Here is a 72089-nt window from a genome sequence, read left to right on the forward strand (position 1 = left end):
CCTGCCCCCCATGTAATTTGCTATGAATTTAAAAGATAAAACATGCATGTGCCATATATAAATAGTAAATGATTTTATGACTCAAAATAAAATGGTCATTTCACAAACACTCTAAATCTTAATGGTCCTTGAGAATAGATCTTGCTTTCCAGTTTCTAATGACTGCTGAACTTCTTAATGTGTGGCCACAACATTCCAATCTTTGCTCCCATTGTCAAATTTGATTCTCTTTTTATATCCCTCTTCCTCTTCTTATAGGGAAAGTTGCTTCTTGTAAGAAAAATTTTGATTACCATTAGAATCTACCTAGAATAAGATAGTCTCCCTATCTTAAAACCCCAAATCAACTTTATCTGCAATATCCCCTTTGGCATATATGGTAACATTACAGGTTTTAGAGATTAAGATGTGAATATCTTTGGGGGCCTGAATCCAATTTATCATATCTTTTCATCATGTTTAGCAATATAAGTTCCAGGAACTGTTTTATAGTTTCCACAATTTACCTTCTTTTAGGTATTGCTTTGTAATGTTACTTCTATAGAAAATACTCTATGTATTTCATAAAACTGTGTGTGCAAAATGTTCACCATTACAAGATAATCCCTATATTATATGAATTTAAATACAATTAAAAGTACATAATAGAGAACACAAACCTATGTATATACATATAAGAACATAAGTGAAGAAAGAGAAATAATCCATGCCAAAGTATGTTGTTTATATGTAAACCAGTGTACTCTTTTTTTCTAAAAGGTAGCGAGTTTATAACTTTAGTCAAGTTTGCAAAAGGTTTTGCAAACCAACAAGATTAATAGCTCTTGGACTAGAGAAACATGACAATCACTACATAAACACTAGAGATTGTTTTTCTTTTTCCTGCAAATATAACCTGTTTGAACATATAGCAGTAGCATTACTAACTTTATATATTTAACTTTATCTGCCATTGAATCTGTTTAACTCACAAACCTCCTTTCAAAGACTTATAGAGCTAACGTAAGTTCTCAGAGCCAACTACAGATTTAACCACTGTGTCCTTTGATCTGGTTTCCAGGAATAAGGAGAGCCAGCAGGAAACTTGGCTGCCTGGCAAAACCTACTGTGACCATCAGCACAGAAGGAGATGTGATCACTATGAAAACCAAGAGCATCTTTAAAAATAATGAGATCTCCTTTAAACTGGGTGAAGAGTTTGAGGAAACCACACCAGGGGGCCATAAAACCAAGGTAAGGCCTTCAACATCCTTTCAGGTACATTTTATTAAAATGTTCATTTGGAATCATCCTAAGTAAGAAATTACAGGAAACATATCTAAAATGTGTATTAGATAAACTTTGGGCTACAACCTAGTTCTGAGGATCTACAATTTTTAAATTACACCTATCTTCTGAGGTGCTTGTGGAAAATGCCTATTTCTAGGTGCCTTCCCCAGAGACTCTGATGTCTAGGGCGGACTCTGGAAAATTGTATATGTAACACTTCTGATTCAGATGCTTAGCAGGCCATATTTTGAGAATTATTCCCCTAGATTGTTCTCTCAGAAACAAAACTTCTACCTTTCCGTTTTGCAGCAGTATTCCACACATAATATTACAAAGAATAAAATATGCTTTAGGGCCTCCCTGGTGGCACAGGTGGTTGAGCGCAGTGCTGTGAAGCTGTTCGCAGCCTCTGCAGTGCTGGTTAGATCCCCGCCAGCCGTGGAGATACCCACATGGCGAGCAGACTTCTCCTGTCTCACCCGCTGCTCCCCTGAGCAGTGCATTTCGTCAGTCTGCCTGTTTTGTTCCCCGCTCTGTCTTTGGTGAATCCTCTCACCCTTCCACACATCTGGCCTATACCCCGGTTCTTGTATAAATAAATAAATCTTTTTTAAAAAAATGCATTAACTGGCATTGGTAAGGTTATGCCACAGTAACACATTAACTACAAACTCTCAAAGATTTAACACAAAGGGGACTTATTTCTAACTCATAGTACATGTTCTGTGTTTGGGTGGAGAAGGGAACGTCTCTGTGGGGGAGATGCTGGTGCCAGGTAACCAGAGACGTAGGGAACCTACTCCTCTTAATTTATCAGGGGCTCAGGAAGGAGATGGTTCAACTACCTTGTAGCTGGAACATCTGAAATTTGTGGTCACCTCAGTAAATAATATAGGGACAGAACTCTGGAAATTTTAATTGCTCACCTTGGAAGTGAAATACAATTTTCGTTTATCTATGGGCTCCAACTGGAACACATAAATTATATCATTTACATTTATTATTTATTATTTGTCCCCTCAAACCAGAATATAAATGCCTCAAAGACAGGATTTATTCTGTTTTCTTCCACAGAGCTCACTAGTTGTTACATCATATTAGCTCAATAAATATTTGTTGTTTGAATGAATGAACTCAATCAAAGATGATTAAACTATAAGAGTGATGTCCTGGTAAAAAGAACTGTTATACCACATTAACACATACTTGCAAAATAATATGACTTCAATTTCCTGTAACATATAAAGTGGAAGAAGAGTTTTAACCTGAAATATTTATTAAAGATGCATGGGCTAAATTTAATAAAATCTACTAGAATAAATAAAAGGTAAATCTAGGGGAGCAGTAGGAAAATTTGATGGCAATTGTAATCTCTGCCATAAGACAGAAGAATAAAGAATTTTGGTAGAAGGCTGACCTCAGTGTAAATGTAAGCTATGAAGAGTATGTGTTCTAATTATTATATAACATGATATTGCAGTAAAGTGGAATAATAAGATATCTCTAAATTTTGTGGTGTATAATATAATGGAGCAAGATGCAGACTGGTTTTGGACTGCCTGACTGTGAATCCCACCTCTGCCATCAATCCCATGTGACCTTGGGCAAGCCTCTGAACCTTGCCAGATGGGTGGGTCTTTTCATTTGCAAAAGGAGAAAATATTAGTACTTATGTTATAAGGCTGTTGTTGCCTGGTGTAAATATGAAAGTGTCTTTGAAGAGTGCCTCAAACAATAATGCTGTTCTTGTTGTGATTATTTTTATGTTGTTGGGGTAAGAAAAGAAAATGGAACTTTCTTTAAAGAAAAGAACATTGTTACAATGGAAGTTTGAATTAAAATTGTGCCAGGTGCTTTGGACATACGATTAACCCAAGTTTAATAGAAATATGATATAAAGAATGTTAAAGAACTCAACAACAATAAAACCAAAACTTAACTAAGATGTAAAAATCTGTAGTTAAAGTAAAATTAAATTACAGAAGTGGCTTTAATATATCTGACCTCACTATAACTAAGATCCAAACTGGGATTTTTAGAATTGAATTTACTTTTGATTCTTTATGCAAAAAGTGAATACTTCACCTATAAAATAAAATCTAAAAAAGAAAGTTTTACTTACTCTTCAAGATAACGTTATGTTTTCACTCGTATAAAACATTTTTTTCCAGAAGAATCAGCCAACAAATTTACTGTTGACAAAGTCTTAAAGTGAATAGAATGCTAAACACTGTGAGAGTATTACAACAGTTGAAAAGAATTTGGCACCTGATAAAATTGTAGTGTTTGATCATTTAGGCTGAATTTGTTTTTATGTCTTGCTGGTTTTTCAGAGTGTGGTAACATGGGATAATGACTCCTTGATTCAGGATCAGAACTGGGATGGGAGAGAGACCACCATAAGGAGAAAGCTAGTGGATGGGAAAATGGTGGTGGTAAGTGAGGTGCTGCTTCTCACTGTTTTTTTTTTTTTTTCCACCCACTGTAAAAAAATCTCTCTACGTAATCACTCAAACAGCTTGTCCTAAAACATGAATTGAATGCAATTTTTCTTTTTCTCTTACTTTATAAGAAGGGTGGAAAACATTGCAAGATAAAAGTATGATCATAAATATTATAACATGTGTATGGACCAAGGAACTAGAAATCTTTAGAGAATTTAAAAATTATGTTCCCTAGTTCTTTGGCTTGTGCATAAGCCATGCAAGCATTTATTTGTGCAATAAAGGTTTCATCAGGGACTGGGAATTGATGTTAATCTCCTGGTATATGCCAGGATCAATTTCTCACTGTTTTTCAGTTCATCACCAAACAAAAGTTTGAAAAGGAAATTTAAACTAGAAATGTGATGCTTAAGTAATGTCTACTTGGGGTATGAATGAGTTGACAAAAGTAAAACACTTTTATGTGGCTACCATGAACATATGCATTTTACCCCATCCTCACAATAATCTTCTGAAGTAAAATCTATCGGTTCATTTAACAGGTGAGTAAACTGAGATTCAACTTAAAAAAATAAGGTGTTGGGTTTAAAATCCAAATTGACTTGATTCCAAAGTCTATACATTTTTGAGTCATCATGTACTTTCTTGGGATGGCTTCCCAGTAGAGACGATTCAATTTTTCTCCTCCTCCCAAATATACAAATATACACATATACAAAACTGTAGGTATTAGGAGTACAGGTTCATCAAGATGAAGGAAAAAGCAAATTGGAACATAATAGAAAATAATTCAAAGGGAATATGCAAAAAGCATGTGTAGATAAAAATAAAACTGTCCTCATTTCTTTTTTTCTCTTTTTTTAAAAAAGATTTATTTTATTTATGCATGTAAGAGCTGTGGTACAGGCCAGAGGTGTGGGGGTTGAAAGGATTCACCAGAGACAGTGGGGAACAGAACAGGCAGATTGAAATACACTGCTGAGGGGAGCAGCTGGTGAGTCAGGAGAGGTCTGCTGCGCCATGTGAATTTTTTCTTTTTCTAGCCATTGCTACAACAGATAGTTAGGTGTTTTTAAAACATAAATCCCATGCTGTGGTCCACACATTCTAAACATTCAAATGTCTTTCAGTCACACGTAAACATCTCATCTCCTTTGAGCCTCAAAGAATATATCATCTAGTTCCTAGAAATCTCTTCAGTCTCATAAATTACCACCACCCACTAGTTCACTGCTGTCCACACATTTGGATCCCTTATTAGCCTTTTTTAATTGATGTGATCTTTGTTTGCAAAAACTGTGTATGTGATAGAATATGGGTTCTTCAAATGCATGTTACCACACCACATCCACCACCAAAGTACTAGTAATCTTCTACCACAGTACATTGGACCCTTCCTTCCTAGGTCTTTCCCTTTCTCTCCCTCCCATATCACCAATTCTATTGTCAGAATCCAAGGGTTTGTTTTATTTTGTTTGTTCATTTGCTTTATTTCTTTATGTCCACATAGTAATGAAATCATCAGTTATCTGTGATTTATTTCCCTTAACAAAATCCAGTCGAGGTTCTTACATGTGGCAAATAGCACATTTTCATCTTTTCTTATAGTTGAGTAGTATATGCCATTAAACAGATTTTATCATTCACTAGGAAGATTAGGAAGATTATTAGATTCAGAATCCAAGGAGGTGGATTTCCATTTCTGTGGTTCAGGACTTATATGACTTTGAATAAGTTGTTTGCCCTTGTCTTCACAATGTAGAGAATTAAAAGTAAAGGGCCTCCCCTGGTGGCGCAGCGGTTGAGCGCTGGGTTGTAAAGCTGCCCGCAGCCTCTGCAGCGCCAGTTCAATCCCCAGCCAGCGGCGAGGGTCCCACATGGCACGACAGACCTCTCCTGCTGTACCCACTGCTCCCCTCAGCAGTGTATTTCGTCAGTCTTCCTGTTCTGTTCCCCGCTCTGGCTCTGGTGGATTCTCTCACCCTCCTGCTCTTCTGACTATACCCAGTGCTTGTATGAATAAATAAATAAATCTTGAAAAGAAAAAAAGTACTTAAGAGATTAAAAAAAAAAAAGTATGTGTGTATGTGTTTGTGTGTGTGTATATATATATTCAATATAATGCTATCACATTATATTCACAAAACACTACATTGGTATAAGTTATTATTTCAGAAACAGAATATGTAAAATAGAAAAAATGATTAATGGTAGGCATTTAAAACATTTTAACAAAGGTGTCATATTTCAGTAAATAAACTTTTATATATATGCACACAAATATATTTCCACATATAAATATACAATATATATGATTTGCTATTAACAAATAGAGTTGTTATCTATCGTTGTCTGTATAGGTTTCTTTTTAAGAAATGTATAAATATGGATAGTACTCAGTTTTCATTTTTCTAAATGTCAGTTTCACCAAAAATCCTGAAATATCTTATCCTTCTAGGAGAGCACTGTGAACAGCATAATGAGCACTCGGACATATGAGAGAGTGAAAACTAATCCAGTCTCAAACTCTTAAGTATTCCCAAACTGTGATTCAAACTGCTGAGCTCATTTAAATAAAACTCGAGAATTTTATAAATATCATTCCAGTGTCTATAATAAAGTGTTGGGACCTTCTGTTTATTTTTTGGTGGTGGTGTAGTGACCCTTGCATTAAAGCACAAGTTTATGAAATGTAGAAATAGCAGCTCCTACATGCAAGATGGAACAGCCTGATTTGTCAGTCTTTATTTTGTCTGTTACCTCGTGCAGAATGTAAAATCCTGGTCAACTCCCAACTTGCAAATATGTGACTGGCTTTGATCAGCTTGGGTCAACATAATTTTGAATCTAGATTCTAACTCCTTTTGGTGAGGAAAGCACATTACTTACCACTCATAAGCCAATCACAAGACACAAGGTCTGGGATTAGGAAAGTGAGGTTTATTCAGAAAGCTGGTAAACTGAGGCTACAGGACTCATGTCTTAAACTGTCTCAATTTTCTGGCCACAGCTAGCTTTTTATAGCAGCGTGCATGGTAGGAGGAAGTGAGTTTTCTGTGGACCAGCACAACCCACTTATTCCTGTTATCTGGGAAAGTTGTTTTTCCTGACTCCTTTGAAACCGGCTGTCATTATGTGGGTGCTGTTCTTGTGGAACAGTTTTATGAGGCATCATATCACTTCAATTCATTTGTCAATAGGAAACAACTCAAAACGAGTGCTGGGAGGTTTGTTCAAGGCCGTTTTAGGGAAGGTAATAGGTTAACCATTGGCAAGAATTAACTGTATTCTAGAGGTTGTAACAATGGCTTGCTCAGTTATTTTTTTTCATTTATCTTGTTGCTTTTGTGCTTTCACTTTCTTCCCTTGTGATAGTGCCCTTCATTTATTTTCTTTTCCAGAGTTATCATTTCCTATACAAATAAAGAAGTATAGCAAGCTGGTATGTTGTGAAACTGATAGGTATCGCCATCGTTTCTCCATTCTTTATTTCCCTTTTCCAATCCCATTACTTAATGACCATCAAAGGGAGAAAACTATGCCCTCTCCATGTTAGGAACTCAGATATTATTGAAGTGAGCTTGTATTCACACTGAACTGAATGTACAGATGAGAGATATAAAGGAATTTTGGAACATTACTTTTAGAAATGATGTAATAACAAGGGCTGGACTTATTACACTATACCTTGTTACACCTTACACCATAACTGGCTAGAATACTAGACAAAATATATGAAGCAGCTATCTTCACTTAGTGAAGAACAGGGAATATACATAGGACTGTGATGTCTCATAGAAGGGAAACATTTGAGGTGAAACCTCATCATTGTTCTAGTTTTCTGCCTTGGGTTCTCCAATGGGCGGGAGGAGGGGATCACAGGAAGAGAACAGTAACCTCACTGAATTAAGGAGTAGGGAGCTTGAGGTAGTTGAAACATATGGGACAGAATTCTGGAGAAGATCCACAGAAAAAGAGCTCTTTTATTCTTGGAAAAAGTCTTTGCTGCACATACATAGAAAGAAGGCAGAGGCTGGAAAAGAGTGATCAGAGGACTGTAAACTAACCAATTCACTGGGCTTATACAGGCAAGGAATTGTTTAAGCCCTGGACAGCAGGAAAGGTGAGCTTTCCTATTCAACCGGGGCATTCAAAGAGAGCCCAGAGGATTAATTTTTGCCTTGATACTAGGACTAAATTATTTATAGTGGAAAAGTGAGGCTATACTCATGTTAAGAAACTCTAAAAACAAAACTTGGAAAGTTTAAACTGATCTACCAGTAACTTAAACACCTATAAGAACAATGACCAATACTCTTTAAAGAAAGACAATATTCAGGCATTCAAAACTTTTATACTCATAAAGTCCATTCATTCAATCAAAATTATTAAATGTGATAAGAAAAAGATAGAAAACAGTGATGGTACTGAGCCTTAACCCTAGGCCACCAGGGAGGCCCTAGAAATGGAAAATGAGATCCATAATCAGAAAAGAAAATCTGTTAATAGAAAGAGACACAAAATGTCACAGATGGTGGAATTAGCAGGCACAGGTATTAAGATCACCATAAGACATATAAATATGATGAAATGCACAAGTGAAAGTATAATATTCAAATGGACACTTACTGGATAGAATCAGAAACAGATTAGAAATTGTTGGAGAAAAGATTAGTGAATTGGAAGACATAGCAATAGTCTATCGAGGCTGAAGCAGAGAAGACAAGAACATGTTTTTGGTATAGGAAACTCCCTCACCCAAGTTTAGACACCATCCAGGAGGGAGAGTCACCCATAGCCCAATGGCTGATATAGGGGTATACTAATTCCAGTATGGGGCTGCAGCTGTGAGCCTCCAGAAGCCTAAACTACTAGAGCCGGAATTGGGGGTGGAGCACTGGGGAGGATTAATTCCTCATTCCTGAAAAACTGATAAGGCAGAACACTTCAGGTTTTATTTTTCTCATTTTTTTTCCTAACAATATGTGAGTGTCCATGGAGAATTACAGGAAAACCTTGATTTATGCAAATACCTACTATGAAAACCCACTTAAAATGAAAAACGTTCGTTCGTCTTTATATTTACTTTCTATTCAAAGACTTCCTTTAAATTATTTACAGTATTTTTTCAAAGTCTATAAAATGCATTTACTTATAACTAGATATTATTTAAAAACAAAATTCCTTTTCTTGATAAACAATCTTTAAGCGGGCAGGGATTTTGCTATTGTTAGTTTTGGTATGAACAATGATGTTGTATCCCAAGATCTGGAACAGGGCTGGGTATACCTGGAAGTGTTACGGAAATGATAAACAATAAAATGAGGGAGTGAAATGGACTCTTATCATACATGAAGTAGTATTTCCTATTGCTTTCCTCAAGATGGTGCTGTGATCAATATAAAAGTTCACTTAAGCAGTGTCTTTTTTTAATATGCCCTTGATATCTGATCAATTGCCTTTTATTTTGCTTTTTAAAGCTTCCCATATTTCTCTATTTTTTAAAGTTTTATTTATTTATGCATACAAGATCTGGGTTACAGGCTAGAGGTGTGGGTGGTGAGAGGATTCACCAGAAACAGAATGGGGAGAAGCATAGGCGGATTGACTGAAATACACTGCTGAGGGGAGCAGCGGGTGAGACAGGAGGGTAGCTTCCTCCTGCGCCATATGGGTAGCTCCCTGGCCAGCAGGGCATCAAACTCGTGCTACAGTGGCTGTGGATAGCTTCATAGTGCTGCATCTTAACCTCTTGTGCCATCAGGGAGGCCCAAGCTTCCTATATTTCTGACCTCCCCATCTTTTGGAATTTATGTTCTTTATGAGAAGGGGCTACAAGATTGTTGGGGTGTTGGTTTTCTTGCCTTTTCTCTCCACTATTTATCTTTGGTATGGTATATTCAGTATTTGAAATTTTAACTATTTTAACTGAAGAAAGTTATGTCTTTCAAGAAATGGGAACAACAAATTACTATACAAAAATGAACAATGTAAGAAAAAAATTAAATTTTTTTTAAAAAGAAATGGGAACATTGTTAATTTTTCTTTTTTTTTATTGCAATAATGGTTGTTTATACCATTTATAGCTAAGTATAGACATATGTATGTGTGTATATATGTAAAACTGAAAGTTTAGCTATTATTAAGTAGATTAACTCTGAGCCCAGTTAGATACACATATTATCAGTTCTGAATATAGGGGGATGGGGCTAGAAAAGGTCTAGAACTTGAGAGACATGGTGAAGCCTTTCCTTGTTCCACTTCTTCCTCGGACACCTCCCATTAGGGGTCCTCAAATGATGCCATTTCCTCCCTTTTGGCTCTTCAAAGTTTTTCTGTCTTCAAGAGCTCCCCTTTAAGCCAGGATTGGAAGTAAGAGCACTATTTTAAGCCCAGTACCTTCTAACACTGGATGAGTTCAAGCCTTGTGAGGTCCTGTGGGGATGGAAAGCTGATGGGTCAGATGACAAGGGGAGTCATCAGTGACTGCGGGTTACTGAGGTGACTCCTACTTCAGCAGTGTCTCTCTTCTTATTGTTCTCAGACAAAACTGTAAAGATTTCATTTCTGGAATAACTGACTGAGCTCTGGGGAGCATGAAAGTGCTCTGAGTCCATGCTACCTCGATATGCGTTAACTTATCCCAGGCGTTGTGCCATCTTTCACAGTGGACACAAAATGTATATTCCAAGCACGGACTAGTGCAAATATAAAACATCTCAATTAGTCATAACAAATATATCTGTAAATTACACGAACAGAGAGAATACAACCTAATTTATCTTTTTAATCCACCGTCCTCTCATTCGCCCTTCTCAATGTCTGGTTTGTGGTATTATGTAGGTGATTTACATAAAAAGAGAATCAATTAAAATTAACTGCATAGTGTTGTAAAGTCATAAGATGCGAATCAATACTTTGATGTAATTTAGCAGAGTACCATGTACATGGGTCCCCTTGATCAAGGTGCTAAATATTTCTATGCCTCCAACTTAAAAATGAATGGGATGATGATTGCAACCAAACTGCAGAGTTGTTGTGAAGCTAATTACTTATTATACATAAAGCTGTCAGTCCAGTCTCTGCTCAGGGCAGGTCCCCAAGACTTGAAAGAAATAAATTTGCTGGCCAATTCTATTTTGGAGGTGAAATTGCCTATATGCAATATTGCAAAACCAATGCAAGGAATAGTTGGTCATTCTAGAGTCAAACCATTAGATGAAATTAAAATCTTTCCCAAAATTAATCTCAAACATTACTGGCTAATTTTGAGACTGGAAATATTTAATAATTTAAAAGAAATATTCCTATTTTGACTCCATAGGTCTGCAATTGCATTAAAATTTAAACTCTATTACCTAAGGGCAGTCTTCTGCCCATGTACTATAACTTAATTTTTTCAGTTTATTTATGGCCTTCGGTCCTATGTAATGTTACTGTAGTTAGATAGCTTGCTTTCTTCCTGACTTGTTAGTGAATTAATGCCTTCAATCTAAAACTTTGTTAATTAGGAAGCAGATAACCTAGAACTTTTGCTAAAGGACAACTTATCTATTAGTCACAGTAGCACAGTGCATATAACCCGAATATTTTTAGAGACCCATGTAAATGTTAATTTCTTGTAAAGTCATAAGAAAAAAATGAAATCAGAAAGGTCATAAAAATGTTTTAAATTTTTTCTCATATCAGGAAAAAATTTAAGGCACATAAAAATTTATTAAATTTTGTTTAAACAGAAAAACAAAAATATTTAAAATTATAAAAAAGTAATTTTTAATATTGATATTGTGGTGGGAGGGACTTATGAGGCAAAGGTGTGACGGCAACTGTAGCCCTACATTGATCCTTTGACTTTCAATATTTTTTTTATTAATTTTTTAAATTTTTTACACCACTGTTCAGTTTTAAACAATATTTGCTTTCCCCCACCCCCTCAGTTGTAGTCCCCATAGAATTTCCTTCACCAAATGACTTTCAATATATTTTCTATTGATTGATGGGTTTGTTATCCACACCAAACCTTTGGTTCCAATAAATTTTTTAGAACTGTGGAATATTTTTAAGATGAACAATACTAGCCTCCCTGGTGGTGCAAGGGGAGAGTTTATCTCTGCACTATGAAGCTATGCACAGTCACTGCAAAACAAGTTCCATCCCCAGCCAGGGAGTTACCCACATGGCACAGCAGACCTCTCCTGTCTCACTCACTGCTCCCCTCAGCAGTGTACTTCAGTCAATCCACCTGTTCTGCTCCCCACTCTGTCTCTGGTGAATCCTCTCACACACCTCCACCCTTGCCGCACCTCTGGCCTACAACCCAGCTCCTGTATGCATAAATAAATAAAATCTTAAAAAAAAAATAAACAATGATGCCAGATATAACCTTTTGATTGTTTTCTAGTAATTTGTTATCTCATGGCCAGTGGAATATTTCTAATGTTGCTTGCTTTCTTAAATCTCTATTTGTTCCCTAGTCCCCACCCTTTCCTGCCTTCCTCTCCTACAGAACACACTCTAGGACACACAAACAATGTCAGGCAAATGGGTCAAGAAAACCTATTATGGGATCAAACAATTTTTGCAATTAATGCAAATTTCATTAATGTTCAGTTATTCCAGCAATTATAGAAAAGGATAAAATTAAGTCCATGGTGAACCACTAGAAAACAATGATCCTTTAGGATGATGTATGAGATATCTTTCTCCCTACTACACATGTTTACCATGAATATGGAGAGAGGAACACTTCGAAAAATGCCTGAGAGACACCAGGGCTCACTTGCTGGTCTTCAAATCTGGACTCTCTTTGCCATATTTCCAGAGACTTTCTCCATTCAATTGCCTATTTAGAAGATTAATTTTTTCTTTTCAATTTCAAAACCAAATGCCACAAAACTTCCAAGTTTGAATTTAAAATAAGAGAAAAATAATTTAAAAAAAACAGTGATTTTAAAACTGACCACTAGATAATATTTAAGCATTATCTTGTGCAAACATTAAGACTAGGGTTTTTTTTTTTTATTACAATAATGCATTAAAGAGAAATCTGACCAGGAACTTTGGATATAATTTATCAGGTAGCCCTGATTAAATAGTGGTATTGTTTTCTGAGGAAGTTAAAGACAGCCTCCTTTGATGTCAAAAATACAACGGGGGTCTCCCTGAGGTTAAGCGTCAGCACTATGAAGCTATCTGCAGCCACTGCAGCATGAATTCAATCCCAGGCCAGGGAGGTGACCCACATGGCACAGCAGACCTCTCCTGACTAGTCTGCTGCTCCCCTCAGCAGTGTATTTCAGTCAGCCCGCCTGTTCCGTTCCCCACTCTGTTTCTGGTGAATCCTCTCATCCCCTGACACCTCTGGCCTGTACCGCAGTGATTACATGCACAAGTAAATAAATCTTAAAAAAAAACTACAACCTATCTTTCCTGCCCATAGTGGGGCACATTAGGAAAAGCTGATCTGTTGAATACAACCTTCTTTCTACACTCCACATTATATTTCAAGCATGTTTATTTCCTTTGAAAGCCATAAGCTGGTTATTTCAACTTAGCAATTTTTTTTTTGTAGTTTAGGTAAAATCTCTTTTTTCTTCAGAAATAATTAAATGCTTTCTAAATCTAATAATCCAGCAATTTAGACACTGAAGAGTTAACTACATTTAGCAAAGTCAAATTCCTTTAAGTTCAGCTCTATTCGAGACTGATTTAAGTCTGTGCATAGTAGACTTTTCAAAAGATCTATTCTATGAAAGATGATTGAGCATGTATATTAGAGGGTTTATAAAACTGTTCTGAAGTGATAGTGTAGATGGCATTGTTCAAAATCAATTCCTGCTCTCTTGGTAGGCATAATAACACAGACTTTGGAAAGCTTATTATTGGAAAACAATGAGCCTCTGGTGAACTTAGTTCTGGGACCTCAAATGCTTCAAGAGTTCAGAGAAAAGAGGGCGTAAATTCAGTGCAGGAGCAATTCAGGAGAGTTTCACAGAGGAGATGGCTGGTAAAGGAAAAAATGGAACAGAGAAGGGAATTTTGGGGAAGACAGTAGTATAAATACCAGGAAACAGAAATGAATCATCAGTGATGATGAGAAAACTAAGTAATTGAATGACAGGTTTTATAAATGTGAGGGACAGGAAGAAATCAGATGCAGTTCCTACCTTTTGAGAGATAAGGTCTTATTACCCTATTTTGTAGATAAAACAACCATGTAGTCATTTGATGTTTGTTGTTGTCATTTCTACAGTGGAAACTCCTCGTTTTGAAGCGAAAGTGAGAAAATATCTGGTGAGGTTAAGATGACTAAATTCTTAGTCCAATGATTTTTTATTTCAAACTTTTGAAGGCAATTTTAAACATGTAGATTTGTGGGCTTAATCCTAGGAATTTTGACTCAGTAGGTTCAGGTAGGGCCAGTGACTGCCATGTTTTTCTAAAACCCTTACATAGTCTCCAATATCATTTGGCATATAGTATTTTGACACAATAAGTACTCAGGAAACAACCTTATATTAGTCTTCGTAAGATTAATTCTGATAAATTTTTAATCAACTCTGGGTAGATGGACAAATACTTGTTAATCCCATAACTACTGCTCTTTATCTGTTTTTCTAGTTTTCAAAACTTCCTTCATAGCCAGGAAATGGAAGCCTACTATCATTGCTCAGGAATTTATTCCTGTCTGGGTTCCTCAGGTACAACTCTCTGTAGATTACCATGGAAATTCTGAGAATTTAGGAGAGAACAGAATACTGAGTGAAAAACCCTGAATTTGAGCCATGACTTGCCACTTCCTGCACCTTGTATTTGGTTAAGTATTTAACCCACATTTTAAAGTATCAGCTACATAATGGGGCCAGTAAATCTTCCATCAATTATGTTATAAGATTATGGAAAAAACAGAAGGAGATAGTGCAGAAATTCTTTAAGACTATGAAGAACTGAAATTAGAAAAATATTATAATAATGATTCCATTTAACACACTTTATTTACTTACTTACTTACTATAAGAAAACCACAGTAGCAGTTCCAGGGAAGTAAGACCCTCAGGTCTGGTCTTGAGAAGGCAAAATCCCATAAGTGAGTTATATTTTTCTACTGTCTCATTTCTATTATCTCTTGGTCCCTGAAATTGATCAGAGTGGGGCCACCAAAAAACAATACTCTGATTGTCCCGTCCCCGAGGTGTGGGACAGATAATGGGCTTGCCGAAAGAATAATGGATATTGGGCCTCCCTGGTGGCTCAAGGGGTTAAGACGCAGACTATGAAGCTGTCCACAGCCTCTGCAGCACAAGTTCGATCCCCACTGTCCAGGGAGCAACACACATGGCGCAGCAGACCTCTCCTGTCTTGCCCGCTGCTCCGCTCAGCAGTGTGCTTTGGTCAATCTGCCTGTTCTGTTTCCCACTCTGTCTCTGATGAATCCTCTCACCCCCTCCCCGCCAACCCACATCTCTGGCCTGTACCCCAGCTCTTGTATGCATAAATAAATAAATCTATTAAAAAAGGGGGGCCTCCCTGGTGGCGCAAGGGGTTAAGCACCTCACTGTGAAGCTGTCCGCAGCCTCTGCAGCAAGAGTTCAATCCCCGGCAGGCCAGGGAGAAACCCACATGGCGAAGCAGACCTCTCCTGTCTCGCCCGCTGCTCCCCTCAGCAGTGTACTTTGGGCAATCTACCTGTTCTGTTCCCCACTCTATCTTTGGTGAATCCTCTCACCCCCCCACACCTCTGGCCTGTACCCCAGCTCTTGTATGCATAAATAAATAAATCTTTAAATAAATAAATTAAATAAATAAAATTAAAAGAATAATGTATATTGGGTTTTTTTTTTTCTTCCCCATTTGCTCTTTTTTCCTCTTCTTCTGTAGGCTGAAGAGGTTTGTTGATGTGTGTATTTTTGGGAAGTACTTTAGAGAGTTTTTAAAAGGTCAAATGGGGACCTCGAGAAGTAAAATTAATTTGCTGACTTGTCTTATTTGGGACCAGGTCCTTTTGGAGAAGAAGCAGAAGATCTTTTTGAAATTCCTACATTCATAGCGTATAGAACTGAAGCCATAGCAGTGCTGGTGGATAGGGAGAATGTAAGTTTCACTCTACTTAAGGCACTTTTTGGATCTTAGAGTGATAGGCAGTTACATTCAAAGTCAAATTCAAAGCAGGGAAAGAATCATATCTAAATAAGTTTACAAAAGATGCAAGTCAGAATGTGATTGGTGAACGATGTTTCAAAGAAGGGGGAATGCTATCAGCCACTGGGGAACAAGAAATTTTTGAGAAAAGCAAATGACAACAAATGATGACACATTAGTAAAGAGAACGAAGGATGAAAAACCCCAGGATGGCAAGTCAAGAAAATCCCTCTAGATGATCCTGATCATGTTGCTCTAACTTCTTGAGCCACTTATCCATGCCCTAATTCACCCTTTCTTCATTTTTTTTAGATAATTATATTAGCCTTCTAATTTGTTGCCTAGTCACAAATTGCCAGTGACTCCTTGAACTAAGCCACTCTACAACTAGAATTACCTCCTCAAATCTTGAATGTGATTTCACAATGAACTTCCCTACTGGAAAGACTTGATGACTTTCCTGGTGCTGACAAATGCCTTTGCCTGACCTGTAGCTCCAGATCCTCCCTCTCCGATGGCCTGTCCCCAAACACCTTATGCCCTTATCTGCACCCTCCCACATGCTTATAGTACTAAAATATGTGTTTAAATATATATATGTCACTTCAGGTATATACCTACTTACACCCGCTCGATTGCTCCTCCCCTCCTCAAATGATACTTTCTCAGCGAAACCTTTCTTGCCTCTTTGGATGAATTGGTCCTTCTCTAATTATTATGGACTAGATACTTCTAGATTGCAATGGGATTTTTGCTTTTAAGACTTTTCTGGAATTTCCAGGCTAAACTGGTGAGCAATCTGATTAAGGCAGAATTATACTTCAAAATAAATTCTTCTCCAGGCCTCCCTGGTGGTAAGAATAGTTCATGTGCAGTCTTGGACTATTTCCTTTACATGAATGTTTAAATGATAGGAATTATAAGAAGGCTCAGATTTTACCTTAGGCAAAAACTCATCCTCTTTTGTACTTGCAAAGTTCTTAAAAGGTCTCTTGATGGAAGTCTGCCTACTTGTTCAACCATGGTAAACTAAAACAAACAGTTTGAGCTGTTACAATGACTTCCTTGAAAAAAAATTTCAAGAGCATTTTTTCATCTTTCAAAATTAGTAAAATAAGATGCAATGTATTCCACAAAGTTTTTTATGGAGCAAAGGGCTTTAATAGGCAATCCCACTGAACATTCGTTAAATCAGGAAAAAATAATAGTTGGATCCACTTTAATTGATAGCTTCTGGCATGATGTTTTGTGTCTTGAAAGACATTCTCTGAAATTTAGCTGCTCAATCTCATTTAAATCCTAAAAACGATCTCAACTTTGGTCACTAGACATAGATTTTGATGTGGTAGACGAGACCCAGGAATCTGTCCTTTCATGTTTTTTAAAGTTTATAGTTATTATTGTTAAGTTCATACAATGTTCTTACCCATCCCCAAAGATTTATTTTTGAATTAGATCCTTCTCAGGCCCAATAAACCTCCCACACTCTGCCAGATGAGCAAATGGAAAAATGATGACCCTTGTTTTCTAAACTGCAAGCACAGGCATTACACAGTTAAAGGGAGTTCCCCTAGATTCAGAGGCAAATGAAAGAGGAGCTGAAAAAGGGCTCTGATGCAAGTGATTAGATCAAAGGCAATTCTTTGTCCCATGTCAGGAGATTTTCTGCGTAATGCACACCTTGTAATGTCTAAGTTAAGAAGTACTGTGGTCATCGGTAGCTATTCAATCTCAAGGTCATCCCTTAGTAGCAATGAGTTGTGTGGAGGACCTTCCTCTTTCATTTTAACCTCTTTGTTTCTGCAGTAATTCATTAAAGTGGCAACTCAGCCATCCCTTTGTAATTATACCAGGAAAGCTTTGTGAACTAATTATTTCACTTATTCAAGCAGCAGAAGGGTAATTTACCAGGAAGGTGATATTAGGCAATCTTCTCAAGTCTGACTTTGCATCCAACCTCCAGAGGGCTGTTGCTGTATCAGGATTCTTGCTGGACCCAAGGACTTAGGATTCTTGGAGGGAAGGTTTACAAAGGTTGCTTTTGAAGAGTTCCCCAAGTCAGATGATTAGTTAAGTTTAAGAACCACTTGTCTAGTAGTTTCTTGCAGGTATTCTCAAGATCAGTCTCCCCCAGAGAGATTGTAAAAAGTGTAGATTTCATGTCTAATGTCAAATAGGACTTTCTTACAAAACAGTGCTTCAGAAATTGGTGACCAGTGTTACTCACTTTAAAAAACCACTGCTGCTCTCAAAGTGTAGCAAAAAGAGAGTGGAAGGGCAAAGAAGAGGACACATTTGAGAGGTTCAGCTGTTGTTGTCTAGGGGCAGTACCCAAGGTCTTCCAAATGTCATATCAGCACCAATGCCAGAGAGGGAGGTTGGAGAGGCTAACTAACAGGAGCAGGACTGGGATTCTTGGTGTATTTGGCCCCAGATTAGGCTAGAAAACACAGTTCCTGATTGACACTCATGCCCTAACCCCTGAACTGTTTAAACGGCTCTTCACTGGCCATGTCTTTAGTGTCCCTGGACTTGCCTGCTTCCGCTCCCTAATTTTATTCTAGTTCCAACTCCAACAATGTTGCTTGAATGATTTTTTGGGTAAAGGATAAATGTGTTTCTCTGTGACTTAAACATCGTTAAATTCCCACAATTAAACATTTTCTCAATAAGTTACTTTTACTGAATCCAGCATTTTCTGCAAAGGGTCTAATGCTATCTGTCATGGAGCTCTTTGTACATTTCTAGCTTTGCCTTCATCCTGAATCATGCAGTATAAAGAAACTCCTTAGCTTGCAACAGTCTGTCCACAACTGCTTTGTGGACTCTTTTACTTCTAACCTTAAACTAAACTATGATTCATTCTGTCAAAGCTTCTATGACCAAGCAGAATGATTTTTCTCTCTGAATCTTAGACATAACCATGCCATAGAACCTCTTACTAGATTGCACTTACTTATTTTAAAGTCTAGTCTCCCCAATACACTGTAACAATGTTTGGTTTTTGTTTTGTTTTGTTTTTTTAAGATTCATTTATTTATTATTTATACAAGCACTGGGTACAGTCAGAAGCGCGGGAGGGTGAGAGAATTCACCAGAGCCAGAGCTGGGAGCAGAGCAGGCAGAAGGACCGAAGTACACTGCTGAGGGGAGCAGTGGGCAGCAGGAGAGGTCTGCGCGCCATGTGGGACCCTCCTCCGGTGGCCGGGGAGCAGCAGGGGATCGAACCGGCGCTGCAGAGGCTGCTGGCAGCTTCGCAACCCAGCGCTCAACCACTGTGCCGCAGGGGAGGCCCTGTAACCATGTTTTAACATTAATATTAATAAGAGTAAAAGTAAGGGCCTCCCGGGTGGCGCAGGCAGTTGAGCGCCACACTGTGAAGCGACCCACAGCCTCTGCAGCGCTGGTTCAACCCCAACCGGCTGGCGAGAATCCCACATGGTGAGGCAGACCTCTTGTCTCGCCTGCTGCTCCCCTCAGCAGTGTATTTCGTCAGTCTGCCTGTTCTGTTCCCTGCTCTGTCTCTGGTGAATCTTCTCACGCTCCTGCGCATCTGGCCTGTACCCCAGTTCTTGTATAAATAAATAAATCTTTAAAAAAAAGAGTAAAAGTAACAATAGTGGTTATTATATATTAGCTAATTATTACTGCAAGGTTCTGTGCTTTATACTATCTGTGAATGATCTCACTTAAGAAATAGGTAAGTTACCTACAGTAAAGAGTGAGCTATTGTTAGAATACAGGTCTGTCAGGCTTGAGAGTTGGCACCATTCACATAATAGGCTCTTAGAAAATAGTTGTTAATGAGTAAATAATTATAATACTATGTAAATGAACAAATAAATGAATCCAGGTATCAGCTTTTCAGAATGGTTGCTAATTACAGAGTCCTGGTTGTTTCTTATTACAAAGTGATCTGCAAGAATTTCCTGGACAGAATATCTGTGGATAGAGAAAAAAAGGAGTCGAGAAACAGCAAGGAAGTTTTTTCCTTCAAAAACTGCTTCTTGGGTCTCCTGGTGGCGCAGCGGTTGAGCACTGGGCTGTGAAGCTGTCCGCAGCCTCTGCAGCGCCTGTTCGATCCCCAGCCGCCAGTAAGGGTCCCATATGGCGTGCAGACTTGCCTTCCATGCCCACTGTTCCTCTCAGCAGTGTACTTTGTCAGCCTGCCTGTTCTGTTCCCCACTCTGGCTCTGGTGGATTCTCTCACCCTTCCATGCTTCTGACTATACCCAGTGCTTGTATACATAAATAAATAAATCTTTAAAAAAAAGAAAACACCTGCTTCTTCAGGGCCTCCCAGGTGGTACAGTGGGTTGAGTGTAGCGCTGTGAAGCTGTCTGAAGCCTCTGCAGCGTGGGTTTGATTCCCATCTGGCCAGGGAGATACCCACATGGCCCGGATGACCGCTTCTGTCTCACCTGCTGTTCCCCTCAGCAGTGCTTTCAGTCTGTCTGCCTGTTCTGTACCCCGCTCTGTCTCTGGTGAATCCTCTCACCCTTCCACAACTCTGGCCTGTATCCCAGCTCTTGTATAAATAAATAAATCTTTGGGAAAAAATAAATTAAAAAAAAAAACTGCTTCTTCAACAGTGATCCTCAAAAGGAAAGCTAGAAGAGAGACATTAAAATAAAATGCTTATGTGAATAAATACGCAGGAAAACAACCTTACAAGCCCGGTTGGGGGGAGGGAGGGTGGGAACCGTGAAAGATTATTGTGAACTGTTGGGTCCTGGCTGCTCACTATACCCCTCTCGGTGGTTTGAGGCCACTTCATCCTTCCCTGGAGTCTCAGCTATTCATCTGCCTCTGGAGCAGTTCCTGTTCCAATGAAGCACAAACTCAATCTGTGTCCTCACATGGAGAGAGAATCACAATGCTAGCTGTCTTATCTCAAGTGCAGGTCTGAGCCTGAGTCTCTCTTTGGGTAATTGAGATTCTTAGTTGATTTTGCGACCCAGGGCCTATTCTCCATACTAGTTCCAGGGACAAAATAGCTCTTATCCAGAAGCTGGGACTCTTTGGTGTTAATCAGCCTCCTAGTTGAGTCCCAAATAGTGACAGGTCATTAGGATCCTTGCTAACTGGGAACCCCACCTGATCAGTCTTGCTCCCCCAGATCTCTGAATGTAATTGTCTGCTCCAGCAAAGTACCACAGCTCTCCTATCTATCAATTTTGTTGAAGAGTCATCTGATGAGGATGGTGGGCCATTATCCTCCGCCATGAGCGCTGGTTTGCGAAGCTGCGCGCGGCCTCTGCGGCGCCGGTTCGATCCCCGGCTGCTCCCCGGCCACCGGAGGAGGGTCCCACATGGCGCGCAGACCTCTCCTGCCGCCCGCTGCTCCCCTCAGCAGTGTACTTCGGTCCTTCTGCCTGCTCTGCTCCCCGCTCTGGTGAATTCCCTCGCCCTCCCGCGCTTCTGACTGTACCCAGTGCATGTATAAACAAAACAAACAAAGAAACCAGCAAAACAAATAAATAAAGCATGCCTCTATAAAAAAAAAAAAAAAAAAAAAAAAAGAGTCATCTGATGAAGTTGATGGTGGGCCATTATCCTCCGCCATGATCCATCTAGTTTTTGCAGGGGCTAAATAGGTAAACTGAATAAAGAAATGATAGGGACCCCCAATCCCTGCATCCATAAACTCTCTGATGGTGACACTAATATCTATCTCATTCTAGGCGGGCTGTGTTATTTATGATTTACTGTCTTGTTCCCTTGGAGACTGGGGAAGAAGATACAAGAGACAACACAACTGAGAAAATCTAAGGAGATTTATAATGCATCTAGTACTGATGGTGACTATTACAACTACTAACAAGGTATAGATTGAGCTATGGTTTAGGAAAATAAACTTCAATTTAGAAGAAAGCATACATAAAAAATTAAGTGAAGTCTGCTATGATGTTGGTTGAATTGGTATCTATGTGACTTTGGACAAGCCATATAAAATAATAGGGCCCTATTTTCTCCTTTGTAAATAAAAGAGAATTCATTAGAGGTCAAGTGACAGCAACATAATTCTATTATTCTTCTATTTAATTTCTTGGTGTTATTATAAAATTGCAGTAATTGAAGGAAAGTAGGAGGACAATTAAGAATATTAAATTGTCTAAGAACAACATCCCTATATGCCATGATGCATCGGGGAACTTTTTGTTTTGGAAAAATCAGTTTAAAATATCAAAAAGTAGAATCTATATGCTACATGTAAAATTATCATGTCTTCTTCTATATACTTATGTTTTTCTCACTTGCATTCCCAAATTATGTTATTGGGCAAGGATCCAATGAACAAAAGATTAATACACTTTTAGAAGACCTGTTCATTAAGGTTTTAGTTCCAGATATTTCTCAGCTGTGAAAGAGATGAGTTGCACCCTGGGCTACTATTCTGTGCTTTTTGAATAGAGTGCTATTTTTGAATAAAGACAATACATCTATCTGAATAAAATACATGGATGTGGGAGCTGAGAATATGTCATTGACTTGATTTAAAATAGTCCACCTTCTGTAGCCCTAGGGAATTTAGAAGTATGTCAAAGGACATGGGGGTGGGGAGAAGCCATCTAGAATCTAGGGGACAATGTCCCTGGGTGTGATTTGAGAGGAAGCAAGAATGACATTTGCAGAGTTTGGCAAGATAACTAGGGGAAAGACCATAAGCTGGAATGGCTGCTCCCAAATTTCAGGGCAATCAGGAATCAAAATCCTTAAGACACTCAAAAGAAGGAAAATTCCACTTTGACATCACTGGAAATGCTTAAGCTCCCTGTCTTGCCTGCTGATATTATTGAAAGATTTCTGATTCCTTCCTTTGCTTACATCAGGATAAGGAAAAAATGTGCAGTTTTTAAAACCTAGGTTTTATATTTTTATGGAAAGAACAAAAGAAAGTATTTCATATTAGATGTTTTCCTTATGCCAGAATTTTCTTTGAGGATCTAAGAACTATATACAAACATTTTAAGGACTATAAGTATATTTTAGAGAATATCTCTGATTAACAAAACACACTAAAAATAAAGAGTTAAACTTCAATGATGATTTGAAAAAGCACAGATTTTAGCATAAGGATGAATTTATAATCTCCACAAAAATTTTACTGAATCATATAATTATTTCTCCAGGGCAATAAAGGACATAAAGAAAATCCTTGAAAAAAAATCAACTTATGTCAAAGTAATTCATGACTTTTCAATACACATGCACAGTGGTTAGTTCATTCAAATAATAAAGGAGATAACTTTATTCATATTAGATTAAACTCTTGTTATCTGGAGTTTTTCAGTGACCAATAACTAACACTAGAAGCATTTTTTATTAGAGATCTTCAAAAGCATTTTTCAGCATTTGCATTCAGATGTCTTTGAAGAATGACTGATGTCTTGATGTAGGCAAAGCAATAATTTTTGGTGGAATTCTTGCTCTGTGCAGTATTAATGATCAGCTTCATGGTATATGCAACCAAGGGAGGGTTATGCAAAGGGCAAACAGTCCTAGTGGTGCCTTCTTAGGCATGGAAAACTTAATGTTAAGAAACAATCCACAGTTTCCTGAATTTAAAATCAGATGTTACACTCAATTTTTCTCTATGTCTATGAATTTAACATGGATTAAAAGAACTCCTGTACTATTGAAATGCAACTTTAATTTTCATCATGTATTAATTGCAGGTTTGTACTTAATTTGATTAGGCTACCTATTTCTGTGATGATGAGCCCATTCATGTAACAATCTTTAAAATGTGGCAGATTTATAGTGTTTATAAACTTAGTAAGCATTCTAGGAGAGTTAGAATCACAGCTAGTCTTTTTTATTTCAGAAAAATACAGTATTTCAAACTTGTTTCCTATACTTACTAGTCAAGAAAATCACCACCATTCTAAGTGCAAATTCTCAACCACCCAGAAAACACAAAAAGGAAAACCTTTGAAGTTCTTGATTAGGCTTGAGAAGGCAGTTATAAGCAAAGTATCATCACTATCGTCTTCCTATCTCTTTATTTGGAAAATAAGTAAAAAATACATGATTGAAGGATGTACACACCACTTCCCTCTGACTAGACTTTGAAAAGTTCCAACCATCTCCTCTAAGCCTTCTAAGAAAAGTTGCTTTAAGCTCTTCACTCTTACAGATTTTTTTTTAATCAGAAGACCATGAATGTTAATGCTTTTATATAGTGCTATTTATTCTCTCATTCGATTCATTTGCCTTTCCTAAGTCAGATCGTTTATGATCTTGGTAGGACAGATACTCAGTCTGTGTATATGTGGAGTGATTATTAGCTACTATGAACCAGGTCCTTTGTAGGTTTCTGGCTCTTGATTGTAGTACACAAGTTCATGTTCTATTATCTACTCACCATGTAGCCAGGGTGGTGATTCCACATGATAAGTCCCATTGAAAGCAACCCCTCTTTAAGCCAGTTCCACTAAAAGGAAATGGGTAATTTCATTCACTATTGGTGGGAGTTTGAAGAGTATAACCTCATTGGAGGACAATGTAGTAACATATATCAGCATTAAAATTGTTTATACTCACTTTCAAAGTTACCTTTAGACATTTATTCTATAAAAATACTAATACAAATAGAAAGAGATGCATACTAAAAATGTGTACTAAAAATCTTCTTACTAACAAAAGCGGAGGTATTCATTAAAATATGACACATATATAAATGGAATACATGGTGGTAATTATACAAAGATGTAATTATATTCATTTACATGAAAAGATGACCATAGTATGTTACTAAGTGAAGATGAAAGTTCTTGAAGAATATATATGTACAAAGTCTTGATGTATTTTCCAGTATTTTTAAGAAAAATGCACATTCATATTCCATGTTTATTTGCATATATATAGAAAAAGGATTGAAAAGATATTCACAGAATCATTAAAAGTGATGATATGGAGAATGGAGACATTGAATATATATTATTTGAATTTTTGTGGCAGTATATATTATTTTTTTAAGCATTAAAAATATTCCCATTTAAGAAGGAAAGTTTTCCACAGTGAGAAGAAAATATTACTATGGTTTATTTTTTGAGAAAAAAAGTCTCTCAGTCATGAATACCAAGAAAATTCATTTTTAATTTCACAAATATCTATGATCGCAAGACTAAACTTTCATCCAGAATCATTGCTGGAGAAAGTTCAAACTTTTGAGAGTTCTAAGACTAAAAAATTACTGTGAGTATGGTTAGCATACATTACAGAAACTTTTCTAATTCTTTCCAATCTCGGACTTACTTTCCCAAATGTGTGGGATTTATTTTCTGCACTTTATCTTCATCATCATCATCATCATCACTATCATCACTACTATAACTAACTGCCACATATTGAGTAAAGTATATGCTAGACAACTAATTACTAGGCAACAAGCAAAATACTTGACATTCAAGATTATTAATTCAAACAAAAACCATAAAACACATCTTTCTGTTTTTACAGATGAAAAAACTGAGTGTCATAGAAATTAATGAGCTAGCCGAAGGACACAAACTAGTGAATGGTGGAAACAGAATTTCAGAACTAACTCCAGAGCTTATGGACCTTCCTATTATATAAAACTGTTCATAAGACTACCAGGAAAATGTCACAAATATGTTGGTGTTCATTGAATTAAAAAAAAATCAAAATGACAAAATTATAAGGAATAGAGTATCTACACAGCATAAAATCATTGTCAAGAATCTGTAGCAGGGGTAATAATATTTAGATTTGGAGACTCTTGGCCAGCCACAGCACAAGGAGAGGAATGCACATTTCACCCAGTGAGAGAGGATTTTCGTCAAGAGGGAAGTTAACACCCAGATGGCGAATGCAATTCACAGATGCCTGACATGTGTGTTTTCTTACTCGATCAGAGTTCACTAGGGGGAAGTCCCACAGCAAAAGTGCCTCCCAGAAAGAATACTCAGTGTTTCCTTTTAATCAAAATCATTCCTGGATGAGCTGTTCCTGTTCTGTCTCTTTATCAGCATCAATTCACAGCTAGGGCCAACTGGGGCATCTGCTGCTCTCTGGTGTTTTCATTCTAGCACATGGTTCTCATTTTGTCTACAACCTCAAGGTACCAGTATATTCATCCTAAACATGCTCACTCGCTCTTCCCCCTGCTTCCCTCTTTCCTTTTTTTCAGCTTTTTCAGCTTCTTTTTCTATTCATCTTTTCCCATGATTCCTCCCTTTTCCCTTCTCCCTCTTAAACAATATTTAAGTGCCCACTTAAATGAATGAATCAGAAACCATGTCCATTGTTGCCAGAAACCCTCTTGATGCACAATCCCTTCTCTTCACATCTACAGGGCCATCATGCATGAAGCCCTGCTGTTTTACATGTGCTTGTGCCAGAGCATCAAGCCCAGTGACTGGCAGGCTGACATTTACTAAATGTTGAATGAATATATGACTGAGTATCTTCTTTGCATTCAACTCTGCCTATGTAACTTAAATCACATATGTGTACAATTTTAAAAAGGATATAAAATCTAAGTAAACTGAGATTGGGAAAGCTATGAACAAAAGTTTGAAAGTGACAGGCTGTGCTCTTTCTTTTGGTTTGAAGAGTTCTTATAAGCATAAGGGGGTCAGGCTGGTTCTTTGGTTTTAGGGTATAGACCCCACACTTGAAATTTTTCCTTGACCCTTTCACAATTTCAAGGGGTTAATCAGGATCTTTTAAAAAATGCAAATACATTAGTAATACTATGCTATCTGTCATTTATACTTTATGATTTAAGTCAACCTGATTGATTTCTTCCTAATTCAACAAAAATTATGCTTTTGGTATCTCAGAGTGAATAAGATATAACTTCTACCCCAAAAAGGCTTGCAGCCAAAAAGGAACAAACTTGATGTGAGTTTGTGTGTGTGCATGTGCTTCGTCTGTCTGTCCTCTGGACGTTTTCTCAATGAAGTCTTCTGATTTCATCTGTTATCATCTGGTTCATTTGCAACCTGTACACTTTTTCCCCCTTGTTTTCTTAGTTAACTTTTTCACTTATGCCCAGGTCAGTTCTTCATGATGCTTGCTTTATTAAACAAAGTAGGGTACAATTTACATTCAGAAGGTGTTTTGCCAGCTTTTCAGTTGATTGTTACTGGCACCTACTACACTATAGACAAAGAATTTGTTATGAGTAAGAGGGCAAGTGAAGAAGCTACACAACATGCTTGAAGCCACAGTACTAGTCTGTAATCAACCCCTCTATTGTGAGCTGATGCATAGCCCATAGACTCACTCCTTCCAAAACCATTACCATTTTGAAGTCAAAGAGTCAATCTTCAGTCCCTGTGAATATATGTTCAATGAATAGTATATAAACTAATATAAGGTTTCCTCTTCTCTGTCTCTTAAACCTAGGATGGGAAATGCAAAACAGTTCTCATATGAAATATTCCCAATATACTGTGGGGGGAGAAAAACAAACAGCTGCCCCCCTCACATAGTCCTAAGGATCTCCCCAGAATTTCATCTTCAAAACTTCACCCTAAAACATTGATAATAAAGTTAATACAGGAACATTGCATCAATAAAAGAAAAGCTTAGGCATGAACCCTTAACCTACCACAGAGGCTGTGAAAACACTGCAGCTCATCATGGTTTGTCTGTACTCTTTATTATGCAGCGACTGGGTATGTTTCCTCTTTGACTTAAAAATTGTCAGAAAAAAAATACCTCATTTCCTCCAGAAGAAATAAACACAGGCAAAGGTCAGAGAGAAGCATTCCATGGAAGCTGTCCACAGTAGAGCAAAGTGCACAGACTGGGCCAGAGTGCCTGCCTTCAGCAATGAGGGTCCGTGGCCATATTCCCAAGTCTCCACATTTCCAAAGCAAAGTGAGACTCTAGCCACTGAAGACCCTTCCCCACAGCTCTGCAGAGGTCTTGCCTGGTATATGTATTAAATGCTATCTTCGAATATTTTTGAACAAAAATATAGTGGCCACTGTGGGAAGTCCTTTCAGAATCAAATGCAAATTTTCTCCAGTGTATCTTGTTTTGGGAACTTGTTTCCACCAGAAGGAGGGGTCTTCTTATACCCTTCCCTATATTATTTCTCTCTGTCTTCCACTAGAGTCCCATTATCTCATTGCCATTACACTACACAGGTCCTCATCATCTCTACCTTTTTCCCCCCGCAAATTTGCATCTCTTTACCCTTGATAATCCACCCTTCAGTGTCACTATATTTATCTTTGTCATATACAGAGTTGATCCTGTGGATTTGTTGGTTTAAAGGCCATACATAGCACTAAGCATGATTACGTAGCCTAAACATACACTTCATTTTTGTTGTTGCTGTTAATTAATGAATTATCCCAGATAATATTTGGTGAATGAATAAGGAGCTAGAAACTTTAAGCCATGGATAGGATAGAGTTCAAAATGGAGAAGGAGAGATTGGAGATCAGATAAAAGTATCGGTTATACACATTATATGCTACCAAAGGTACCAAAAGTGTATAAAAATTTTCAGAGGAGCAGCAAGTGCTGCTTATGGGGGAGAAAGTCACACTAAGATTTTTAAACTAAAACATGTGAAAAGGTTATGTGTTTGACTTCAGTCTCCTCAAACTAGAATCAAGGCTGGTAACTAGAATGAAAACTTGAATCATTAGGGACAGACGGAAATCACATTTTATTTATTATATTTCCTCACTACATATAGCACAGTGCCTTGCACATAGTAGGCCTGCAAAAGAGATTTTGAGAATTTATTTTTGACAATATATAATGAAATTAAGTTTGAAAATGTGAACAGTATTAATTTCAACTGGTTTTCAAGAAAAGATGATGAATGGACTTTTGGTTAAATCTGCCTTCTCTTAATTCATAGGAAGGACATTTTCCAAAGAACATTGAACTCATGTTTGCAGAATATTGTATTATTTTTTTGTGTGATTGTCCTTTCTACCTTATTCACATAGAAGTCAGCAATACTGTGGTAAAAGAAGATGGCTATTTGCTGAGGGAAATTTCTCTTACCCATGCAGCAAGATGAAGTCTTAGGAATTCAGATGAAGATAGTTTATAGAAGAAATTGGCAGTTACTTATATTCTTCTGCAGAGCAGATACATAAAATATGAGCTATGGGTTAATGTATTAAATTTTTGAACAGCTTATTGTCTAGAAAGGATTCTCTGCCTTAGATGAGACATAGCTTAGTGGACATGTGCATAGAAAGAATATTAACATTACACATGATTTCCTAGATATTTGGAACATAAATTTAACAGCTTTTATTTTTTTTAAAGATTTATTTATTTATGCATACAAGAACTGGGGTGCAGGCCAGAGGTGTGTGGGGGGGTGAGAGAATTCACTAGAGAGAGAGGGGAGCAGAAGAGATGGACTGACTGAAATGTACTGCTGAGGGGAGCAGCGGGAGAGGCAGGAGAGGTCTGCTGTGCCATGTGGGTTGCTCCCTGGCTGGCTGGGGATGGAACTTGTGCTGCAGTGGCTGCGGATAGCTTCATAAGTTGCGCCTTAACCCCTTGTGCCACTGGGGAGGTCCAAATTTAGCAGCTTTTAAAGACAATATTCCCATAGGTAAGTAGCTGTGGAAAACCTATATTGTTTCTCTACATAACTAAGAACATAAAATTTCTTCATGTAGACCCAAATGCCCCCTCACATATTAATTCTTTCATTGCTGTTTAAGTTACCAAGGCCTTTTAGTGTAGGTTAGTATTAGTTTATACAAAATCAGTAAAAGGACCAGTGATCAATTTCTGGAAAATCTTAACTTGCCATTTCCCCAAGAAATACCAGACACTAAATATATTAACATGGGAATAAGAGGCTACTGACCCACAGAAATATTCTTGATGCATTTTTACAAGACTGTTGCTGGACTCTCACTACCATGACTATGATTTCCTTCCTACATTTCATTGAATACTTAATTCCTTGATCTTCATCAGTGAACAATCTAGGAGAAAGTTCTGTCCTAATGGAGCTTGGGCTTCGCTCACCAGGAACGTATATGTACTTCTGACATGGTTTGTAGGGACACATATTTGTATGTTTGTCATGGTTTGCTGTTGATGAACATATTTGGATGAAGTGATCATGAATGACAATTGAACCAGCAACTCCTGCTGTTTACTGTGTCTGGAATACCCTTTTCTCTGATCAGAGATACTCTGCATGATATTACAACAATGAATGCATGTCATTGCACTTTTATCCAAATCCACTATGTATACACAGCACTAAAAGTGATCCCTAAGGTTAACTGTGAACTTTTGTTGTGATTGTGCTATGTCAATGCAGGTTACCAATTCTTTGTAAAAGATCACCATCTTGGTGAGTGCTGTTGATAATGGGGGGCTCTGTGAGTGTGGAGATAGGGTTACTGAACTTTCCTTTCATTTTTGTTGGAAACCTAAAACTACTCTTAAAATGTTTCTAAGAACAAAACAAAAAGCAAACCCTTGTCAAAATTATTACTGTATTAAGTAATTTAATATCACACACATTTTAATTCTTCAATAGTAAGCAGATGCATTTATAACAGCTAACTACCAGAATGGTGCACACCCACAGTTTAGTTCACATATCTATGAAAAAGCCAGAATGGATGGACATTATCTGTGCCATTAACAAATGCAACTATACTAGTAACAAATGCAACTGTTACATCATCTGTAACATGAAACATATAAAAGCCATTTTATCAGACTTTTATAGCAATTTGCCTGCAGAAAATCTGCTGTGCACAGAATCCTCTGTCCTGCATCTTTCTGGAAAACCCTTTGGATACTGATTGGGGTTGCAAATCAATTGTGTGCTCATCAGATATTGTTCACTGAGTGAATAAACCCCAACATTGTAATTCATTGTTCCATAATATTTCTTTTTTTTTTCTTTCCTAAAATCTGGACACCTTCAAGGAATTTGTGGCACATGTGATCTTATCATTCTGGTAAGAGGTGGGATGGGGTTGAAAACTCTAATGACTTTAGAAAAGTAACCTCATGGATTATTCAATACCTAAAAGAAATAAGTTTTGATAGTTTGTGATTATGCCATTTTTGATTGTTTTTAATTAAAATAACACCATTTTGATTTGGATAAATTTAAACTCACAATATAGTTCAGAATATAAGCAAATTTGTCAGGATGGGGGTGTATTTTGGGTTGAAGTCTATTTTTTAAAGGGTCTGTGAAAATTGCTATATTTTTATATAAGGGACAGAAGAGCGGGGTTTAAATTATTATTCATTTATTAAATCCCCAGTCCAGAATTGTGGAGGATTAATGGAATTTGCTTTATCTTTTACATTTATGCAAAACAGTTGAAAAGAGAAACAATCTAAATGTAAAATGTTAAAATGTCACTTCTTATTTTAATTTTATTGAATTGTCCTGAGACAGTCTTATTTCAACAAACCCTTGTTATTACTTAAGAATGTCCAAGGTAATCACATGATCTTCAATTCAAGAGTCATATAATTGAAAGTTTAATAGAAATTCCAGAGAAGGGGGTCAAAGTTCATCCCAAGATAATTGCCCTACTCTACTCTAGGATAAAATATGCATGAAAATAATAGGGGGAAATTCAATGCATTTAGCATTAAACGATCAAAACAGGAATATTTATAATATTCTGGAATGGTTAAAAATAATTTGTACTCTAATCCCAGTGACCATTTGCCAGGGAGAACCAAAGTTGAGAAATTTCTATTAAGAACATGACTCAGAGGAAAAAATGCAGGGGCTGGCAATAGAAGGAAATGATCTGATAATCATTCCCAATTGGTTATTCCTAAGATCACATGTTCTGAGCATCTTTAAAAGGAAACTCTCTGCACTCAAGAGGGTCCATAGCACCTTCCTGAAAGCTGTCGCTTCTTTTTCACCTTGAAGAATAATCCTCGAAAGTTCACAAAATGTGTGATGCATTTGTAGGTACCTGGAAACTTCTCTCCAGTGAAAATTTTGATGATTACATGAAAGAAGTGGGTAAGGAAATGTGTTGTATGATGACTGGATTTATAACTTTTTCTTTGGGGACATGGGGATTATGGCTTTTTCACTTTGAAAAGATTGTCCGTATATAAAATGCTGCTTTCTAGATAGAGGATATAAATGTAATAAATGAAAATAATTTCAAGGGGTCTGTGAGCCCCATAAAAAGTTCTTTTGATGCTAGAAACATTTTAGGTCAATATTACATCTAATGCTTTTTAAAAGTGAACTAATATGAAAGTCTAAATGGAATTTTCATGGTCTGCAGAAATGATGAAATTTTATTTGCCTGCTAAAGTTGGGGATCTTTGGTTTATTTGGCTCATTGCCTGTTTTCCTTTTGCATAAAAAATAAGTGATAAGTTGGAAATAAAACTATTGTATTTCCTAGCATGCAAAAATTTATCCTATATTTTTATCTTAATGTAATTTTTAAAGTATGTTAACCAATTATTTTATTGTCTTCCTATCAATCCAATAAAATGTGTAGCTGTTCTATAGCACACAAAAAAATCTTAATTTCAGAAAATATGGTCTTTTAGGAGCTTAAGTTTTTCTTTGACCAGAAATTACAAGGCATACCATAGAATTATTTAGGATTCAAAAGATTAATGTTGGCTTTCAGGTTTTTAGAGTCTGCTAACATTTCAATACGCTGTGTGGAAGATCTCTAGAAAATTATGAAGGTAAAACAAAGGGGGAAGGAGGTAAATTCTCATTCAGGCGGTTCTACTTTGAAAACCTTACTCACCACACTCATATACACATTAAAATCCTATCAGGGGTTCCAAATTGAGGAGGGGTTTTTACACAATATCTGTATTAGGGGTTATGATTTAATGCCTCAATCTTGAGACTCAACTTTATCCTAAATGATATATGTTTTTTGCTTGTCTGTAAGTCCTATTTTCTTTTTTTTCAAAGCCAGGAGAGAAATCAGGGACTTCTGCATGAGACCTAACTTTCTAGTATATGAAGTAGTTGTGATTTAGTGAACTAATTTATATGTATTAATAGAAAAGTCAGGATTTGAGGCTATTTAGCTATTGATTTTTATAAACATTTTGTACTTTTAATATTTATATTTAAATTGTTATACCAATGTGTTTTAAATTCTAAAGTGTTAATGGTAATGAAAAACAATGTTAAATTGATGAAATTAGCTGCTGTAATTGATGGTCCTTAGTAAATATTCCTTTCATCAGTCAAATAAGGACAGAATCAAGCAAATATGTTTTTGTCCAAGACTGGTGATTCTAGAATCACCCTCACTGTTGCATCTACACACTATGCTCACTCACTCCGTGGACTTGGTGTTTTGTTTTGTAATGGAGTCAGGACTTAAAGCAACATAGTGCCATCCTGCCTGTGGCTACTTTGCAGACAGAAATCTAAATCAGAGCTTCAGGATTATTTGTTTTAACAAGTATTTCTTTCCCTATCCCCTCTAGTTCTAAATTTAGTCAAAGAAGTACCTTAAATTTGTATACCTGTGTTAAAAAATCCACATATCTATGACTGTCATAAATTCCTTGTGACATGTACAATGATAACAGTTACTGCTGTATTAGTTTAAATTGTCCATCTCATAGCTTACATTCGAAAATTAGATTCCTCTTTTGAAAATGGAGAGTTGGCAACTTAAGTAATTGGGAATTAGACAATTCTAAACTTACTAATATAGTGATTTCTTACATTTTGAAGTTTTTCACAACTGATGCTTAGACTCGCTTCAAGATTTTTAAGTTATTGAAAACATCATCACCATTCTAAAATGGTAGGAATGTGGGAAACATTTTTAGAGAAATTAATCAAAATCTTCATTTCACTATAATTTGGAAAGCAGCCAAGAAAACTTGGCAGCAAAATACCATGAAGTGTAATTTTTATACAACCAAAATAGATTTTTTTTTTAAATTGGGTAAATATATCACACAAAATTCCTACTGAAAATTCTCTCTTTGACAGTGAATTAGATCATGTTCATTATTTAGGAAGGAAAGGTCAGTGTGGTGCCCACCTTTCATGAATTGAGTAAACGAAAATAGTTGCCCTAATGGCTAATATGGTTTATTAATTTGAAAGTTTATTCCAAAAGATTAAACTTGGAACAAATTCTTATTGAAAATTAAAAATGGGACTTCTGCAGAGCTGCATCAAGTGACCCAGAAGGGGAAAATTAAAGAATAAACCTACACCCAATTGTGCTTCATGCGTTTCTTTAAGACACCTCACCTGCTCTACTTCACTGCAGGGGTTGCTTAAATGAGGCCTTTTAGAAACCCATGAGTGTCTTTTTTTCCTTTTATGCTCATATGTATCCACCTACACACACACACACACACACACACACACACACACACACACACACACACACACACTACGACTCTGACTTAAAGAAGTGCTTGACAATTTTTTTTCTTTTCCCTATGTAGGTGTGGGCTTTGCCACCAGGAAGGTGGCTGGCATGGCCAAACCCAACATGATCATCAGCGTGAATGGAGATGTGATCACCATTAAATCCGAAAGTACCTTTAAAAATACTGAGATTTCCTTCAAACTGGGCCAAGAATTTGATGAAATCACTGCAGATGACAGGAAAGTCAAGGTAAGCAATAAGGATTTGGAGCAAAGGAAAAACCTGCCTTTTCTGCCTTTTACTTTATCTTTAAAATTTATTTTTTTTTCTTACATCGTGGTTAATTTTTGAACATTATTTGATTTCTCCCGGAAGGTGTCGTCCCATATTCCTCCCACCGCCGGCACCTGTGATCCATTTCTTCCATCCCTTAAGCTCTACCCTCTCCTATTTTTACTCCTCCTTCCTCCCCCTCCCTTGCTGTTTGCCCCAGACCTACGGTCAGCTAAAAAGTTTTGTCTGTTTCCTAACCTTTTGTTTGGTTTTCTATATTCCACATATAAGTGAAACCATCTGATATTTATCTTTTTCCTTCTGACTTATTTCAGGCAGCATAATCCCTTCGAGCTCCATCTATGTTGCCACAAATGGCATGAGTAATTCCCCCACTAGGAATCTACCCAAGGACACAAAAACACTAATTCAAAAGGAAACCTGCACTCCCATGTTTATAGCAGCACTATTTAAACAGCTAAGATATGGAAACAACCTAAATGCCCCAAAACAGATGAATGGACCAAGAAGAAGTAGTATATATACACGATGGAATACTAATCAGAGATCAAAAAATAGCCTGGCTTTTATTTATTTATTTTTTTATTTTTAAAGATTCATTTATACAAGCACTGGGTACAGTCAGAGGCACGGGAGGGTGAGAGAATTCACCAGAGCCAAAGAGTAGAACAGGCACAGTGACGAAGTACACTGCTGAGGGGAGCAGCGGGCAGCAGGAGACGTCTGCGCGCCATGTGGGACCCTCGCCCAGCGGCCAGGGATCGAATCGGCGCTGCAAAGGCTGTGGGCAGCTTCGCAACCCAGCGCTCAACCGCTGCGCCACCGGGGAGGCCCTAGCCTGGCTTTTAAATGTCCACAACTCATAAGAAAGTCATTTTCTAAAAAGGGAAAATTCGTCTCGTAATCCAAATATCCCTGACCGCCAATATCTAAACCATGTTGCCTTCAATATTTTGGTGAATTTCCCCTTCTTATAAAATTGTACTTATGCTTTTAAAAAAATATCAACAAAATTTATTTTTCAAACCATGCATAGAATATTTGAAATAAATTAGAGAAATATGTTAAAGAATTTTTATTTCAAAATGGGGGACAGGGCCTCCCTGGTGGCGCAAGGGCCTAATCCTCAGCACTATGAAGCTCTCAGCACCCACTGAAGCATGAGTTCGATCCCCAGCGAGGGAGGTAACCCACATGGCACAGCAGACCTGTCCTGTCTTTCCCGCTGCTCCTTTCAGCAGTGTATTTTAGTAGATCAGCCTGTTCTGCTCCCTAGCCTGTCTCTGGTGAATCCTCTTACCCATCCCTGCTCTGCACCTCTAGCCTAAACTCCAGCTCTTGTATGCATAAATAAATAAAATAAATCTTTAAAAAAATGGGGGGCAAAGAAAGGTAATCACCTGTTATATTTCCATTTTTACATAAATTTATTATTTCTGTTCCTTCAGTTTTTTTTCCAAATGCTTGTCTGTATAATATTGCTCATTTTATATATATATGTGTATGTATGTGTATATGTATATAATTTTATATGCTTTTTTGACACTTTTTTTCTCATCACAATATATTCTTGTAATTTAGAAATACTAATGACCTCAAAATGTTCTTTCAAATAATAGTACTGAGTACTGTACTTTTATTTTCTGCCATAATATATAAATGTTAATCATTTTTATTACCTGCAGAGCATCATTACCTTAGATGGAGGGGCCCTGGTACAGGTGCAGAAGTGGGACGGAAAATCAACCACCATAAAGAGAAAACGAGTAGATGATAAACTGGTGGTGGTGAGTATATTCCAGCTACTTAATTCTAGATCACACTGCAAAATCATCTCATGATCATTATTTTACCAAAAGAAACACATAATCACCCTTTTAATGTAGAACAAAAAGGTGATTCTGTTAGATTTATGGCTTTAATCTGGCAGTTGCCCTCATGTTTCTAAGCTCTCTTCAGGCTTATTGTCCTCTGGGAAGTAGTCCCTGGCCCATCAGCCTGCACCATATGTATAGTGCATTTCTGTTTAATAATTATCACTCACTTACAGATTGCACATTTCCTTGAGGGGATTTGTATCTTCTTGGTATTTATATTTCCTTAATATTATAGTATCAGATATACATAGCAGCCCCAAATACCTATCAAGTGAGTATTTTTTCCTTCCCAATATTGAAGACGATAAATAAATCCATGGTTTAATCTCAGTGATTGACTACGATTTTTTTTGTGTCTAGGAATGTGTCATGAAAGGCGTCACTTCTACCCGAGTTTATGAGCGAGCCTAAGCCAAGGGATCAAGGGACATTGATGGATTGAAGTTTGCATGGAACTCTGCAACATTCCATTGGATACATTGTCCAAACACGTATTATATTTCCCACTAATTAGCAAGCAACTAATTTTCCCCAAAACTGATTTTATTCAATGTAGCTGTGTTAGTTAAATAAATTTTTTTTGGTTTTAGAAGGTGATGTAATGAGTTATTTATTGTGCTAGAGAATTTCTTACTAATAATTCAGAGAAGGAAACAAAATTGTATTGTTTTGTTTCTTGTGTAATTTTTCATAATCATCTAAAACAAAAAATTTATGTTTGTGAATTTTCCATTGTCTTATGTAGATGATAAATAGGTGCTGTTATGTTCTGCTTCGGCACATTTACAGTCAAATAACCATTTCTCAGAGACCTAAGATAGTTTTAAATGTAGTGAAATTGTCCACAGCCAGTTGACTCAGGGCTGGCATTTCACCCTACCTGTCCTAGAGTGTTCAAAGAGACAGGTAGATGCATGCTATAGAAAAATGATTTGTAAACTATCATTTTTAATCTGAAAAATATTTGGTAAATAAGCTATTTCTGGAATCTCTCAAAAATTAAGGGCAAGTAATCCCATAATATTTATTCCAGAAAAGAGAAGTGACAGCCTTCAAATGAGTAATGACTCAAATGTTCCAAATTTTTCTTTTTCTTACCAGTGGAGCTTTCTATTCAAGTAAAATATTGAATGCATTCTGGAACTCTTTATTTAAATAAATCTCCATGGACTCCCAGTATATCAAACAAACAAATGAACCGATCATGAGATTTCCCAGGGGTTGTGTGTGTGTGTGTGTGTGTGTGTTATTCTCTCCCTTTTGTGGAATCTTTGGCTACAGATCACTGGAGTGTCAAGTACATAGAATGAAACTTCCAAACCACATACTTCTCCTTTATAGTGAGCCAAAATGTGTTAAAATGTGTGCTTTAGTTGATATAATTTGTTTTGTTTGTGATGCTTCCCTTAAAAATAATGCCAGAGATGTTTATTTCCTGAATTCCCATCCTATGTGTAACGCCAAGATATGGAGAGACCAAAAAAGGTGGGCTGAGTTTCTGATTGTAAGAATTTACTTCTTTGAAAACAGAGATTCACATTCTGATCTTGTGCTCACTAGAGGATTAGAGAATCAAAAGAGATTGGAAAGGATTGACTAGGAAAATTCTTTCTAAGTCAAAATGTATTAGGCACTTACTATGGAGCCAGGTAGTTTGCATCTTTACTTCATTTTTTCTTCAAAATAATATTATAAGAGGAATTAGTATTCCTACTTAAAGATGAGGAAATGGAGGCTCACCTTTGAGTACAATTTCAGCTGCTCAGACCCTTATTTTGAGCACAGGTTTCAGTTTCCTGAAACTGACTCCAGGGATTTTGTTTCCTCTGTTTTGTCTGCCAAATATTTTAATAACCATTCCTAGCTATAAAGATATTGGCTATAAATGTTTTTACATGTTTTATCAAAAGAAATTCTTTCCAAGTTGATTTACAGCTTCATGGTGCCAAAGCACAGGGTTTCTTCCTTTCCCCAAAAGATGGTTTGAATACATATTTCTTTGAATTGAGGGAGTATTTGACATAGTCAGATATTGGCATGAAGATTCTTTTTGCTATCATTTGGCACTTTAACTTTCCAGCCTTCTTCAAAACCACTGGAGTTCACAGCTGTGATACACATCTACAACCTGTGAGCCCTAAGGAGGTTCTTTGTAAAGTTCACATCTATTACTTCGATTGTGGAAGGTGATTTCAGAAGCAATTGTACAGAGATTTAAATTATTTGCTGCTTTTGTTCATCTCTTAGAATGCAGTTATTAACAGACCATATATCTCCCTAGCATTTCTGTCCACAATTTTAAATAGTACCTTTAAACAGCAAAATTATTTTATAAGCCTAAACTCTGAATTTTCCAAGCATTCACTCCACTTCTTTTTTAAAGCTTAAATCACAATATACTATTCAATGATAATTGTCACCTTTTTTTTAGTTTGCAATTACTCTTGATTAACAACAATGATAATATTAATAATAGCCTACATTTCATTCCAAATGAATGTTCAGTTACATTAAATAATATCAATTCATCAACCCTGCAAGGAAGGGAGGAGAGGATATTATTTTAATGAAAAGGGTACTCCGGCACTGTGACTTGTTCAAACAAAAAAAGAGCTGAGGTGGACCAAGCAAGGATGTCCTTGTATCAGGTACGAAAACACCTCAGCAGGGTGTTCATTAGACATTGTCGGGATATTCTCTCCAAGTTGACGTAGCAGTCAAGGTTCAAAAGACGGATGGCAATTGAAAATTGTCCCCATTCCACAAGTAATACTTATCAGGTGACACTTGGATGTAAATCTCTACTAGAAGCTATAATCAGTGGCTGAAATTCAACTCCACATGTTAATTTTCTGTTTCATAATTTGGAGGTAAGTAAAATGAGTCAATGCTGCTGCCTGGAATCTTTGGTCCTGCTGCCAAATTGGCTATTTGGCAATAGCTTTGGGCTGCTATTGGCTATTTCAGGAGAGTCACATGAGGGTGATGCCTTTTAAATTAACAGACTGGTAGCACTTCATTGCCTAAGTTCCTTCGACTTTCAGTTGTGAGTGCCTCTTCTTAGCAAGCTTTCCATGACGATGGAGCAGTTCTTGGGAACCTGGAAGCTGGAATCCAGTGAAAACTTTGATGAATATATGAAAGAATTGGGTGAGAAATACCATTACAAGATTTGGAAACTGGCATCTTTTTTTGTGAACTGCTTGAGTTTGCACTTTATAATGAATTTTCCTACAATTTTCTTTCTTTTGTGACTCTAGGGCATATACATAGGAGGTTAGCAAAGTCTTTGGATCTACCTTGGCTTTTTAAATTACTAGTAAAGTTTTCTATTTTTCAAATATTAGACCCACAGAAACTTCCTTCTTGTGGTTATCCAGATATTTAAACCCATTTTCCCTTTATGAAAATACATCATCCTAACCTCTTGATAGAGTTTCTCTTTTACTTGGCTGTTTCATCAGTTTTTTCCATCTTTACATTTGTAGAGAATAATAACTACTCAAACATATCAACTAAATATGCTTCAAGGTTTGTTTTAAGTTATAACTTCGAAAGAGCAATAACAAATAACAAAATTTCCACTTGATAAATTTTCAGAGTTCTAATAGACATTAGATGTATTTAAAAATATTAACTTGAAGAATTTTGATTTTTTTTTGTTGGAGAAATAGAACAATTTTACTCATTGACTATTTTAGCATAGAGTGGCTCTCAACCATATAAACCTTATGCTTTACCTTTTACTTAAATAAGCGTCAATATAATGACTTGAGTCTTTAACAACAAAGATGTTCTTATTACTATTATTTACTAGTCTTAAAAAACAGTAATTTTTAATATTTAATTAAGACATTTTTAATGTTTAATTAAGAGAATCATCTCCTCTCTTGCAATAATAAATTGCTTATGTAAAATCAAGAATTTTTTTAACTCGACTTTTTTTTTTTAACTTGGCTGAAATGATCAATGTGTGCTTATTAACCTATTAATGATATGTTTACTTCTTCCAGGAAATCACACAATTTCTTATCCTGCATAATAAAAAATCAATGTGCTTGTAAAATAATATTTGTTCCCTTTTATAGTTAGTATTAACTTTCTCAGGGTATATTAAGAAACAGTTCTCTATCTCTTCATGGTTTCCTAGTGTTAAGTTTAAATGTGAGGACATCTAAGAAATTTGAGGCTTATGGCAGGAGTAGCTCTTGTCAGTTTTGAGCTGAAACTGGGTTCAGGCAGAGCACAAGAGGGCATCACAGGTGATCACCTACTCCTGTATGTGTGTTTGTACCATGATCAAGTTAACTCCTTTGATTTCCTCTCCCAACACGCCTATGAGGTAAGTCTTACAGTTACACACATTTTGATATTGAGGAAACTAAAGATTAGAAAAAGAAATCACATACTCAAGCTACCTAGTGTTCTAAGTTGGAACCCACTTTAACCTCCTCACTCTTCTTTGTGATCTACAACTAATACTGCTGCAGTCAGATGCATCATGCCAGTTCAACAATCTGAATGTAAACTCGAGTTTGCAATGAATACTGGGAGAGGGACATCAGCTCTGCTACCATCATGCAGGAGTCAGGTTTGACAATGAAAAATTCTCATCCTGAGCATCAGGGTCAGTGTTTAAGCTAAATTGCCTACTTGGTCTACCTTCTTTTTACTTGGCCAGATATGAACTTAATCTGCAAGCGAGAAAGGAGCCTGGATTTTATAAGTCAGCTTCTTTTAGAGTAGATACATCAAAATTTGTATGTCTTCTTTTTAAAGTGTGCTAAAGTGCTTGGACAAATGGAAAACCTGTGTTTAAATCTCAGCTCTGCTATTTACTAGTCACATCACCTGGAGCAAGCCTCTCTTCCTCTCTGGGACACTGTGTACTGGTAGCTAAAATGAGGATAGTAACACCTCCTGCACTCATGTTGTAACACTCCATGAGATTAAATGCAAACATCTCATCATTGGAAAGGAACTATATAAATATGCATTTTTGATGAAGCACAAGCATCTCAAAAGTGCATTTAAGCTTTTCAAAATGTCAAGTGTAATTATTAGACATATTTCCTACTTAGGAGGAGGGGTTTGGTCAATCCAATTATTAGAGTGATCACATTGGAGAAATTAGGGCACATTGTCCAAAATTCCAACAGGAAGGGTATGCATTCTTTAAAAATGCTACCCCAAATGCTCTTTCTACTTCTTGTAAGTATCTTAAGATGGCATGTTGCTCATTCTATGTTGCAGGAGTGAGTGCTGCAGTCCGCAACGCAGTGGAATTAGTGAAGCCAAGCACCACTATTAGTGTTGATGGCGATAAGGTGAACATCACAACAGAAAGTTCTTTCAAGAACACTGAGATCTCCTTTAAGCTGGGAGAAGAATTTGATGAAACCACTGCAGACAATCGGAAAGTGAAAGTAAGCACCAAGTCTTCTGGTGTTCCACAATCAGGGGAAAACTAGAGAGTAGTTAGACATGGAGAATTCATATTATCAAATTAGTTTGGGTTGGTTTGTTCCTTAATATTATTTCTAAAACCAGTCATTTTGCTGCTTATTCTAATGCTTAACATTAAAAATGTTAACCTTCTGACTTATTTTTCTGATCTCTCATTTATCATACAAAAGATCATATAGAGGAGAACAATTATTCATAGATAGTTTAGGTGCCTGGATGAGAACACTAAGTAATCGCTTGATAATATTAAATTATAACAAGTACTGAGATAAGGATTTTGTAGAAAAGAATATCAAAATAGAAATTAACAAGTAGAAGTCTAGTCAGAATATAGAGAACTGTTATCTTTAACAAGTAGAAGTCTAGTCAGAATATAGAGAACTGTTATCTTTAACTAATTCATTCATGCATTTATAGAGCACCATAACATTAAGCGGTGACGTAATGATTCATGTCCAGAAATGGCTTGGCAAAGAGACAACAATCAAAAGACAAATTGTAGATGGAAAAATGGTAGTGGTAAGTTTTGTCTAGAGTGAATCTCTTAAATACTCCTATTTATGAATGCCTTTCAAGTTACACAAATCTTTCACCTCCAGAATGTGGGGTCTGGGAGATGAGGGCAGAGCAATTTTAACCTGTCACCTACCAACACTAATAGATCCCTCATTGCTTTTAGGAGTGTGCCATGAATAATACTGTCAGCACTAGAATCTACAAAAAGGTATGAAGAAAGTGTCTACTTCAGTGAAAACTTGGTTACTCACAGGAAACTGGATTCAAGAAGATATACATGAAAGCCCAGGATTGAAAACAAAGTTCTTAACATAATTGTTCAATAAAACCATGAAATCAAGTGTAGTTTTGGAACTATATGATTGATGATTAGGGACAATTGATAAATTGGTGAAGCAAGGAGCTATCCTGTGAGTGTAAAGCCCCCTTTCTCCTTGTCCACCTGACTTCCTCAGTCCTTGACTTCCCTCCAGTGGATTCATTACATTTAGATTAAGGCATTTTAGGGGACTCCCTGGTAGTGCAAGGGGTTAAGACGCAACCTATGAAGCTCACCACAAGCCACTACAGCACAAATTCGATCCCCAGCCAGGGAGGTGACCCACATGGAGCATCTAGTCAACCTCTCTTGACTAGCCCACTGCTCCCCTCAGCAGTGTATTTCAGTCGATCTGCCTGTTCTGTTCCCCACTCTGTCTCTGGTGAATTCTCTCATCCCCAAAAACTCTGACCTGTACCCCAGTTCTTGTATGTATAAATAAATAAATATTTTAAAAAATAATAATATATTAAGGCATTTTGTCAAAGGGTGTGCTGTTAAATCTTATGTCATCTTGAAGGGACATACCTTATAATAAGTGGAACCTACATTGGTAGTACAGATGCTGAAAGCCAACATAGATTGGTAGATAGACAGACAGACAGATAGACCAAGACAGACAGATAGACCAAGTAGACCCTGGACATTATACTCTGTGGTTGAACTAAAACAACCATCATCTTACTTATCCACAAACTCATTTAAATTCATCAGACTAAAACATCTGTCACCACTGTTTACAGCTTAGTCTTTGCAGAATGACATTTTTTTAAGTGCAATTCCTGAATTTCTAAATGTCTAGTAAGAATATAATTGGTGGAGCTATACAAAATCCCTGAATACTTTCACGAAATGCTGTTGCTAGGGAGTACTCTCAAAGCTTAGCCTAAAGCAATTTACATAAAATTAAAGGGTGAAGCCTAGAAAATGTAAGGGTATTTGTAGCAGTGAGAGGAAGAAAGAGAAAACAGAGGAAGAATTATACAAATATGTTATACCTTAAATACAAAAATAGAGAGGACTCGGTCAAATATAAATTCTGAGAGTTGGGTTTAATATAGTACAATATACATGTCATTTATCATCTAAACTCACAAGAAATAAAAAATGGAAATTGATACTATCAATAATTACATCTGGACAAGTACAAATTGTGACCATTTTATGCAAGTGAACAGTATGGTCCCCTTCTAAAGGAGGAAATTGAAAGATAATGTGTAAAAGGACTGAGCACAGGGTAGGGAAAATTATTAGTTCATGAAGAAGAAGTAAACTTGTCAGATTATACCCTGAAGACTCTGAGAATACGGTTGTGCCCGAGGGAGTGGTTTGGTGGTAGCCATCCAGCTGCCAGATTGTGTCTGTCCTCAATGTATCTGTCTTTCCTACAGGACTCAAGTGTGCAAAATCTAACTATATTTGCCCTCCAGAAGTCAGAGATATTCAAACCCCAAGGTAGTGTCCTGTGCACAAAGGGAAGGATGGGTCAACTTCTCAATCAGAGGACACTCTCCGCATGGACACTGCAGATGACAGCTGTTTTATCCACACCTCAGAACAGGGGATGAAGGGTTTTCCACAGCCATTCAGAAGGAGATAATACTTCAAAAAGCACTAAACATTTTCTTGCTCAAATCTAGCTTTATAGAGGCAGAAATAAAAATAAGAATAATGGAGTTGTGACTTTTCCAGACTTTTTCTCTCATAAAAGCCACAGCTTAGAGGACAATGAGCCCAAATGAAGAAAAAAAAAATTCTAAGTTGAATTTTTTGTAGTAAAATCAATCATACTTCTGCTAAGGAAATCATTTACTCAGCCATTTCTGACCCAGTGACCACTGCTCAGTACTGTGTGATGAGCTGACAAACAGCCATGAGTTACACTTGGAATTCATAACTGCCTGTTGGTATTATGAGAAGCAGAGGCATCTTGAAACGCTATTGTTTTTATTGTTATTTTCAAATGATATCAAAATTTCTGTAAGGAAAATATTCATTAAAATTTTAAGAGAGTCTTCAATCTTTGCTAAAGATTTTCATGTAAGCAATTTCTTGTTATACCTGACTTATTTTCGAAAGACACTAAATAGCTCTTAAGATCATATTTTTCAAGTTGCATTGGATTTATATATAAGGAAGGATAATAATGGAACTTTTCATCACAGTTAATTGAGCAATACAGTTGCATTATTTTTTCCCTTTCTAAAAGAGTTTGAAATAATGGAATCGAGAACAATTTTTATAAGTCACACAGGCAAATAAATTTTATTTTTGAGTGCTATTAGCCTGGATAATTTAACAGTAAACCATTATTTCAAATCTGCATTGAAGTTTGCAGGAAAGTATTCATTATTCAAAGATTAGTTATACTACAACCATGATTAGTAATATTATCAAGGAGTAATTCACCAGATTCCTTTTTTGTTTTGCTCACCACTACTTAGGAAATCACTGGCAAAATTAATTTGTTTTGAACAAATCAGTCTTTATGTATTTAATGCTCATATTTTATCCACAGAGATGCAATAAACATAAAGACATTTGTTTTTCTTTGATGGTCATGAAAAGACAACTGACTACTCTGAAGATAGTAACCAAAAGTAGATGGGAGGGCCTCCCTGGTAGTGCAGGCAGTTGAGTGCAGTGCTGTGAAGCAGTCTGCAGCCTCTGCAGTGCCAGTTCGATCCCTGCCAGCCTCAGAGCAACCCACACGGTGAGCAGACCTCTCCTGTCTTGCCTGCTGCTCCCCTCAGCAGTGTATTTCAGTCAGTCTGCCTGTTCTGTTCCCTGCTCTGTCTCTGGTGAATCCTCTCACCCTCTGGCATATCTGGCCTGTACCCCAGTTCTTGCATAAAAAAATAAATATTCAAAAGTAGATGGGAAATTAAGATGAGATTATAAATATCAGGGAATAACTTACAAGTTATACTTGCTTGAGATTTCTATTTTGAACATTTAGAGAAAAAATAGGTTGTCTACCTGGAAGTTTTGTACCTAGATCCTGTGCAATTTTTGGAGAGGTATAGGTTGGGGTAGGGGGAGGGACATCTAACCATTAGCTCCCTGGTAAAATTGGATTCCTCTCCTGCAAGGAGAAGGAGGGGGAATGTGGAGTGAAGGAGGAAATGAATGGGGCTTGAGAACATTCAAAGCAGAACTTGAATCCTGCTTCTGCCCTTGACAGCTGTATTAGCATGAAAAAATTGCTTTGCCAGTTTAGTTTTCTGGTCTGCAAATGGCTACCTTCTAATTCAAAAGGTTGTCGTGAGTATAAATGAGACCTTAAACAATGTCCTGGCACAAGGAATGCCTCACCTCTTCTCGTTTTTCCACATCACCCTTCCAGTTATAAGGCAATTAGAATGCAAAGAATAAGAGAAATGTAACTGGAGGGACTATGCATTAAAACAGTGGGCAGTGGGCCTCTCTTTCTGGTGGTGCAAGGGTTAAACACAGTGCTATCAAGCTGTTGGCAGCCACTGCAGCAGGAGGCCAGGTTGCAACCCATATGGCATGGCAGACCTCTCTTGTCTCACCTGCTGCTCCCCTCAGCAGTATATTTCAGTACATCTGCCTGTTCTGCTCCCTACTCTCACTGGTGAATCCTCTCACTCCCCACACCTCTGGCCTATACCCCAGTTCTTGTATGCGTAAATAAAACAAATCTTTAAAAAAAATAAAGCAGTGGGCAGAGCAAATGGGAGCAGAAGAGTATCTCAACAGAAGGAAGCTTTGAACAGGGTCTTGAAGGAAGTAATTAGAAATGGACTGGGTAAAACAAGCAATGAAAATGGATTCTGGTTTACTTTGTAAAATAGAGTTCAGATTCCAATAATTATTAAAAGTAATATCTTTCAACCCATAGGTTACAAGTAATTTCACAAGGTTTTTCTTTTCAATCCTCAAAGCAATCAGCAATTAACAACAGATGACAAAAGTAGAACCCAAATGTTATCTTTTTGGTAAACATTTGGTAAAAGCTTGACCAGAACGAACTCCCATTTCACTACAGTGTTCTATCTCTTTAAGCCAGGTCAGAATTCAGTGTGCCAAGATTTGAAAAACACTGCAATGGTGATGGGTAATTGTCCACTGGAGATCTGAGTTCACCCTTTTAAAGGAGAACTTTGATGCCCAGGAGCGTCTGCAAGCTGGGCACTGCGGTAACCAGTCCCTCCTGTGTCTTCGTGGGGCCACATGAATATCTTGCATTGAGACTGAGAGGAACTGATGTGTGTGCCTTTTCTGGATCAAGACAGTAAAGAGGCAAGTGCTGTCTTTACTTCTTCCCTGGCTTCTCCCTGTTAGGAGGAGAGGACCCTGAAATCTGAAGGGAATGTGTAGACACAAGATAAATGGATCCAAAGCCTCTGAGTCAGTCACTTCCTGAAGAAAAACTGCCCCTAGACCAGGATTACCAAGGGGACTAGTCTATAAGCAAGAAATAAACTTCTGAGTTATGTCACTGAAATCTCAGGCTTCATTGGCGCAGTTAATATTACTCTGAGTCAGTGTGCATTAAGAGATGGCATCTTCACAGTATATGCCCAGTCTTGAGCATGTTACAAGCTGGAATTTAACTACGAAATTAATTTTCAATTGTTTGAGGGCATAAAGGAGGAATTTGGAACAAATAAAAGAAAATATAGCTTAAACAGGAATTAATTGATTCTCTGGTATAACTTTATCTAGTCTGAAATACATGTTTATATTTCACATATAATGTATACATGATTTACACTTTTTTCTCATTACCTGTATACTACTTAACTACTAAAAAATATTAAGATATAATCAAAAAAGTAAAGTAGAAAAAGTAGGGTATCTGGCTAACACATTATTAGAAAATCACCTTGTAACAGTATAATTTACATAGAAAGGGGAGGTTCCAGGTTCCCTGCCCCACCCAAGGAAGGGTGTTGTTAAACAGTGAGGGGAAGCTAAAAAGGACTGGGATAGGACACCGAGAAAAAAACTTGGAGGAGGCAACTGGAGCAGAGAGACAAGTAAAGAAGTTGCATTTGCTTCCCAACCTTAGACTTGGACCAGGGACCTGGGGGACATGGAAAGAGATACGTAGAGTCAAAACATGTAGAGATACTTGGAACAGATGTGAGTGAGAGACTCATGGGGGGCTGGTAATGGCAGCTATTACCTTGATTTGTATTTTGATTTTGCTCCTTTCCTTCCACACTTGCCTGACCCTGTCTGCCCCTTTCCTATGGTTCCCCACCAGAAGTTGCCTTAGACTTATGGCGAGTTTTTGGGACTTAGCAGCCTGCTTTCAGCCAACTCTGTATGACTGGGCATTTACCCAAGAGGGGATGGGTAGCTTTGGGCGCTTCAGCGGGAGACTATTACCTTTTCTCTCTCCTCTCTCTCTATGCACATTATTCTATTAAAGTTCCTTCACACTAAGAGCATGCTTTGTCTTTATGTGGCAGATGGCAGAACCCATTTAGAGAGCACAGGTTTGGGATTTGGGGGTGCCCCTCGGCCTGTCCTCTAACAATCTGAATTTTTATAAGTTAATATTTGTTCCCCATGAAATAAAACTACACACACACACACACACACACAGTCATATTTTTCACTATGTTTTGTGAGTGAATTAATTTTAAGGGATTCCTTTCTGCTATCAGCAATAAGGAAGCAATTGACTGAGTCCTAAATGTATTTCCAGTGGTTCTTTGTGCAAAGGCCTGAAAAGTACAACTTCCTTTAATGTTAATATTTTTTTTCTAGGAGGAAATGTTGACAAATTCATATATGATACAGTGACTAGGGAAAGAAATTGAAATGCAGAAATTCTGTCTTCTGTACCCTCCCCAGTGAATGAGTAACTTCAATTCTCAGGTATTCTATTAGGAATAATGATACAATGTAATATATTAGACAAGTCTTTGGAAAAGAGGCCATGTGTGTGAGATTCTAGTAAAAACAAACTTAATTGCATTGTTTGGATTACAAACTGCTTCTTCTCTTTTCTATTGCCATTTAACAAAAGAAAAGCTATTAACTACTCTTGGGCAACGTAAATGCAACTGTCACCATAGTAACCAAAAGATCTATTTGTGGCTCAGAAAGTTTAAGACCTGATCTGCGCTAAGAAAACAACTTCATTTCAACATTGTTAAAGCTAGAGAAAAACACTTCTGGGACACAAAAGAGAAAGATGTCAAGCCTAAAATGCCATTGTCACCTTCTGTCAAATAGCCATTTGACAGTCCAGCTCTAGTGCATAAATTCTGAAGATAAATCAGGTCAGTTCTATGGCACCTGGTACCTAAGAAATTCTATAAGGTATCTTGCTACCTAATACTGATTAGTTAGCTCTTTAATAACAGTCTGTCTTTGTCTGGAAATGATAAAGAATAATCACTCAATATTGTACTATATCTCTAAATGTTTGTTTAATGTCTGACTTATTAACTAGTGGAAGGCCTATGAAAGCAGGAACTACTGCTGTTTCACTCACTATCTTATAGAAGACAGAATTTCTGCATTTCAGTCTTTCCCTAGTCACTGTATCATATATGAATTTGTCATTGTTTTTCACTCTATTTGCATTTCCCCCTAGAAAAAAGTATTAACAGTAAAGGTGTTAGGAGTTGGCGCCTCAACTCCATCCAGGGTTCCCAAAGACTACACGGAGCCAGAGATGCAAAAGCAAAAAGGCTTTATTGTTAGCTTAAGCTAGGGCCCAACTCTGCCTGGAGTACTGACACAGCAGTCTCATCAGGTTAAGAGAGGGACCCCCTCCCAGAGCGACCAGCTGTTTTGTACTTTGTTGACAGGATGCGGGGACTTTTCACACCTGGGGCAGGGTCCACCCTGATTGGATAGCTCTCACGGTGCCAGCTAGGTTTCATTTACCCTTGGCTTGTGGTTTTTGCCCCGAAACAAAACTAGCTGTGCCCTTTTGAGATGACAGTTATTTCTCAAAATGGCTGCAGTCTTGCTCATCTTACAAAGGAAGTTATACTTTTCAGGCTTTTGCGCAAAGAACCACTGGAAATACATTTAGGACTCAGTCAATTGCTTCCTTATTGCTGATGGCAGAAAGGAATCCCTTAAATTCACTCACAAAACATAGTGAAAAATATGACTCTGTGTGTGTGTGTGTAGTTTTATTTCATAGGGAACAAATATGAACTAATAAAAATTCAGACTGTTAGAGGACAGACTGAAGGACACCCCCGAACCTCAAAACTATACTCTCTAAATGGGTTCTGCCATCTGCCGCATAAAGACAAAGCATGCTCTTAGTTATCACAGTTCAACAAAGAAGTATTGAATAATTGTCTGCATACATACTGGTGAGAATATCTACAATCTTGCACTATCTTGCAATTATCTAACATGTGTTTTCTCAGTGTTGCAATAAGATCATGGAATCTCAAACATGGAAAATACCACTTTTGCCACTGGACAGCCAAATGAAGGAATAGAACTTATAAATAAGTTTCACAGTTAGGTATGATTCATAGCCTTTGCTCTTTCCAGACCTTCACTGTATGATACAGGGAAGGAAGAGGGAAGGGAGAGGAAGGAGAAGAAAGTTCAGGAGAATATTATGGTCATCGTGCGTTGCACAGTTACATGGTAAAGACTCTAACTTTGAAGTATCTTTGTAGGAGAGATTTTCCTTATAGAAAGAATGTTAATAGATTTGGGAGTATTCACATTTTTTCTGGTGTCATTTTTGGCAAATTACTTTTTCTCAGGAATTTGTAAATTTCTTTGTTTTTAAATTTATTGAAGAGTTCATATTTCTAATGATCATTTTAATAACTGTAGTATATGTTGGTGTGCCCTTTATTTCTACAATAAATTTTTTTCTCTACTTTAAAAATCCATCTTGCTAAGAGTTTATCAATTTTATTTCTTTTAAAAAAACTTTTGTTTCTGACTACACTTCCTATCATATACTTATTTATATTAGTTAATATCTGCCCTATGGATCTTCTATTTCTGTTTTCTTTGTATTAGCTTGTAAAATACATATTCCTTGTAATTTTAATTTTTCTGCTTTTCCTTCTTTTTTTTTGTTAAGATTTATTATTTATACAAGCACTGGGGTACAGGTCAGAGGTGAGGGAGAATGAGAGAATCCACCAGAGACAGAGCCGGGAGCAGAACAGGCAGAAGGACTGAAACACTGCTGAGGGGAGCAGCAGGCAAGATAGGAGAGGTCTGCTGTGCCATGTGGGAATCTCCCTGGTAGGCCGAGAATCGAACCCACGCTGCAAAGGTTGTAGACAGCCTCATAGCACTGAACTCAACCCGCTGCACCATGGGGGAGGCCCACCTTGTTCCCTTTCTTTTTGGCTAGCTATGCCTCTGAAAAATCATAAAAATAAGTTTAGATATAGGTGACGTTATTTTCTTTTGAAGAGAGTTTATGTTTGTTTCTGGCAGGTCTCTGTGCTCACTATCTCTCCCAGATCACATTAAACTGATTTTAAGAATTGAATTGACTCAAGCACAGATCTATTCCCAGTTCATCTTTACTCCTATGTGCAGATTCTTAAAGAGCCAAACCAAAGTGTGATGATTAACCAGGAGTCCCCCTCCTTGTTGCCCTAACCCTATAGCCTTGGCATAAATGTTAGACTTACTTATGCCTCTCACTTGCCTCTTGCCAAATTCATAGATCTCTAAAGGGGCAACAGTCCCAAACAGTGCACTTATTTCTCCAACTTTTCCTTTTTCATCCAAGTCCTAGACCCTTAATTTTTTTTCCTTTTAATCTCTCTGATGCCCTAATGATTTTTTTTTTCAATTTTGTCCTTATTTTTCAGAAGTCACAGTTGGATTTTTAGCTTTATTTCCTTATCAAATGAAACTTCTAAAGTTCATTTTGAATATTATTTTCTTAATTATTGAGAAGAAAACAATGACTTTTATTGGTTATTCCTCCTAGTAGTAAATGGTGTATCTTCACTGCCACTTGTTAGTATTGAAATATTTCTATATTACAAATAGTTTCAGACTCTCTAGAATTAAGACCTCATTTTAAATATTTATCAGATCATAAATAAAATGTAAGTACCATAAAGGCATGGGATTTTGTCCACTGATTTTTAATGAGAACTTTTCAATGGTACCTGGCACTTCAGTAGCAAGTAATAAATAGGTTGCAATTCCATGAGTGAAAGGAATGGAATCAGACCTTTGGTATCCAAGTGAGAGGTCATGAATTCTTTTCTAATTCCCATAGAATGATTGACTATTGCTTTCCTGAAATATGCCAATGGATGTAGCTTGAAGACAAATATAAGAGCTATTTACATGACTTGTTATACACAACAAGCTTTTCTGATTTATGTTGTTTGAAACTTTAGCTGTTCTTTTTAGTGTAAGGTTCAAATAGCTTGAGAACTTAGGTAGGTAAAAATCTTTGAAAGGAGAAAAACCTAACCCACACTATAGAGAGATTATAACCATTTTAAGAATATTTAGTTCAAGTCTAAATGTGTGTGTTAGTTATAATATGGTCCTTCTTTATCCTGTCTCACCAGGTTATTAATGACTTTCTTAGGAGTGACTTAATATCAGTGTCTCAAGCCTGGGTCACTGTAGATCTTCTCTCATTGCTTTGATCCATGCCGTTGACTCAAACGTGGACCTCAGAATTTCATCTCAATCCAAGCACATCTGGCCAACCCCAGTGACACATACGTCACTGACAAGCTTAAAATAGAAAAAAAATCCTTTGTCTAAAATTTCTTCCAAGTTTTAAGCTTTCTCCCTTGCTAACATGTAGTTAAATATTTATATTTCAAACTTCTTGGCTATTTTTATGTGCAACACAAGGACAGCTGATAATATACACAGGTCGTTCTAAATATGAGAGAGGGAAAGGGATTTGAAAATCTTTCCCAATTTAGGCAAAACACTCAATAAAAAGGGGTTGACAAATTTCTTTTTAAAGCACAAGTGATACCATCTTCATTTTTATTAAATGTTTTGGATAAGAAAAGAGCACATCCATTAAGAAAAAGCACATTATTTTACAGTTGCTTTTCTATCCCAGTACAGTGTACTACTCCCTTCTCCCTCCAGTTACATTCCCTTAGGCCTGGGTTTGGGTTAACTGGTTAGCTGAAGAATTTTCTATTCAGTAGTTCATTCCCACTTTGAGTTATCAAGGTATGAGTATGTAAGATGAGACTTGGACCCACTGGATATGGGTCCACACTTTTGACCCAGCTTGAATCACATATCTGCAATGGTTATGACACAGCTATGGCACTAAAACCTGAGCCCAAAGGTCTGGGATTCTACCTGTTATGAGCAAAGTGACCATGAGATATTTTCATTGTTGTGAAGAGTGTGTATCTGTCCACTAAATATACACCACCTGGTGATATCAGCTGTCTCACAGCCAGGAATAATGTCAGAGAGGAAAACCTGCTAGGAAAAGGAATGGTAAAAGCAACACTAATATTTGCAGTGATTTTATATTTGCTCTCCCTCAACAAAAACTGGGGCTCCGATGTACCATAGCCTGGTTACCTCAGCTCTTGATTTTGAGTAGAGAATGAGTATGTCCATGTAGTCATAGTGATATAATATTCACTGACATTGGATAAGAACATCTGTGCACATTTGGTGAACTAAAGCAATGTAGATAATTGTCTGGTCTAGGTACTGGGGAACAAGGCCAGGTTGAAACTTTCTTCTCCCTATTCAAATTTTGGAAGCAAGCTACCTGATCTCCTGAGCTCCAGTTTTCTCATTGTTTATATAGATGTAGTAATATCTATTACTGGATTTGTTGAAAGGATTAGGTAAAAGAAAATTTGTGTTAAGTCCTTACACAGTGACTGGTACCCAGAAATTTGTTGAATTTCTGGGCACTGCCGATAATGACTCTCAGTATACATTTGTGTTATTTTTATAGAAATCCTTTCTCCTTATAAGACTGAAGATTTCTTTTAAAGGACTTTAAAGTTGCTGCATTGACTAGGAAACTGCTTAATTTAGAATTGGAATTTTTTTAGATGAAAATCTTTAGTTACGGCCAAAGAGCATGCTATAGTGCTACTTCTTGTCCATCCCATGAATACAATTTCTGTTCTCTGCAGTAATTTTCTGCCTACTCTGCTTGCCTAGGATATGTGAACTATGCCAAGCCTCCCTTACCTATGAATACTTCCTCACACTGCCCCCCCTGCTTTTCTCTCCCACAACATATTTGAGGCTGTTATCACAAAACTCATGGACATTTTCTCGTCCCCTTTTCAATAAGAATACTTAATTGTGCAGATTCAGGATTGAAAGTTAGCAAGATGCCTAAACACACACACACCATTCATTCATTTATTCATGCTTATATAATTTGCTTGGTACAGGACTCAATTCAAAAACTTTTTTCCCTCAAAGCATTAAGGATATAAACATTTCCTAAAAGTATAAGATCAATCCAAATTATTTTGAAGTTTCAAATAGTATTCTCATAGATTTTTATAAAAATTTTTGGAGACTAACGGAAGCATTATGTGGAACTTTCTTTTGTCCTAATGGATTATTGAAGAGCCATTCATTGCCCACTCCTGACACTGCATTTCCTCATTGGTTCTCCCTGAGAGTCACATGATTTAGACATATTTGAAAAGAATCTTCCGAGGCTTTGTCATTACATTTCAGTTTCCTGACTCCAACCAGAACTGTGTTGAATTTTCATCCATCAGAATGAACAACAAATTTCTGGGCACCTGGAAACTTGTCTCTAGTGAGCACTTTGATGATTATATGAAGGCTCTGGGTAAGAAATGTTCTTTCTTGTTCTGATTGAGAAAACCCTTTTTGAGAAAGTTATGGGGAATATTTCCTTCTAATTCCTTTTTTCAGGAGTTGGGAAGTTTGAAGTACAATACTATTCTGGGATTAATATTTTTGACATTAATATTTTGACATTCTGATCATTTGTTTGCAGCAGTTTTAAGCTAATCAGGAGTTGCTCAAATGCATGAACTCCCACTGATTTCAAGGGCAGTTTCATATCAATACAGTTTTGGTTTTAAGGCTTTGGAGAAGTCTTAGAAATTTAGTGAACCCATACTCTGGATTTCCTGAAAAGTAGTATTAGAACAACTAAAGTGCTCATAATTAAGGAGTTAAATATATTCAAGATAATAGAAAACTTCTCATTTAAAATTTTATGTTTAACTAACTCTATCTCTAGGTTGTCTCTAATATTACTTACATATTAGAGAGTTTGTGAAAAGGAAATGTGTCCTAAAGCAGGATATCCATCAGGTAGGGAAGTTAGATGTGGGGCATGGCAGTGAATTCAAACTCAGGTACACTAACATCAGATTTTCCTGGAGTTGGAACAGTGACTGAATATAGAAACACCAAGCATTAGGTACATAAACTTTATTTTATACAATCTCCAGGGAATGTTCCATAGCTATAAGCACAATAGGTGTGAACAGTTTAGAAATTTAGAGTTCTTTGATGCAATAGTGTTGTCAGTGATCTCAGTTTACCATGCTTGTTGAAGTGCTTATAGCTTTACTTATCTGTTCAGAAAGTGTGTGAGAAAGGCTCTATTTTAGATAAAAATGAGAAGAATCATTTCATGTTTCCTGGGAAACTATGAGAAGTTATGGGAAGAGACCCATACTATTGGTTACATTTATAGACTACACCTAACATGTAAGGAAGAAGCAAAATAATAGAAATCCCCAATGAAATACTCCCCACTTCTGTCATTTCCAATATTAGAGTATAGAAGAACACTTGAGGGGTTAGCAGAATATAGATCCTCAGGATCTACTGCAGATATTATCATTTAGTTTGATAAAAATTATTCTAAATCATGTACAACAAAAGATTAGTCAGAATTAGAAGATTGGTTCCCAATTTTTTATTGGTTGTAATGCTTCCTTTTTTACTTTGTAGAAATAAATGTATATATAAATATATACACATACATATGTAACTAGTTTTTGTTTTGCTACATATTAACCTCATTAGATGTTTCTGTTTTCTATGTATTCCTATAGTCTTGGGTAATAGTAATAAAACTTAAGTCTAATTTTCTCCAAATGCAGAAAAAAATCATTTTATGAATCTATAGTCATTTGAACTGCCAAGATCTTGAAAGTAGCTAGATAATTATTTTCTACTAGCTAGACTTAGGAACAACAATTTCAGAAGTGAGATTCCATCAAGGATGTGAGGGGAGTTCTTTTCTATATCCATAACATATGATTGGGGGGAAGAGTCATGGAAAAGTGTATATAATAAGGTCTCATTTTAAAATATATCTTTAATATTTACATGTACAAACTAAAATGTCTAGAATGTCTAAAATGTCTAAATGTCTAGAACGATCTATACAAAACTATAGTTAGCAAATTTCTTTTCTTTTTAATGAAGTATCATTATTTTACATCTTTGTTAATTTTTTTCACAATATAGAATTTCACCCCTCAGGTGTGGTCACCATAGTTCTCCCTCCACGAAAGCACCCACAGTCCTCCTCCATAGTCCATTGTGCTCTCCTTCCCTTCCCCACCCTTTTCTCCCCTCCTGTTCTCCTTCCCCCTACCCCTCTCCTCCTAGAAGCCTCAGATCTTTGGTCAGCTTTCAAGGGTTGGTTTAGTTGGCAATTTTCAATGGAACTTGAGATCAGATGTGGTAAAAATGGGAAACTTGGACTACTTAGTCTGAGTGCTTTTATCTTTAAAATTTGCCAACATTACTCTTTTTTCTGTTTTTTTTTTTTAATAGAGGCATGTTTTATTTATTTATTTATTTGTTTGTTTGTTTGTTTATACATGCACTGGGTACAGTCAGAAGCGCGGGAGGGTGAGAGAATTCACCAGAGCCAGAGCGGGGAGCAGAGCAGGCAGAAGGACCGAAGTACACTGCTGAGGGGAGCAGCGGGCGGCAGGAGAGGTCTGCGCACCATGTGGGACCCTCCTCCGGTGGCCGGGGAGCAGCCGGGGATCGAACTGGTGCCGCAGAGGCTGCGGGCAGCTTCACAACCCAGCGCTCAACCGCTGCACCACCGGGGAGGCCCATTGCCAACATTACTCTTGCAATAACAAAACCTAAAATAGTTTATTCCATGGACATGTATATCCAGCAGGTGGTAAATCATGGGGGATCTTCAGTAGTAAGTGATACTACTGCCATTTACACACCTGGGTGCCTGTGAGCATAGACTGTAGCCACTTGTAATCTCTCTAGATTCATTCTTTTGATCAACAAAATTCTAACATTGTTTTGATTTTCAGGTGTGGGTTTAGCAACCAGAAAGCTGGGAAATTTGGCCAAACCCACTGTGATCATCAGCAAGAAAGGGGATATTATAACTATAAGAACTGAAAGTACCTTTAAAAATACAGAGATCTCCTTCAAGTTAGGCCAGGAATTTGAAGAAACCACAGCTGACAATAGGAAAACAAAGGTAAACTTTAATGTTTCTCTTCAAAGTTGGCTCAGTCTACCACTTGAGAGATAGAAGGACTCCTTACAGGGCTCAAAAGAGTGGACTATTCTATTCTGTTAAAAATGAATGTGCTTCATGAGAAACCTATATGAAAAACAATTGTGAATGGACTGCTTCTTCATCAACCAAAGCTAAAGCCACTCAATTATGTAAACTTGTCTTTCCAGACCACTGTGACCTTGGCAAGGGGTTCATTGAATCAAGTGCAGAAATGGGATGGCAAAGAAACAACAATAAAGAGAATGTTGATGGATGGGAAAATGGTAGTGGTAAGAGTGTTTTCACTTCTAAGTACATAAATAATGTTATTTAAATAGAGATATTAGTTATATTAATTTCAAACTATTTTTTTGTAATGCAAAAAAAAGTCTAAAAATAAAGTAGGAGTTCGTGTTTGGGTGATATTTAACTCATAAAGACTCATCTACTATACTTCAAATATAGGTTCAAAATTTTAGAAATAATAAAACTTATTTTAAAAATACAACATCAAAAAATGGTGGTAAATTTAAAGAAAGTATGGGTAAACCTCACTAGTGAACTCATGAAAAGCAAGTTTAAGTGTGTTTTCTGTTAGGTAACATTGATTTACAGCACTGTATGTGATTCACTGGCATGGGGTCACACCTCCTCAGCTACATGGCACCAGGCCACACCTACCACCAACGCACCTGTAGTCCTCTACCATAATCTGTGGTACCCCCTCCCTCTCTTGCAGCCTCAATTACGCAGTCAGATTTCTAGAGTTTGTTACTGGCTTGGTTTCATTTATACCTTTTGTTTGTTTCCCTATATTCCATATATAGACATTTCATATCTATATATGTGTATTAAAATATCGGTATTTATCTTTCTCCTTTGGATTCATTTCTCTTAGAATTATCCATTATCTCTTTCAGTTCCATCTGCCATAATGAATGGCAAGAGTTCATTTTATTTTTTTAAAAGATTTATTTATTTATGCATACAAGAACTGGAGTGCAGGCCAGAAATGCGGGGGTTTTTCACCAGAGACAAAGTGGGGAGCAGAACAGGCAGATGTACTGAAATACACTGTGGGGGGAGCAGTAGGCAAGACAGGAGAGGTCTGATGTGCCATGTGGCTTAGCTTTGTGACTGGGGATTGAACTCATGCTGCAGTGGCTGCAGTTAGCTACACAGTGCTGCATTTAATCCCTTGCACCATAAGGGAGGCCCCTCATTTTTTTTTTTTATAGTTGAGTAGTATTCCATGGGATGTGTGTGTGTGGAGGGGGCATTCTAATCCACTCCTCTAAACTCTGCACTTCGATTGTTTCTGTAACTTGGCTATTATAAAGAGTGCTGTAATGAACGCAGGACTATATATATCTTTTGGAATTAATGGGGTTTTCCCCCATTCTTTGCCTAAATATCTAGGAAAAGAATTGCTGGCTCAAATGGTATATCTATCTTATTACTTTGAGAAATATCTGTACTATATTTCATAAGACAAGTCTAAATTTTAAAAGCAAGCCAAATTATGAATGACTCGTAGAATATTTGCGGTGTCTATAGTTATCTATACTGGTTTTGCTTTAAGAATCTTAGCAACTTGGATTAAACTATGTCAGTAATTCAAGCTGAACTCATCCTAGACTTATTTTAGTCAACAGATAAGAATAATGACAAAGGTTATAAAAGATGAATTCTAATGACTTTATTGTTTTGGGTTCTGTGCTTAATATTAACTCATACATTGAATAAAAATAGATTCATGTACTGTTTGGATTGTTTTTTTTTTTTTCCTTTAGAACAGAGATTCTTATTCTTAGTACCACAATAGGTTTACCTGGGGAGTAAATACCAATCTTTAACACAGATCAATTGCACGTAAAAGTCTTGGGATAGTAACCACCAGTTTTTTTAAATGTTCCCTTGATAATGCAAATGTGCAGATAGTTTTGAAAATCATTGCTTTAGTAGATTTAAATGCATAGAAATTATGCATAAAGCCTTGCCACAGAAAAAATTCTTCTGCAGTAGCATGGATTAGTTTTAGTTATAATTCTTTTTTTTTTTTTTTAAGAGGCATGTTTTTATTTATTTGTTTGTTTGTTTTTGTTTTTATACATGCACTGGGTACAGTCAGAAGCGCGGGAGGGTGAGAGAATTCACCAGAGCCAGAGCAGGGAGCAGAGCAGGCAGAAGGACCGAAATACACTGCTGAGGGGAGCAGCGGGCGGCAGGAGAGGTCTGCGCGCCATGTGGGACCCTCCTCCGGTGGCCGGGGAGCAGCCAGGGATCGAACTGGCGCAGCAGAGGCTGCGGGCAGCTTCTCAACCCAGCGCTCAACCGCTGCGCCACCAGGGAGGCCCTATAATTCTTAAATTGTTAGAGTTTGACATACTGATATTTTATTCCTTTCTAAGTTTAATCCTATGAGTTTTTTTTTTTCATTATAAACTTGCTGTTCCTTTGAGAAACTTTGAGTTTTATATATGCAATTAATCTCTCTCTTTTTTTTTTTAAGGAATGTAAGATGAAGGGTGTGGTCTGCACCAGGATTTATGAGAAGGTCTAAGAAAATCAGTTCCTTGTTGAAATGATATATGGTCAACTGACGTTGGAAATCAACTATTTCCATTCGCAAAGCCTGACTACACTGAAGTTTGCTTGTTTTTGCTTTCCTCTAAATAGATTAAATTTGCAAAGGACTAAACTCATAAGTAATCCAAAATTCAGTATTAAAATTTATTGTTTCAAGTTTTAACATTTTCACATTATATACATTAAAGTTTGTATATTGGTCAGATAAAGTTAATAATATCATTTAATTATCTGTGAAATTGTAACCTATGCCACATTTTGTATATTTGAAACATACACACACACACACTTTGTATATTTGCAAAAGGAAGTACATCTATTGATGAGGGGTGGCAAATTCAAATACCTCCAGCAGCTAGGAAAGTAATGAGGGAGGCATATCAGAAATGTAGCAACAACAAAAAGATACTGTTTTGAACTTAGGAATCCTAATTTTAAATAAAAGGGCACTTCTTCTCTAGTCAATTTTTTTAAATTGAGGGGAAATTTATAGACAGTGAAATGCACAAGTATTAAGTGTTCAATTCACTGTGACAAACACATGCACCCATATAGATCACACCTTGGCCAAGATATAGGATATCTCCATAATGTCAGAAAGTTTTCTCAGGCCCCTTCCAGCTCAAACTCCTATGTTGTCCTATATCCACCAAAAGCAAGTAGTGATTTGGTTTCTATCACCATAAGTTAGTTTTTTTTAAAAAAAATATTTATTTATTTATGCATACAAGAGCTGGAGTACAGACCAGAGATGCAGGGGTGAGAGGATTCACCAGAGACAGAGTGGGGAACAGAATAGGCAAACTGACTGAAACACACTGCTGAGGGGAGCAGCGGGCGAGACAGGAGAGGTCTGCTGCGCCATGTGGGTTGCTCCCTGGCTGGCCGGGGATTGTACTCTTGCTGCAGAGGCTGCTGATTACTTAATAGTGTAGTGCTTAACCCCTTGCACCACCAGGTAGGCCTATAAATTAGTTTTGTTTGTTCTCAAATGCCATATAAATGGAAGCAACATTATGGAATCATTTATTATGTGTTCTTTTCTGTTTGCCTTTTAAAATCAGCATAATGTTTTTGAAATTCATTTATACTGTTGCATGAAGCAGAAAAAGAAAAAGAAGATCCTTTATATTGCATAGTAGTATTCCATTACTTAACTATTTCAGAGTTTATCCATTACTCCCTTAAAACAATTGGATTGTTTCCTGTTTGGGGCTACAATGAATAAATCTGCTATAAATAGTCTTGTACAAGGCTGTTTGTGGACATAATGGCTTCCTTTTGTTTGGATAGTTAGGTGTGGAATTACTAGGTATATGAGTGATTTTTACAGGCATGAATAGAGGCTCAATGAAACTGTTCCATGTGTATTATACAACTGAGCAAATAAGAAAATGTGTTGATGTTGTTAGAAGCCAGTATTTTTACTATGGAAGAAGGAGTTTGCAAATATGGAATATGGGAGTGCAGTAAAGAGCCATGTGAGAATGGATTGGAATAGATGTAAATTCATGATTTCAAAAGTGTATCTGTGTGTATGTATATGTGAACTTCTGAATATGTGTGTGTGTGTGTGTGTGTGTGTAAAATTGGTAATTCTTGCCTGACTCAATATTGGCTGTGATGGTTGAAATATGATGGTTTTCCAATCCCAGCACTCCTTCCACATCTATACACACACACACATACACATGCATGTATTTCCTAGCTATATCTCCTCCAAAAGCTTAGAAAGAAAGATGCCTCCATAGGATTAAATACACCTAAAGCACAATTCTTGTGTAATGATCACTCACCACTGAAATGAATGAGGGTTCCTTGGAGAATGGCTTATTCCTACACAAATGTAGGTAGGTACAAGATGAGCCAGAAATATCCAATTATGCCAGAAAAAATAGGAAAGTGTTCAAAAATTAATAAAGGCATGTCATTAAAATATGGAAACCTACTTTGAAGGTTCTCCCATTGTCCAAAACTGGGACAATTTGAGGAATAAAAATAACAGAAAAATAATAAGGATAAACCATTCAGGGGAAAATGAGAAGAAAGTATCTTCCTTATGGTAGGATGCCACAAGCTGATGGGTAGATGTAAAAGGAGTGCTGGGATTGGAAAACCATCATATGTCAACCTCATAGCCAATACTGAGTCAGGCAAGAATTACCAATGAATGCTAAAGATAGAGGAAAATTTTGATTGGATGTAGAATAAGATTTCTTATTAGTTACAAGGGAAAACATAGCAATGATCCAGTGGAAGAACTGGACAACCACTTGACAAGATTAATCAAAATTAACTTTGCCAATGCCATTCATCAACACACAATATATGCCTTCGAATGGAACATCCTGAGTAGAAGAAGTGTTACTTATCTAGTATTTTGTTCTGGAATCCATATCTGGAACTAATCAGACAGAAATGTCAAATAAATTCCAAATGAGGAATGTTATATAAAAAAGGGGAGGAGGCTATTGATTGAATTCTTCAAAAATGTCAAGATCATAGAAGACAAAGAAGGGCTCTATGGAAATATTACAGATTAATTTATACTACACATACCTGACAGTTAAGTATAGTACATGAGCCCAGATTGCATGGTGTACTAGAAGTAAAGTAAATCTCCGAAGAACTAATCTGGGTCAATTGACAAATTGAAATATAGGCAATAAATAGACAGGTATTGCAATGATGGAAGAAAATATCCCTATTCTTGGGAAATGCACAATAAAGTATCTTGGGGTAATGGACCATTATGTATACAACTTACTCTCAAAAAAAAAATTAAAAAAAGGATTTGTGTGTAGACAAATGTTACATACAGAAAAAAAAAACAATTGATAAAGTAAATGGGATAAAATTTAACACACCAACCTGAATAAAAATTGTATGTGTCTTTGAATTAGTCTGATTCTTGAAGCTTTTCAGCAAGTTTGAAATCATTCCCAAAGAAAATTTTTTTTGGCAAGTTCTTGGCCTCTGGGCATTCAGTCAACACATATCTGGAAGCCATCATAACTGAGGTATGTTTTTTATTAATTTTTGGCTCTAGACAAATCAATCCATTAAAAAAGGGAGTTTAAAAACTGTAGTGCTATTTTCAGAAGTTTGTAGTAATATGATTTGCAATAAAAATGTATTCTACAATAAATATAATTGCTCTATAAAAATCGTGCATACTTTTGTTTTCATAACAGGAAAAAAGGAATTACACTGATAATGAGGAAGACAATCATTTCCACAAGTGATACATTTTGCTAGTTTGAAAAAAAAAGTTTAAACAACCAAAAAGAGGGAATTTGAGTTCTACAATATTCAAAAATAGTCTTAGAAAAAATTCTGATTCTCTAGTTCCCTGTGATATAAAATGGGAGGACAGACTGCCTACTTCAAATTCCACTTTGCTACTTACTAACTGTATGTCCTTGGGGAAATTACTTAACCTCTCTGTCCCTCAGTTCCTTCTTCTGCAAAAATGGGGATAATAATAGCCATTACTCAAAGACTCTTGAGGAATAAATAATTTAAAATATGCAAAATGCTTAGACTGGTATTTGACACAGGAAAACAATCATGAAAGTATCTTACGATCTTATGTAGCTAGTAACATCCATGATATTCAAATCATTCATTTTGTTATATTTCAAAAAGAATAGAATTTCACATCTCAGGGCAGTTGATGCTGATTTACATTCCAACTGCCCCAATTTATTAAGAATATTACCTACACAAAGTAAAAACAATCAAGAAACCTATTAAAGATGAATCCATAGAAAAGCAAACAAACATTGTTATATAACTTCTCCAACTTAAGCAACTTTTAAAATGGCAATTGATGATTATCAATAATTTAATGATTATTGATGATCATTTATTATCGATGTTTATAAGTAATTGAAATCCCAAAGGAGAAGTAACATATCTTATATCTATTAGATAAGTGATTGGCATATCCAAAGCAGTCCTCCTAGAACCAGGTGTCCCGGAGCTGGCTCAGGTTATGTCATAAGAGCTGACTGTTAGATTTTCAGGAATTTGTCAAGCTATTTGTTAAACCATTGGTAGCTTGATAACATTTATGATAGTACTTACACAAGAGAGATAGGCAAACACAACAAATCAAGACTTTCCTCAGGAGATGATATTAAACACCAGGACACCACCGTCTAGAAGTAACCTAATGCTCAGACTTTATTAATGAGAGTTAGTTTCAGTTTGATCATTTTTCAAATTTTTGATTAAAGATTTATTTTTTAATTTGTTTTAAAAAATTACCCCTGCTTAGCTTTTAGGATGATTTCTTCCAAACCAGATTGTACCTCTCTATCTGCCCAATAGAATCATCTGGAAGTTTTAAAACATCCCAACAACCAATATTGTACCCTAGGTCCACTGAGTCATAATCTGTGAGTGATGGGTGAGATCAAGCATCAGCATTTTTCTTAAGCCACATCCCAGTGATTCCAATGTGTGGCTAGTTTGAGAATCACTGCAACAAAGTCTTCCAAAGTTCGAAATTTCATGTAGGCTATTATCACATTGCTATCAATTAAAATGTAATGAAACTAAGTACACTGACACTAAGTACAGCAGAGGTAGTGAGAATGTTACTGTAAAACCAACTCAGATGTAACCATGTCCTTTATTAGGCAAGCAACTGTGAACCTCTTTTCCTTGTTATTTCAACAGGAGGCAACTCCTTGGCTATGATCCATAACATATGCAAAAGTGAAGGTTTAAAAATAGCAAAATGTGAAACAACAGGGAAAACAAAGCCATAACACAATGCTAAGTTTTTGCAAAATATAAATCATCTTTCAGCAGAATTTGGAACAATCGAATTACTCAAAAATGTAGACTAATTTTTAAAATAGCATTCCCCAGGTTTTTCTATCTATTTTAAAAGACCAAATCACTGATGGAATGGATGGAATGCAAAGATTCAGGTCTCAGTTATCTAAACTAGAATTTTGGCACTATAAAGCATAATATCCTCCCCTCAGCTAACCAACTGCTGTGCACCAGTTGTTTGTTTTTTTCTTTAATTAATTATTTAGTTTTTTTTCAACTGAACTAACATTGGGGCACTTCTATCAGGTATTACCACCACGGTTCATCTACCACCACCTTGCCCATACTTCACCCATCACATACCATTATGCCTCTCTCTCTCCTTGCTCTTTCCCCTTATTCACTCACTACCCCAAAGGTGTCTCAGTTCTGTAGTCAGCTATCAAGGGTTAGCTTTTCAGCTTGTTTGTTTTGAAATAAGAATGCCCCAGTTAATAACCATTTATATGAACTTTCCTATTTATCAGTCTCCTGAATTAGTTGTAAAAATAACAATAACGTAGATAACATAAAAAACATTAATCTTGATTCATTCCACTCGTAAAGGGAAGCAGATCTTAAGAGCCCCTTACTCTTAAGTTGTATTACTCAGTATCTGAAGCCATAGATTGGATCCTGCTTCTAACTCTTTACCAGGTGATGTGGTAAAACTCTTTACCACTTTAAAATCAAACAATTTCTCCATTTTTGAAAGGAGGGGAAAATCTGGATGGTCATTAAGAACCTGATATTTCTACATTTTATATCATTATATCTAATAGATTTGGCTATTTAATACTGAAATGATCATAATATGCTCACAAATTTTTTTGTTTTAATAGCTGCCTGATTTTCAAACGTTCAGAAGGTCCAGATAGACAGAGATGAATATTTAATGTTTTTTTCCCTTCCTTAACCCACCTCTTTCTCCATGCAATAGATGCTGTATGCTGCACAAAACATCAATCCCCATACAGACTTTCTGACCTGCCTCCAAAGAGAATTTACTAACTCCTTCCACAGTGTTACTTGACAGCTTAATGAAGAAATTTGATTTTTTAAAAATTTCCGGTCCACAGCATATGATTCCTAGAAGAGACTTGGTAAATATTATGCACACAGAGGCTCCATCCATGCTGGGTTTGAAAACAAGCCAATGGATAGGTTTCATACAGCTTAGTAATGGTGATTTTTTTCCCCTTGGAATTTTATAGACTAGGAAGAATGATGAAAAGTCATTATAATATCCAGTTGCCTGTAACTATCCCTTCTTTTCTTTTGAAACGGGAAAGTCTAAAAAACTAAACTATAAACAGGAAATCTGACTGGTAAGTCACATGCATAACCCAGGGATGATTAAAAACCAAATTCAACAGGATCCCTGTTAAATTCTTGAATCCACAAGGAAGTCAAAGGATTTTCTTATTTTGAAATAATTAACAGGTTAGTCTATGATGATTAAGACACATTTCTGCTTGTAACAAGGAGAATAGATTGGATTGGTTTTAACTATTTCCAGCTGGGTGATCTGTATTTCTCTTGTATGGAATACCTGGTTTTTTTTTTAGAATTTTTAATAGTTGATGTGAGTGCAAAAAATTTTGGGTATTGAGGATACAGGGGATGGTCAGAAGAGCACAGAAGGAAACTCCTTTTAGTTCTCTGTGTATTTGTGAACTGTATTAATAGCTCATTGAATCTAGAATTCCTGCAGGACTCATCAGAGATCCACACAGTATCCCTGCTAAATTCTATCCATTTTGCTGATTCAGCTGGTAGATGTGAAATCACTTTTAGTATCAGACAATTCTACAGTCACCAAATGTCCAAATTGAAGCATCTTTGCCTCCTTTTGTCAAAAAACTCTGGTTATCAGGAAACAGAGGGTGAGAAATGGAGAGATATTATTTGAAATAATTCCCAGATCAACAGAAAGGAACATAGATCCATCATAAAGAAAGAAGTCAATATCATTAAATAATCTATTAGGTCTATCACATCACTATTTGCAGCACTTATTCTAAAAAAGTAAAAGTATTATTTGAAAGCTACAAGAACATCAATTAATTCCCTCCACCTATCTCTCTTGACCTCAGTGAATAGAGTGAGAAAACACATTTCCACAGGGTAAACATTAGCAATATGAGAAATACCATATTGAATAAGTGCTGTGCTCAATAAGTCACAATCTATATTCAACAGACAGTCATTCATTCAGCAAACACTACTGCTTAAAAAAAAAGATGAACAAGGAAAGGCCCTCCCTTCAAGCACTCCTCTGTGTATGTGCAGGAAGGAGGCTGGTTGAGAGGTGGAGGATAGAAATATGTTTAAATAGATTAACTGAAAACAAAAAAAATTTAAATGAGTTTTACATTGTTATTTTGAGCATAGACTTAAAGTAAGAAGTTGATATGATCTTCTGACTTCAAGGCTGTGCAAATGGTCTTGTTCTCCTGTCTGTCAGAGCAGAGGGAAATTATTGAATCATTTTCCAGAATATTTCACAGTATGTTTATACCACAATTGTCAAAAATCCCCATATGTAATCATTCAGGGCAATAAAACTTAAAGTTTGACTTGAAATGGATTTGGGTACTAGCAATAACTACCAGTTTGAATATACCTCCAACTACACTCAGCCAAGAGCCTCAAGGATTCCTTTTAAAGAGATAGGAAATAAACAAGATTATTTAGTATTTTTGTTTTCTGACAGTCTACATATTAATGTTTTTTTAAAACTTTACAACAAACAAAAGTGTAGAACTAGGGAATAATTCTCATTACATAGTTAACATTTACCAGCAAAATGAGTTCTTTTCTGATTCTTTAAAATATAATATAATGAGTTAAAATATCCCATCAGTGTAAATAGATTGTTCACTATGTTTCTCTATAGATAATTTTAACTGAAATTGGCAATCTCATTTGCATGACTTGGAAGCTGCAAATCTCAGCGAACAGGGCATCAACCAAATTTATGCCTGCCCAGCTTTTGGTTACAAATCACTACTGCACATCCTCAGGAGTGGTTGTTTCAGTAACTAGCAGAGTCAAGATACCACTGTATCTCAAAAACCAACCAAAGTGCAATATTTACATATTTGAACTGGGTCAGCAAGAGCTACATGTTATAAGCCTGTACCTATGTAAAGTGATTATAATCTTTCAAGAATTTCACAGTGTGCTCTTAGTTTTGAGTGATTTACTCTAAAGCTATTTTCTTCTTGACTTCACCGCATAGGAGAGCCAACTTTCACAAATAACTATAAATCAGGGAATCGACCTGAGTTACATGGAAAATTATCCTGAACAATGCATAATATCTTGGCAGGCTACCAAATCACAATGAAAATGCCAGAAGGAAGTCATTTGGTTCTAGATGTGAATGACAAGGATATTAGGTCACAATGTCCAATCAAGACATGTTATACTAGGGTCCCAACAGAATACTTTATAAATACAGATAAGGTCACAGGAGCTGAAGATCTTATCATTGTTGGATGAACCCCCACTTGGCAGAACACAGATGGCTTCATTTACAAGCTGAATTTCCCTGGTTTTCTACCAGGTAGGTAGATCACGAGCTGGGCTGGCATGTTCCAAGTTAGCCCACAAATTCGTCTATGTACTCTTGCACTAGATTTACTCCCTAAGAAATCTGCTTAATTAGAAGCAATAAGCCATGTTCAGATACTTATCAGCATTAACAGAAAGATTTCTTTAAAATTTACGGTTCTACTCACTTATTTCACTGGTATGTCACCAAGGTGAAGGAGCAACAGAAAACTCTGCCTTCATCACTCCCTTCTCATGTGTCACCTCCTCCCTTTTCCCCAGCCTATCTGATCTATTGCTACTCAGTGTGGATGAGCATTATGAGCAAACCCAGGAAGTTTCTAGAAATGCAGAATCTCGAGCCCTTCACCGAATTACTCAATAAGAATCTGCATTTCCCAAGGTCCTACAGGTGATTCCTGTGCAAGAGGAAGTATATAGGACATCCTCCTAAATATAATATCCTGTTGATAGAAACTTAGGAAATTGATGTCTTTTGGTAATTTCATTTCTATATCTCCATTATCATCTAAGAAATTAATAATCTAGAATCAACTCTCTTTCTCCCAGGCCAAAATAAGACAAATAGCAACCAACATTTGTTTTACCCTTCACAATACTTTCATAATCATATGCACAGCAGCCTTGAGGAGTAGGCCAGTGCTACAATTCTCATTTTATAGATTAGAAAATTATTATAAACATGCTTCAAATCACACATAACTATTTATCTGACTTTAAGTTTAGTACACTTTCTGCTACTGTGCTGAGATGAGTGGACAGATGATCTAAAAATAGAATAGCAGGGGAGAAGAATAAACATTGGGTATAAAATAGATTTGGAAGGGACTGGAGAAAGTTACTGGAAAATTAATTATGTAATTTGTAGTCACCTTATCTAAGATTTCATTCCCCAATAACAGGGACATAAAAACAAATCTATCAGATTTTCTTAAAGATATCCAGCCTCTTCCTGATTATGAGTTAAACATAATCATGAACAAGGGAAGACAGAAAAACAAACTGAACTTGACCAAGTGCTCTCCCTGCTAGTAATTCTCAGGAATACATCAGCAGGAACCAGTTGGCTCCAGGGAATCACATTATAATTTCATCATAATCTCTCTAGGAAATTTCTTGCATCTTCTTCCACCAAGTCTACATGTTTCACATGAATCAATCAGGTATGGTTTGACCACCATATTTTCTGACCATATCTCCATCTAGGTAAAACCACATCTGCTTTACATATATATTCTTGCATTTGTCTGATTTTTTCCCAACAATTTTTTCCCTTCCAAAAATAGAAACTTTCAGTATCACATTTTAGGATTTCCTCTTTAGGAAAAGACAGGCAAGTTTTTCCAAGACTTTCTCTGCCAAAATCATTGCCAAGTCCCCTTGCTGATTGTCAGGTTCTGAGCGCACATGCCCACCACCTGTGTGGGGGCCTGAGCTCACATGAAAAGATCTGAGCCTCTGCCTGCAAGTGGCCCTGTGCCCAGAACTTCTGTCCCAAACTGTATGCAAATCCGCAGCATCTCATCCATTAAAGGGCGAAAGAATTAGAACATATTTTTAAAAAGATTTATTTAATTTATTTATGCATACAAGAGCTGGCGTGTAGGTCGGGGGATGGGGGGAGGCAGTGAGAGGATTCACCAGAGACAGAGTGGGAAGCAGAATAGACAGACTGACTGAAATACACTGCTGTGGGCAGCAGCAGCATGACAGGAGAGGTCTGCTGTGCCATATGGGTCAGCTCCCTGGCCTGGGATCTAACTTGGTGCTGCAGTGGCTGCAGATATCTTCATAGTGCTGAGACTTTACCCCTTGCGCCACCAGGGAGGCCCCACAAGTAGAACAAATTTGAACAAACATCTTTCATCACCAAATCTCTACATAGGCTTTCCTTTAGAGAATATCTGGATGAAAAGTGACTTGGAAATTTGCGAACGTTTTCAGTGAGTTTGGGAATGCAGACTTTCTTGACACAATTTTCAAATGTTTCCCTCATAATTTTAAGGAAAGATAGTTAGAATGATTTTGATCTTAATGTATCTGTTGATGTTGTCTTGTGGCACAGTATGTGATCGATTCTAGAGAATGATCCATGCACTCTTGAGAAAAATGTGCACTCATATTTTTTTGTACTCTCCTACATTGCTGGTGGGAGTGCAAACCGGTCCAATCACTATGGAAAGCTGTATGAAGGTTCCTCAGTCTACTAAAAACAGAGCTACCATATGACCCAGCAATTCCACTCCTAGGGATCTACCCAAAAGACACAAAAACATTGATTCAAAATACCTGTACCTTATGTTTCTTGCAGCACTATTTATAATAGGTAAAACCTGGAGGGCCACCCCAGTGGCGCAGCGGTTGAGCGCTGGGCTGCGAAGCTGCCTGGAACCTCTGCAGCACCAGTTGGATCCCAGGCCGTAGGGGGGGTCCCACATGGCGGGCAGACCTCTCCTGCTGTGCCCACTGCTCCCCTCAGCAATGTACTTCGGTCCTTCTGCCTGTTCTGCTCCCCGCTCTGGCTCTGGTGAATTCTCTCACCCTCCCCCGCTTCTGACTGTACCCAGTACTTGTATAAATAAAAAAATAGGTAAAAACTGGAAACAACCCAAATGCCCAAAAACAGACCACTGGATCAAAATGTGATATATATCCACAGTGGAATACTATACAGCAATCAAAAAAGATAAAGTCATGCCATTCACAGCAACATGGGTGGAGCTAGAAGTAATTACCCTCCACCCAGAAGGAAAAAGAAAAATATCAGATGGTTTCACTTATAGCAGGAATATAGGGGAACCAAATAAGACATCAGGGTAAAAAAAAAAAAACAATACAAGACAAAAACAGACAATTATAAACCAGAGACAATTATAAACCAGAGACATCCTGCAGGGGAGGAGGGAGAGGGAATTGGAGGGAGGGAGGAAGAGAGGGAGGAACACAGGGGACTGTGGTGATGGTGCATGGGTGAATTGGTGAAGGAAATTCTTTGGGGACTACACCTGAGGTGGGGGCAGGGGGTGGGGAAGCAAACATTGTTTAAAAATGAACAATGACGTAAAATATAAATTTAAAAAATTAAAAAAGTATTTCAAGGAGAGATCAGCACACAAAAAGGGTGGTCAAAATTCCAAGCCATATCTCAAGCATCTGTTCTGTAAGAGAAGGGCTGCATTGAAAGCACGGAAAAGGCTGACGCCACAGTAACTCGCTCAACGCGATGGGATTTCCCGATATAGACATGCAGGAATCCCTTAGGATCCAAGCTGGAACAGAGCCCTACACTCAAGATAGAGAAAACAATCCTGCCTTAAATCCAGCAGAACTAGGAATGGCTAATTCTTCTGATTTTGAAGTAAACATGTCCCCAGCTAAGTGTGGGAGAGACACCAAGTCCATACAATTAAATCGAGATTTATTTTAGGAGTTCTAGATTAAAAACTGGTAGCAGCCAGGAATTCCAAAGTAAGCGCCAGATTTATCATGTTAGTATTTTTGCTCTTTACAGTTCAGTAATTTGTTATTTATATATCTGAAATATTGTATTCTAGCAGCTTCTACTTGCATACATTCTCTCTTGGCCATCAAACTTGAATACTTGGCATTGGGGAATAGGTTCAGATCTTCTTAGATGGGCATCACTGAACTGTGCTCAACACCAGATCAGCCACATCCCTTCACCATAGACCACTGGGTCTCCTCCCCTGCTCTGTATCCCTCTCTAGTCATCTCAATTCTGCAGTCATATTTCTAGTTTTCGTTTTGCGACTTCTTTTGTTTTCTTTCCCTAGATTCCACATATGAGTGAAATCATTGATATTCCTCTTTCTTCTTATGTATTTCACTTAGCATAATGCCCTCCAGTTCCATCAATGTTGTTGCAAATAGTAAGAATTCATATAAAAATCTGTAAACCAATGTTACTGCAATAAAAAATTCCTATAAATAAAAAAGTCACAAATA

At 36.9% G+C, this 72089-nt stretch overlaps 4 protein-coding genes across 12 annotated transcripts in view; all 4 read left to right on the plus strand.

Annotated features, from left to right (window-relative positions):
• FABP12 (fatty acid binding protein 12) overlaps nucleotides 1-6333 on the plus strand; it is an 8769-nt gene extending 2436 nt beyond the window's left edge. For 6 of the 9 annotated variants that reach the window (XM_037503757.2, XM_037504125.2, XM_037503682.2 and 3 more), the window contains 3 exons: nucleotides 1061-1233; nucleotides 3603-3704; nucleotides 6172-6333. In XM_037503757.2, coding sequence (XP_037359654.1) covers nucleotides 1061-1233; nucleotides 3603-3704; nucleotides 6172-6246 — 350 coding nt within the window. In that variant the 3' untranslated portion in view covers nucleotides 6247-6333. Of the gene's footprint in view, nucleotides 1-1060; nucleotides 1234-3602; nucleotides 3705-4045; nucleotides 4256-6171 lie in introns of all 9 variants that reach the window. The other 3 variants (XR_005123823.2, XR_005123831.2, XM_037504068.2) reach the window with 3 other exon arrangements.
• A 25369-nt stretch (nucleotides 6334-31702) lies between these two features.
• Nucleotides 31703-36962, plus strand: FABP4 (fatty acid binding protein 4). Its single transcript, XM_037504853.1, has 4 exons — nucleotides 31703-31839; nucleotides 34281-34453; nucleotides 36184-36285; nucleotides 36736-36962. The coding sequence occupies exons 1-4, from the start codon at nucleotides 31767-31769 to the stop codon at nucleotides 36784-36786; spliced, it is 399 nt and encodes a 132-aa protein (XP_037360750.1). The 5' UTR covers nucleotides 31703-31766; the 3' UTR covers nucleotides 36787-36962.
• A 2424-nt stretch (nucleotides 36963-39386) lies between these two features.
• On the plus strand, nucleotides 39387-43099 carry LOC119240443 (fatty acid-binding protein 9-like). The gene is made up of 4 exons (XM_037504840.2): nucleotides 39387-39525; nucleotides 41629-41801; nucleotides 42259-42360; nucleotides 42521-43099. The coding sequence occupies exons 1-4, from the start codon at nucleotides 39450-39452 to the stop codon at nucleotides 42569-42571; spliced, it is 402 nt and encodes a 133-aa protein (XP_037360737.1). The 5' UTR covers nucleotides 39387-39449; the 3' UTR covers nucleotides 42572-43099.
• An 11231-nt stretch (nucleotides 43100-54330) lies between these two features.
• On the plus strand, nucleotides 54331-59819 carry LOC119240456 (myelin P2 protein). The gene is made up of 4 exons (XM_037504867.1): nucleotides 54331-54449; nucleotides 56935-57107; nucleotides 57317-57418; nucleotides 59641-59819. Exons 1-4 carry the CDS (start codon nucleotides 54377-54379, stop codon nucleotides 59689-59691), a joined length of 399 nt encoding a protein of 132 aa, XP_037360764.1. The 5' UTR covers nucleotides 54331-54376; the 3' UTR covers nucleotides 59692-59819.
• The last annotated feature ends 12270 nt before the right edge of the window (nucleotides 59820-72089 follow it).

Source organism: Talpa occidentalis, unplaced genomic scaffold, assembly GCF_014898055.3.
Source record: "Talpa occidentalis isolate TD23 unplaced genomic scaffold, MPIMG_talOcc4v2.1, whole genome shotgun sequence".
NCBI classification, from domain to species: Eukaryota; Metazoa; Chordata; class Mammalia; order Eulipotyphla; family Talpidae; genus Talpa; species Talpa occidentalis.

Bases quoted from the DNA above. Each gene is read 5' to 3' on its own strand.
- LOC119240456 (XM_037504867.1), top strand. From the start codon at position 54,377: ATGAACAACAAATTTCTGGGCACCTGGAAACTTGTCTCTAGTGAGCAC. The intron at 54,450-56,934 runs GTAAGAAATGTT...TTTGATTTTCAG, and splicing joins TGATTATATGAAGGCTCTGG to GTGTGGGTTTAGCAACCAGA. The intron at 57,419-59,640 runs GTAAGAGTGTTT...TTTTTTTTTAAG, and splicing joins TGGATGGGAAAATGGTAGTG to GAATGTAAGATGAAGGGTGT.
- FABP4 (XM_037504853.1), top strand. From the start codon at position 31,767: ATGTGTGATGCATTTGTAGGTACCTGGAAACTTCTCTCCAGTGAAAAT. The intron at 31,840-34,280 runs GTAAGGAAATGT...TTCCCTATGTAG, and splicing joins TGATTACATGAAAGAAGTGG to GTGTGGGCTTTGCCACCAGG. The intron at 36,286-36,735 runs GTGAGTATATTC...TTTTGTGTCTAG, and splicing joins TAGATGATAAACTGGTGGTG to GAATGTGTCATGAAAGGCGT.
- LOC119240443 (XM_037504840.2), top strand. From the start codon at position 39,450: ATGACGATGGAGCAGTTCTTGGGAACCTGGAAGCTGGAATCCAGTGAA. The intron at 39,526-41,628 runs GTGAGAAATACC...TCTATGTTGCAG, and splicing joins TGAATATATGAAAGAATTGG to GAGTGAGTGCTGCAGTCCGC. The intron at 41,802-42,258 runs GTAAGCACCAAG...ATGCATTTATAG, and splicing joins CAGACAATCGGAAAGTGAAA to AGCACCATAACATTAAGCGG.